Source organism: Callospermophilus lateralis, chromosome 3, assembly GCF_048772815.1.
Source record: "Callospermophilus lateralis isolate mCalLat2 chromosome 3, mCalLat2.hap1, whole genome shotgun sequence".
Lineage (NCBI taxonomy): Eukaryota > Metazoa > Chordata > Mammalia > Rodentia > Sciuridae > Callospermophilus > Callospermophilus lateralis.
In genome coordinates, this window is record NC_135307.1 from 78,858,249 (window position 1) to 78,930,069 (window position 71,821).

A 71,821-nucleotide genomic window follows, 5' to 3' on the forward strand; every position below is an offset into this window, starting at 1 on the left:
CATGTGAACTTGAGCAAAAATTTATGTAGGCTTTGTAAACTGATGTCTAAAAGCAAAGACGCAGCTTCAGAACTATAGTATTTAAGATTTATGAAGAGCCCCACCTTACTTGAGATAAGGCTCTATGTCCCATCTCACTACATGTGAAAGTGACTATGAAAGAAGTAGACTAGATTTCAGTACTTTTAAAGTTGTGTCCAAAAGTTGGTTTTTGTCAAGATTACTAGGATGTCAAACAGAGGATTATAATGTATAACTCTGCCAAAATTCAAGATAGCTATTACATGAACTAAATATGTTTTTACTCTTGATAATTTTATTTTGTAGTTTGCTTATAGATGGTCTAAGGATTGCCTGTTAATGTTTTAAAGAGGTACTGCTTTAAGAACACACAACCTGGGTTAATTTAAGATAATGAGTTATCACCTACAGGATAGAGAGATAGACATTAAAGCCCAGTACTCTTAATATAAGGCTGTTGAAATTTATTTGCTAGATGTTTAAGATTAAGTTTTAAAATTAGTTAAATTAAAAGGGCCAAGAAAACCAATATTTGGCTCTTGCCCTCTGAGTCAGTCTGAATCAGGGAATAGGGGACTTCTCCAAAGAGCTTTGCAACTCTGGGCCACATAACCTCCCGATCAGGGAGATTAATGAGACCAGTGGAGGACAGAAAGCCAATCAGTGCATTTGCTGTGAAGAGGAGGGTCATCAGAAAAGGGAGAGATCCCTGATGCTTCCGAGGGAAGCCACATGGTCAAGCAAGGCCTGGACCCATCCTAGCGCAAATGGCACTAGCAGCGCAAATGGCACTAGCTGAACTGAGAAGCTGCTGTAAGTTCCCCAAGGACTCCCAGGGAAACTCAGCTGACTGTTAACAATAGATAGAAACAAAAGTCAGTTTGACTTGCTTCATCTTAAACACTTAGCAAAGACAGTCAAAGCCAAAACACAGCTATTCCTGGGCATTTTGAATAATAATAATAGTTAAATGTAACTTCCATGAATAAGTAAACTGGAGGCTGCAAAAGAGATTCTTAGGGAGGAATGCCTGATAACTATCAAAAGAAACTGCCAGAGTAGTTTTATTTTCAGGCCCACAGGTAGGCATGGTGTTTGCTAGTATGGTTATCCAGCCCTAAGTAACAGAATTAAAGATTTCTCTATTAGACACAGAGGTCATACTAGTAAAAGAATTTTACAAGACCAGATGACATTAAATTATTAAACTATATCTTAAGGGAAAGGACATCTGTAACCCTAAAAGTTAAATGTTGTGTTTACATCCATGACAATTCTGGCAATGTGACAAATATCCTTAAAAATTTACATGCTCAGATAGAAGCCTTGTCCTCAGCAACTTTGTCATGAAAACAATATCTTAGCTCCTGGTTCTCGGTACTTCCTGGTGGAAAACATTGTTAGTCTTTGTCTTTGCCATCATACTCATTGGCATATTCCTGTGCTATGGGATTTATTGCTGCATCAATATGGTTCCAGTACTAATGAATTCTTGTTTCTCTTATAGACCACCCATCACTCAAATGGCCTTCCACTCTATTACTTCTCAATCAGACTTCTATCATGGACCACTCGATAGACCCAATTTTTAAAGGGGGACTCCAAACTGCTTGCCCCACATCGTCCCTTTTCAGCCTGAAGAAGCCAGAAAGATCTTCTTCGTCCCCCCTTCCTTACAGCAGTAAGGAGTTCCCAAATTAGAGGGGGGAATGAAGCCAGATTTAAAATTAGGTAGTCAGTGTAGTTAGGTAAATCAGGTCTAATACTGAGTGAAATCTAAAATGGAGGCCATGCTGAGAATGATTCCAGGACAACTCATGGAATGTCAATGAAGTCCTGAAAAGGCCCTGGGCCAAAGTTCATCCCAAAGGAATGTTAATGGAGCCCAGGAAACAGCCCCAACAGATTTGGAGATAGCCTATCCCAGAGAAGTGATAATCCCATCCCAAAAGGTAATAATTAAGCCCACCTGTGTCCCACCCCTCGGGCCTCCAACCTACATTCCATCATTAAAACTATAAAAAGGGGAAACAACCGCACTTCCACGGATTCCACCTCTTGGGTCCCCTTCTTCCTCCGGGAGAAGTCTTTTCTGCTGTCCTTTAATAAACTTCTAATTTCTACTCTGACCTTTCCTCGGTGTGCTTCTTTGGTGTTATTCTTCAACATTGGGGAAGCAAGAACTCGTCACCGGTCAACAGCGGTATCACTACCAAGCTTTCTCATACTGATCTTGAACATGCGTGTGTTGACTGAAATTTCGGCTGAATCTTGGACTGAGAATTTTCCTGAGAATAGAAACTACGTTGTGAGGTTGGCAGAGTGAAGCCACAAGAACTTATGTTTGGGTGAAAATACGGACCCTTCATGCCAGTCCTAGAGAGCTTTAACTCCAAGTTTCTTTTACTTGAGAAAGAAGAACTTCAATCTCTCTTAAGCTACTAAGACTTTTTTCATTTTATTTTCACATAAATTATTGAATGTAATCCTAACTATATAGCAATAATTATCACAAAGAAAGTAAGCAATAATTATTGAAAGTAATGATGTTCTCATCAGGTTTTCCAGGGCCCATGTTACAAGCCTGGGAATGGGATGAATTCAGCTCCTTCTACTTTGGTAGTTTACCAGTGCAAATAAGATCCATTTAGCCCAGTAAGTTCCAAGCTTTCAGTTCTGGCTGTGGTGGCTGTGGTGGGAGATGGAGTTTGGGTGGGAGACTCTGGCCATGGTACTTTGTTGTGTTATGTTCAGGGTCTTGAAAATAATTTTCAAGTGTTTTAATTTTTTAAAAAAATCGTTTCAGGTGGGAAGATAAAGCATCTTCTCCATCTTGGCTGAAGATCATCCAAGTTCTTTTTCTTTTATTTTAAATTTTTTAATTTAAGCACCAATCTGAAGTATTTTTGTCTAAATATTCTCTACAAGTCTAGGGAGCTAAATGGCACCTCTCTCTGAAGTACTAATGATGGAACCCAGGGTCTCATGCATTCTAAACAAGCGCTATACCACTGAGCTACATCCTCAGCCCTTGTCTTGGGCAGTTGATAAATCATTGCTTTGAAACCCTGGACAGAAACGCTGCTCTTGGGAACCCCTCAGTGTGAGGGTGCCTCAGGAACCCTATTTGTAAGTTGGTTCCTGTTGAGGAGGGGAAATTCTGTGTTTGTCATGGAACTCACTAATTCAAAAAGCCTTGATTTCAAATCACAGCAGCCAGGAGGTGGAGGTGGGAGTAAACAGCTAAATGCCAAACAAGTTGTTTTTGCCATCTTCATCCTGTTTTTCTCAAGAAGCCTGTTACACTGAAACTCTTTGATGTTCCTATCTATAAAAATAAACCACAGGCTCTTGTTTGTTAGATTCAGTCACCATCAGAGCTGGCTCCTGTAGGATCCCGCTGTTTCACTTATTTTTGTGTCTAGTCTTAATTTCTTAAATTTATTATATCTTTAATATTTCTAATCTGACTCATCACCCTGCTTGGGGGAAATAGTAAATATCACATGGGTTGTGACAAGCCCATTTTATTTTTTATTTGAGACAAAGGCTAAGTTGCTAAAAATCGCCTTTAATTTGTGATCCTCCTCCCTCAGGTACTGCACCCAGTTAAATGGTTTCTCTTTTTGCTTTAGTAGAAAAGCATGTTGGCAAAGTTGCACTCAAATGAGCATCTATAGTCAGTGATACAAAAACTGAGAAATGCATGGATTGGTGTGCTGGTCTTATAGGAAATAAGAAAGCAATCATGAATGACATTTAACAGGTGCCACGTGAGGTTATGCTAGTGTAGGATCTATTGGTGCCTATGACATTGAGGGAGCCAGTAGTATTTGACCTTAATCCATTATGTTCCATCATTCCATTTATGGAATATCTAAGAAAACTTAAACTGAGCAACAAATATATCACTTATGGTAAATTTGAAATTAATATTTATGTTTTTAGAGTTCTATTCTTTTGAGAAAAATAACAGGTGAATTACTAGTGATAATATTTATTAATAACAAATTATGTAATAAACTCTAGATTATGTTTGCCAATTATACGGAGTGTAAGGAGAAAAAGCAGAGCCCAGCTTCCAACATCTCAGCAGAGATTGCGTCCACAGTGTCCTCGGAGATTGCCCCACAGAGATTGCCCCACAGAGATTGACAAGATCTGTTTGTTATTCCTGGTGTTCTCCTGCCAGGGCTTCATCATCCTTAGACAATGACTTCACCTTTGCAGCCTCCAGAGGTAATTTTGCTTCTCCTACCAGCTCATGCCTCTGAAGGCCTGTTATGAGGAAAAAAAGATACAGTACAGACTTGGATAAGGTATTTGCAAATCATTTATCTAATAAAAGACTCATATATGGATATATAAGGAAGACTCAAAATTTAACAGTGAAGAAACATAATTTAATTAGACAATGGGCAAAAGACATGAGATATTTCATAGAAGAGGATACACAGATGGCAAATAAAGGTATGAAGTGATGTTCAACAACATTAGAGAAACACAAATGACAACCATAATAAGAGAATCATCACATACTTATTATATTATTAAAATTAAAAACAATGACAATGCCAAATGTTTATAAGTATGTAGATAAATTAAATCACTTGCATATTGTTGATGGGAATATAAAACGGTACTGCCACTATGGAAAACAATTTAGCAGTTTCTCTGAAAAATGAACATTAAACCACCATATAACCCAACAATTACACTCCTGAGCCTTTACTCCAGAGAAATAAAATGTAAGTTCACATGAAAAGTTCTACATGAATATTTATAGCAACTTCATTTTTAATAGCTGAACTCTAGCAATAACCCAGATTTCCTTCAATGGATGAATAGTTCAAAGAGGTTCATCCATATCATAGAAAACTACTGAGCAGTAGGAAGGAATGGATTGTTGACACTTGCAACAACCTGGATGAATGTCCAGAGAATTACACTGAATAATAATAATCAACTCCCAGAAACTACATACTATATGATTCTATTTACATAACACTCTTGAAATGACAAAATTATAGAAGTGGAGAATATCTTAGCAGTTACAAGAAGTTAAAAAATAGTTGGTGAGAGAGTAAATTACGAATGCCACAAATGAAGCTCCTTGAATTTATGGAAATGTTCTGTATTCGAAATGTTCTAGCTGGGTTTTGATATAGTGCTATAGTTTTGTGTGATGTTAGCACTGGGGGAAACTGGATATAAAATACATGGATTACTCTGGATTATTTTTTATGGATTATTTTTTATAATTTACAATAATCCCAAAATTAAAAGTTTAATTAAAAAACAAAACAAAAAATATTACAAACCATATGATTCCTTTTTTCTCAAAGTTTAAGAATTATAGAGTTGGAGAACAAATTAGTAGTTTCCAGGAATAGGACAGTTTGTTGGTGGTGATAAAACACATATACACATACAAACTAAGCTCATGTAAAAACTGATAAAATTTGGGGCTGGGGCTGGGGCTCAGTGGTAGAGTGATTGCCTAGCATGTGTGAGACACTGGATTTGATTCTTAGCACCACATATAAACAAATAAAAATAAAGGTCCATTGACAACTAAAAAGTATTTAAAAAAAAAAAAAGACTGATAAAATATGAATACTCCCCATAGTCTAGTTTGTATTGTATTGATTCTGTGATATAGTTATATAAGATGTTTCCATTGGGGGAGGGTAGGGGAAGTGGAAATGGGGTGGGGGGTAAAGGGGGATAATATGTACAATTTTACAACTCCCATTGTTTAATAATTTTTTTAAAATAAAATGTTAAAAAAGTCAGATAAAAGAGCACCAGGACATATTTTTATAGAAAAAAAATGAGTTCCAGAATTAAATGTACAATATGATTTAATTTATGCTTTAAAAATGTATATACACACACTTATGTGAAGGCACCAGTCTATGTATATGTGGAGGAAAATATCTGGGAATTAGGACCTTAACATTTTTGAGGACCTACCACAATCCTGGAGGGGAAAATATATATGCACACAAATTATTTATCCTAGTTCTCAAGGATTCCTTCCATCTCTCTACATATTCCCACCTACTCTGATTCATGTATTTCGTCTTATTTCTGGTATCTTTTTCTTTTTTGTTCAAATCTTAGTTATTGCAATGGAACTTCCATCAAGTTCAAGATTTTATTTCTTCTTTTACAGGAGCCTAAACTGATTTCTTTGAACCACAGAGATATATTTCTCTCTTAAGATATGATATGATTGTTCTATATCCAACACCTGGTACATTGAAGGCATGTGTCTTATTTGTGCCTTATCTTCACAGTGGCTGGTACAATTTCTTATATATGAAAGTTTCTCACTTGCTGGCCTGTAACCATCTTCTGTTCATTAACTACTTGATTATTACCCTACTCTCATATTAGGCCATTTCACATTAATCTTGTTTCTCTTCACTAGGTCTAATGACTCAATTAACCACTCAAGGCCTACTGAGCATGCCTTTCAACTTTTTAAATTTATTGGCAGGTGACTTTCTGACATGAGGAATAAAACTACATTTTGTTTTAAATGTATGAACAGATTTTCAAACAGTACAAATTAAATCAATGTAATTTGACACACATTAAATGAAGTTCATAGACATTATCATGCTGCACAGTAATAAGGCATGAAAGGAAGCCACATGGAAAAACAAAAACAAAAACAAAAAACCACAAAGTTGAATGGTACAATGTTTAAAGGAAAATAGAATACAGAGGCCACCGTGGCAGTGTACAACTGGAGACATTAATTGAGGGCACAATCTATTCAAAGGGAGAGAATCTGGAAGTTGGCTGAGGAGTGGGGAGAAGGAGACAAGGGGAAAGAAGGCAGAGTGGTCATGCTGTTCCTGACTTGTTCCAGAGACCATCCCAGCCCTGCCCCCACCCTACACTCTTTCTCTAAGAGGCCCAGGCTTCCTGTACCCAGGAGCACTTCAGAAGGGGCATTTTTAGGTCAGAGGGCTCAGCCCACACTCACAGAGAACATGAAGTTCCTGTGACAACCTGTCAGCAGCCAGGTATGCAGAGGTCTTTGCTTCAGTTGCTTAGCTCTAGTTGCTGTACAGAAAGAACAAATGGAGCTGTTTGTTTTACCAGGAGGAGAGCATGAAAAGGTCTCCTTTCCTATACCTGGGCCAGAACTATGCTCTTTCCTTTTTTACCTGCAGACTGGGCAGGATCAAAAATGATAGCACATTGTTTTTACTTATATTACATTTAATAGAAAGAAAAACATTTTTCAAATGTTAAATGACTATTTCTTCTCTGGTTAATTTTTTGTTTGTGACCCTCATTTATTTTTCTGTAGGTGTGTTCATCTTTCTCTTAATTAAACTGAAAGACCTCTTTATACATTAAAGGCATCAACTCTTTGATAGGCAGGTACACTAGAAATCATTTTTCACTTATGTATTTAGCTCAGTGCCCTGACTAGTCATAATAAAAATAATAATAACAACTGTCATTTAACCCTCAAAATATCGTAGTAAGGTAGAATTTGTTCCAGAGAATTCCGAAATTCTTTCTGTATTGTTTGAGCAAGTTTGCTTTTTTTTTTTTCTATCAAATAAAGATGAGTGACTAAAACTGTGGCCTATGGAATTGGACTGTCTTTGTTTGCTCCCAAGGGGCCACTTATTATATGTGTGATTTTGTACATTGCCTAAGGTCTGTACTCCTATTCCTTCACCAATAAAATGGGAATAGTAATAATAGTATCTACTTGTGGGGGGTGTTTTGAGAATAAAAAGAATATGTGCATCTTAGGCCCATGCCTAGCATATCACAAGACCTCAAATTTTGTTATTATAATTGTTTGGTTATTGCTAATGTACAACCCCATGATAATTGTTGTGTGAGATTTTGAGAAACTTCAGTAAACTTTACAAACAAGGGGCTGAGGGTGTGGCTCAAGCGGTAGCGCACTCGCCTGGCATGCGTGTGGCCCGGGTTCGATTCTTAGCACCACATACAAACAAAGATGTTGTGTCTGCCAATAACTAAAAAATAAATATTAAAAAAATTCTCTCTCTCTCTCTCTCTCACACTCTCTCTTAAAAAAAAAAAAAAAAAAAAACAAAACTTTACAAACAAGAAGGATTGAGGAATTTTTTTTTTTTTTTTAGGTGGTACTGGGGTTGAATCCAGGACTGCTCTACCTTTAAGCTACATCTTCAGTTCTTTTTTTTTTTCTTTTCTTTTTTTTTTTTTTTTAATTTTGAGACAGGTTCTCACTAAATTTCCCAGGCTGACCTCAAATTTGCGATCCTTATGCCTCTGTCACCCAAGTCACCAGGATTACAGGTAAAAGCCACCAGCTGGCAGGATTAAGGTTTTAAAATTGTCTTATTCCAAACCTACCAGTTTTTTGGTCAGAGGAATAAAAAGGGTACATTTCATGGGTGTAATATCTCTTCCAGCTTCTCAGCCACTGTGGTGGAAAAATGAGTCACTTTTGTTGCCTTCCAGATTTATGTATGGCTGGGGACTTTCAGGATAAAAAGAATGCCTTGCTATTTGGGGACGTTGTGTAGGAGGTGGACACTCTGATTTAATTTGAATTTTTTGGCCTCAGTACTATCCTCAAAGGCTCTGAGTACTTAGGCAGCAGCCTCTTTTCTCTCCTTAGGACTAAAGTCAAAATATTTTATGACTAAAAAGCTTTAGTTCATCTAGTCAGTAGGGTTCAAAGTTTGTAGCCCATCAGCAAACTTAACATCTTTCTGAGGGAACTTCATGCTACAGTCCTGCCTCTGATCCCTGGAACACAAATCTCTGGAATTATGGCCCAGGGACTGGCATTTAATAACGACTCCTCAAGCTATTGAATTTGTTAGGGTAAGGGCAAGCTCATGAAACAAAATCTTAGAGTATAGTGCATTTAAAAATATAAATGTTTATTTTTCCTCTCACATAACAGCCCAAACATGAGCAGTACAGATTTACAAAATAACTCTGCTTAGTGTAGTTACTCAGGGATGAGGCTTCCATTTGGCTTTCTAGTCTGTTCCTAGGACTTTATCAGCAGTGGCACAATTGAAGATGGGGACACACATCCATTAGGGATCTAGCTATTGAGAGAACAATCACAGGGGAGGCTAGTCTGGTGTGGTAAGACCTGAACTTGGAAGACATCACTTTTGCTCAGAAAGCCTGGGAAAGGAAGTGTGGCTGGAAGCCTGCAGCCTCACTGCACCTCTGTGTCTTGAGAAGAAGGAGGGTCGATTTGGATAGAAATGTGAGAACTCTGCTGCGGTGATCCTGACTCATACCAAAGTCTAAGAACCCAGATCTAGTCCAACATCCACATGGTGTAGATAAGGAAATTGAATCCCAGTGAGGATATATCATTTAGGGGTGAGCCCCCTTCCCCAATCTACATGAGGATTTATCTGTGGTGGTAAAGGACTTTCCTTCCTTCAATATCATCTCAGGTGCTTGAGGCCAAGTGCTTGATTTCATTTCAGAATTGTCACTTAAAAGAAATTTAGTACACTTTATGCTGGGAAAATAGAGGGAAGGATTAGAGACAAGAAGGGAATTTTCATATGCCGTATAATCTGTCAGCCCAGCTCAGCCTCATTTCTCTATCCAAATCTTCCTTCCAGACCATTTTTACAATTGAATCTCTCTCCTTTATTGCCTCATTTCATTCCCTGTAACTTTTCCTTTCATCTATAGGGTATAATGTGTCTATGTCTCAGTTATTTTTTTAAAAAGTGAAAGGAATACTTGGACAATTACTGGTTGGATGCTCCTTGTGCAATTGAGAAAAAAATCACTAAGGAGGCCAGCCCAGTGTGGACTAAGATGAGTGAGTAAAGGGAAAGGAAGGGTGAAAAGACAGAGGCACAAGTTTTGCAATGAGGACAGCAGCCTCAAAACCCAGAGACAGGTTGGGCAAGATGAGACAGAGCATTACAAGCTTTAAAGTCCGCCTGAGGGACTTAAGTATGAAACTTTAAGACCAAAGAAGCTGTCTCTTGTTTGGAAATGGGACATTATGAAAATGTAACATTGAAAAATCTAAAATCGTAGGCCAGTTGCCTCAAGGGGGAATCTAGGTTGCACGTTATGACATGGGCTTTGAAGGTCGAAAGTGCTAGCTCTCTACAGCACCTTCAAGTTCTGTACCTTTCAGACATCCTAATAGTATGATGATGAGCTAAAACCTGGGAGATCAGGATACCCAAGAAATGGAAGGCAGAACTCCTGATTCCTTCAGAGAAGTGAAAGGTGGGTCTTAACTAAGCCTCTCTGAAGGATGCTCCTGGCCTAGAGAGAAGTATTTGTTCTGGATTCCTACTCCTCTTTCTGGTGAGGGAAGAAATATGTACTCAATTTTGAACTAACTAGGTTTTTTACTTACACATTAAAAAAAAAAACAAAAAAACTGTTCCAGAGTTTAAATAGTTATTGTCTCTGGGGCTGACATGTTCCTTACCCAGAGCCAGAAGACATGCTGTTGAAAAGAAGTTACTGAAATGGGAACTAAATTTGAATCAAGCCTGCTTGGACCACTGTACTGTGGATACAACCTACCCTTCCATTTGGTGAATGAGTGGTAGTATCAGACTCGCTACATGGAACTATCCCTGCAATGGACTCAGTTAAGTACATCTCCCTTCCTGTATCCCAGGTTTTTTTTTACAGAGGAGAGGCCTTTGGGAGTCAGGCATTGCTCTTAAGATGCTGTCCTCCAGCTGCTGAGTACAAATTTAGTGCTTATTACATACCTGTTTGGCCAAACCCACAGTGAATATTGATTTAAGCAGCCACCACACTGACAAGAAAAGCTCAGCAAAAGGACAAAAAATGTGATTGTCCTGCTTATTGGTTGATGGTCCGAGTTTTGCAATTCGAATAAAATGAGAATTCTGCACCAAATGTGAAAAACATTGGGAAAATTGACATAAAGAGTTATGTACAACAAGAAAAATGTTACAGTGACATAGCATTCATTTACGTGCATTTATTTTAAATTAGAACATTAAAAAAGAGTGGTCTCAGGATAGAGAGAGAATGTATGAGTTAAAAACAGGAGCATCCATGCACACACCAAAGAACAAGATACCTGCCATGCTTCAAGCAGAGCGGTGAACCATGAAGACTCACTACAGTATTATAAAACATCAAATCAAGAACCCATCTGTCTGGAACTCAGCGGAGACATTCTATTCCCATCTTTCTGTATTCCTCATGGCTTTCCACTCCTTTCCCATGGCCCACGAATAGCAAGACTTTGCTTGAGAAAAAAACAAAAATGCAATAAAAGCTTTATTACTTCTCTTTACTGCAACCTATTAGATAAGGAAAAGGGCCAAGGTATAGAGACTGAGTAGTATTGGAGCTGTTGACACTGTGAGCAGCAGCTAAAGGCAAAGGGTCTTTCCCCTCTGCCATCCCCTGGAGGATAGGCAATCCAGGGTTATGAGGTGGGTGCTCACCTGTCTGCACACATCAATGCACACACTTCTTTGAAGGGCAGTGGCAATAATATTTCCCATACTAGTTCACTAATTTTTCTGAACAGTCTCATTGGCAATACAATTAACTTCTAATTACCCATATTGTTTCAGAGCTCTCTCCTTAAATTAGTAATTGGGGAAGACTGGTTTTTGGCTTTATAGCTGAGCTAGAACAGAATTCTGTTTGGTTCAAAGAAAGAACATGTGTGTGTGTGGAGGGGTGGGGTAGGGAGTATATGTGTATGTGAGAGACAGAATTTTAACTCCAGGATCAGTTATAAATTAAATTTCATTATCCAGTTTTGGATTTTTCACTGATCCAGTTAGTATCAATAATTGAGTTTCCTATAGTGTTAAGGGGTAGATGTGAATAACAGAAGGAAAGAAACAATAATGAGCACGAATATGTCCTTTACATGGACCCTAGTTCCAAAGCCTTGTCAGATTTACAATTTAGAGCCACTAACTAACCAGCTCATCAGAGAATGACCTGTCAGCACTATCAACATCTTCTTCAATGAAGTAATACTGTGGTATTGGCACCGGTGGTGTTGTTTGCGTGTAGTGAGCTGGCACATAGTGTTCTCCAGTTCTGTGCTCTCACAGCAGCTTATGCCAGGACCCTGTCCACATGTGCAGCTGGGGGACTTGTGGACCCCGTGGATCACTTCCATGGAGCCATGAATGAAAATATTACTTATTTTGCATGACCCATTGGCTTCTAAAACTTTTCTCCAGTTGGTCATATTATTGTAACTCTCTTTGTCATTACCTGGCCTGTTTCCCCTGGGAACACTGTAACATAACTTTCTGAATGTCAGTGGTGAGGAAGGAAAAACATCTTTGGACATGCTGAAGCGGGTATTTTTATCTAACAGGGTCAAGTTCATTAATACCTCAATGGTCTGTTTCTCTTGGCCACTTTTTACCGTGTCATATTGCACCTCTTCCTCTGAAAATTCTTCTTTAATGATCTCCGTTATGCTTTCTGAAGTTCCTGCAAGAACCAACCCCACACCAAGCAGCAGCAGATCTAATATAATCTCTTCTGCAGTAATGATAGAAAGATAAAAGATAAAAACAAGGAGAATATTAAGGAGATTTTTTTTATCCTTATATTAAATATACCCCATAATGACCTCTATATGTAAGACTCCTACATATATTAATGGAAGCATGATATAATGAAAAGACAATCAGTTATGTGGTCTTAAAACCCAGGTTTAAATCCCTAATTATCCACTTAAAAACAATTCACTCTACCTCATATAACTTCACTTTACTTATTGAAAGAAAGAAAGAGAATCATTATGGTGATAGGCTTAAAGTATTGGAACAAACGATTCATTTCTCTTCCTTTTCCCTTTTTACACCATTATGGTAGGTCTACTGTCTCCATGGTGGGGCACCAATCATCTCATCCAACACATTCCTCACTATCTCCTGTAGCCCCGCTACATGGCACATGACAGTTACTTGAAAAAAAAAAAAAAAAAATCAACACTAAACACACACGCAGAAAATCGCACACAGTGCCATCTCCCCATCTATCCTTTCTTTCCCCCATTTTCATCCATGAAATATCCACCTGTACCTGATCCTTTGGCAAGTTGATCCTGCACAGAAAGATTCCAGGTTGCTGCAGGACAAGTGAAACTGTTTCTTGTGAGTTTCTGTTGTTGTGTCTAACTAAGGGAAGGAGGAGCAAGAAAGGGGTAGAGAGGATTTTCTGAGATTGATGGAGGAGCTAATGTGGAACCAAGGAGGCTCAGAGAGAACTGAAAAAAATGTCCATTGGATCATCAGAATTTCAGTGACCCAGGAAGTCCCTCTGCTTCCTTTTCTGTGAAATCTCCCATATTGATACTTCAAGCTAGAGTGATTTTTTTCTTTTCTTTTTTGAAACCCTGCAGCATGGATTATGTTGCATTTCATTTTATGTTTTTCATTATTCTAGTTAGTTGGCACATTTCAGTCCCTCCACCCCCTTACTGAGGCTGACAACTCCTTGAGCCTGGAACACAAATTCTCATTCATCATCCTCATTCTGCACAGCTTAGTGTACTGAACAGTACACACACTAATTTCTTAACAATATTTGCTAACAATATAGCCTGGCTTGACCCATGCAGAAAATCACTTATTTGAGGTCAATGCCAGGAAATTCGTGAGAATCCCAGAAAATATGGTTATTCGTGGTGATAATATCCTTACTCTAGAATGACCCTATTTCCCTTTCCTTTCTAAAAATCTCCTTCTCTTATACATGATTACCATTATGTCCTTCAAAATCACTGCTCCTTGCTCCTCCGATTCCTTTGATACACCACTTTTCTAAAAACATCACTTGCAATGACACTATCTCAGAATCCTTTAAATATTTCTCATTCCTGCAGGAGGAAGTCAAATCCCATGAGCCCACTAGCCAAGTCTCTACTTGACCTGATCCCAAGCTGCCCTTCAAGGTTTATCTCCCATCATTTTGTGACACAAACCTGCTCCAGTTAGTTAGTGTAACCCTCTCTTCCTTGAATACACACCATACCTTTTTGTTCTTTCTTTTCTTCCTCTTAGAATCCTTCAAAACCTAATTCAGCTCCCATCCTTTTTTTGACAAATTTTCTTACCATTTAAGTCTGTCAAATTCATGTCCCAGTTCTCTGTACTTATCATTCATTTCTTATACCATCAACTTGACAGTAGTACACATGAACTTTTTAAAGTATTTTATTTTATTTTTAAAATGTCCTATGTGTAAAATTAGAGCAAACATTTAGCATCAAGAATGTATAGGCCTTAATTATTGGGTTGATTATTATTGACAGATTCGCACACCTATAATCCCAGTGGCTCAAGAGGCTGAGACAGGAGGGTTGCGAGTCCACAGCCAGCCTCAGCAAAAGCAAGGCATTAAGCAACATAGTGAGACCTTATCTCTAATAAAATACAAAAAATAGGGCTGGGGATTTGGCTCAGTGGTCAAATGCCCTTGAGTTCAATCCCTGGAACAAATAATAATAATAATAATAATAAATAAAAAAAAATAAGTGGATGTGTTCATGTGAGTACCTTGAAAGGGTACCTTAAGAACAGTACATGTTGGTACATGTTGGAGAAAGTAAGGAAGAAGAAGTTAAGGAAAAAAAAGCGCGAATCATTTTTTCTAAACTTCTACATCCTTTGTCATTGACATTAATAGAGAGATGATAAAAGGAAAGCAGGAAGACAATGAGGAGAAAAATAAACAGGAAGAAGAGCAGGCACAGATGCCTAGATTTTCTGAAATATGTATTTCAAATGGGCAGAATGCACAGCTGCCTGGGATTGATTTCAAATTAGTAGGTGTTCATTAAAATATATATATAAACCCCTAAATTACAAATGACCAAAATGTCATAATTCATTTGAACTGAATTTTGATCCCTATTAAATGAAAGTATTCTGAGGATAGATTCCACAGGACAGTCTCAGTTCCTTGTGCTGCAGTGGGAATGTATTTATCTGAAAGATTTGTTTTTAATTAGAAGAGAGAAGGTTAGGGAAAATAGGGAAGAAAAACCACTGAGAAAGAAAGAAGAGGAGAGGAAACCAAGGGATATTGATAGGAAAAGGAATCAGAATTAGCAGCAGGGCCCTAAAAGGAATGTTAATCTATTCCAAAGTTTCGCACAGGAAATGAAGCTAGCAAGACTCAAGTCCAGTGCTAGGGACCACCTGTTCCTTCTTAATTTCTGTTCAGATGCTGAGGGTTGTTCACTTGGTGGGACCCAAAGTTCCTTGAAGATAACAATGAAACAGAATTCCCACAGAAAAATGGATAATGAAACTCAATTGGAAAACTACCCCCCAGATGGGTAGTTTTCATTATCCATGGTAAGATTTGCCTACTTACAAGACTATAAAGCATCCTTTATTGATGATCTCACTTTTTTTCCTCCATAAATTGACTCATGCAGAAAATCACTTATTTGAGGTCAATGACAGGTTAATGTTTTTTAGAAAAGTGGTGTATCGAAGGAATTGGAGGACCAAGGAACAGTGACTATGAAGGACACAAAGGAATCATGTATAAGAGAAGGAGATTTGTAGAGGTGGGAGAAAGGAAAAGGGAAATAGGGTCATTCTAGAGTGAAGGTATTATCACTATGAATAACCATCTTTTCATCAGAGCTTGATGCTTACAAAAGACAGAGCTAACAATTAGCATTGGTCTACCTCTGCCTTGGATATGATCTTGAATGAAATCTAAATGGTCAGTGCAACAGTTGAAGTCGTTCAACTGAAAAGACCAGGACAGAAAGTGCCCTCTAAAGCTTGGGAACCACTCATGCCTGCTCCAGTTCACTGTGAATCTCTGGTATAGCATTGTAACATCATGGCTCAAAAGTACTCACCCCCTAAGTTGGCCTTTACTTGCTAATAACTCTTTATTTCTTACTGTATCTAAATACCAAACCTTCCTAACAAGGCCAGAAATAGAATTGGAGAGGGACAGACTTGGAACAAACCTCAAAGATTACCTTGTTGAGATCTATTACAGATGAAGAAACTAATGGTCAGAGACGAACAGGACCTGATGAAATTTCCAGAATTTGGAGCTTCTCTTCTTCCTTCTCCCTCTGCTTGAAAGCTTACAATGCCCATAGCTGAATGTCAGGTAACTAAAGAGTGGATTCAGTTGCAAGACCTAACGGGGGAAAGAAGTTCACAGTCTGGCTCAAAGTCCTTTCTGTGTCCTCCAGAGATGCAGAGGGGAGAAACACTGAGCTCTGAGAGTCTCAACTCCTCCCTGGGAGATCCTTCTCCATTTCTCTCCAATCTTTAAGGGGAATAGTTTCTGATTCCTCAAGCTCTGTCTGAGCTCCTTTATCCTTTCTTTTGAGGCACAGAAGGAGGTATTGAATAGAAACCGATGCAGTCTGAGCTTGTACCATGCTTATAAAAGACCCTAAGAGTAATCCCAATTGCTTTTACACTGGATCAGGGGTCAAGACTGGGATTAGGATTAAGTGATGAAGAAGCACTTACTCCAGGCACAAAATATAAAGGGGTGTCAAAACACTCAGTAATCAAGATAAATAATATTTTAATGCAATGTTTTAAAAACTGTTGAAAATAAAAATAAATTCAATGCGATATAATACTTAATATACAAATATTAACAATTTAAATAGTAGAATCTGACACTAATCCTAGTCTTGTCACTCTGGCTCTTCAAAGTTTTAGATATTTTATACATAAGAATTTTTGAATTCATTTTTATTTTTAGAAGATATTGAATTAAAATATTATTTATCCAGATGATTGGGTTTTCAAGGCACTGCCCCCTTAAATTTTGCACCTTAAGCTACTGTCCCTCACTTTACCTTAATCCCACACTTGCCTGGATGGAATTCATTCTTGGCTCTCATCAAATGATTCAGGGACAAGGAACAAAAAAATTTAAAAAATGAAGCATATGCAGAGTTTATGATTTAATTCAGTGAAGTTTTTTTTTATTGATGCAGAATTAAATGATTCCAACTCAGCAACATTGGAAGGACAAATTAATTACTAATGGCTACTTATATCACTCAAGGTTTTACCCGTATCCAAAGTTTAGGTCTGCCTCAGGGACAACCAGCTCAAGAGCTGCTGAGAGAGGACCACGGAGGATTGCAGACTCAGGTATTGATCTCAACTTATAAAACATATCCCTGGAAATTAACTGGCCCCAACTCATCACAAGTGATGAGAACAAACCCCTCTGTGGGGGGCGCAATTCGGTACCTGCAAGCAGGATATTTGGTGCCATCAGTTAGTTGACAAACTGTCATTTTGAACATTATTGTGCTCTGGTAGCATAAAATGGAGGAGTGGTTTCGGCAAGTCACCTTGTTAGAAGCAGTGCAAATATTATTGAGTTTTTGAGGCCTCTCATGGATGAAGACATGCTCCTTTTTGCATGTGTGGTCAGGTTCCCGGATGATTCTTCGCAGGATCATGTGGTTACAGTACCTCACAGGAATGGCATTCTGAGGGTAATCCACGTTCAAGTGCTCTATGGATGATCCCACTTCATCCTCATTCAGCTCATTTTCCCAGAACAGAAGCATTAAGAAAACCATCACCATTAGTATCATCAGGGGTAAGATTTCCTTTACATTTTGAGCTTTAATTCCTGTAAAGTAAGGGAGAAAGAAAGGAAGAGAGGGTAGTCAGATTCCTACTGCTCTGCCCCCTGGCTGCACCCCCATCCTTTTAGGAAACTTCATTTTCAACTCTCTGCTAATTAAAATCACGTTGAACCTGTAAAATCTGATTGGAATGACTGCTCCCCCCAAAAAGCCCCTCAGACCACATCAGCTCCTGGCTTGGTATTTAACGGTTTTCTAGTTATTTCCATTGTTTGTTCTGTCTCTACAGGCTCTTTGATAACAAGAACTACATCTCTTATTTCTCCCAAAGCCTTCAAAATGCCTAACACAGGGCTGATGAGACAGAATTTGCTCAAAAATGCCCATGCCAAATTGTTTTATTCATACTGATGAATGACTTCCTTCCCCACAACTTTCTCGGCCCTACCCCACAACTTTCTCGGCCCTAGTTCTACCCAATTCCACATGATTTTAGTCCTGTCTTCCAGTCTGTTCTTCTCAATTCCTCCTGGTATGGCTCCTGCTTGGGTCTGTGCTCTTTTCTCTCACCCGTTCCTTTTGCTGTTGCCCTCACAGGTAACATATCCTTTTGATCATGGAGCTGAGAAAATTCCTGGTGCCTTGCTGTTGCCCGACAATAACTGACAGGGAGCCAGTTGGGTGTGGGGAGGTCAAAAGTGGAAAGAGCAGAAAGGGAGGGACCTGTAGAGCAGTGTGCTTGGGTGCCACTGGGAAGGAAGAGAAGTTACCTTCAGAGGGAAAGGTAGGTGAGGCAGGTCCCAGATGGGTCCTCATGATACAAGCATGGACTTTTCAAAACATTTAGTGGAGTTCTGATGTGACCTATCCACAGTATTGCTCATTTTTTAAATTTTCCATCAGTCCTTACCACAAACCTGTGAAGAGCTACAGATAAGGAAGCAATTTGCAGAAAGGTTAAGTGAAGATGAGAAATTACAAGGGTAACAAGAATCTCAGTTTCTCAATGCTGAACACCTGAATTCTAGCTTCAGCAAATTTCACTCCCATGTGGTGTCTAGGACAAGGATAAAGACCTGATTCAACTCACAGAAGGAGATTAGAGAAGGCAATAGCTGCTAGAAACTAAAATTTGTATCAGGATGTAAAACACTATTAATAATTTCCTTAATTATGCATTTTGTCAAAGGAGCAAATTGCACTGCAGGATTGCAAGAGACACATCTAGCTCCAGTATTGACTGATTCTGAGCAGTGGCCTCAAGATAATAACAGAGGAAGTGAAAACCTGCTCTGGGTGGCTTCAGTCACTGAGTACAAAGTCTGATGATGTGAGGACACATAAGGACACCACAGGGATAGAAAGAGATGCCTGGCTCCAGCTGTTTCAGCTCTCCCACAAGAAACTACGGATTTACTTAATCTACTACAAATGTGGTTGGCCACCCTTGCACAGCTTCTGTAATTTCCACAACTGTGCCCACTTTAAGGCAATGTGGCAGACTACTGGCAAAAAATAAAATGGCCACAAAATATTTCCTAGTCTGGGTTGGGAATATAGCTCAATTGGTAGAGTGCTTACCTTGCGTGCATAAAGCCCTGCCTGGGTTCAATCTCCGGCAACACCAAAAAAAAAAAAAAAAATATCCATTTCCCATCCGACATTCTTTTCCAGAACTTTGCCATTCCTCCATCAAGAAGTAGAGTCTATGTCTTTTCCTGTGAACATGGATGGCTTTTGTGCTTGCTCCCACTAATACAATATAGTGCCAGTGATGCTATACCACTTCTGAGGCTAGGTCATACAGCTTGGCGATGGCTCTTTTGGGACATTTACTCTGGGAAACTTCAGTTGCTATGTGCTAAGTATGACTATATTGAGACTACCACAAAGAAAGTTCACATGGACAGAAAGAGATGTCCCAGCAGCCCCAGAAGCCCCAGCTGTTTCTGATCCTTGATGCCCAAGTCTTCTCAGGCTGGGTGCCACATAAGCAGTCAAAAGAGTTAGGAGGTGACCCAGCTCCAGCCACCATGTTCCTAAAGCTACATGCAAGTGCTCAAGCAAAAATCGACTAATTGAGCCCAGTTGAGTCTCAGATTCAGGATTAAAAAAAAAATGGTTGTTTTAAGCCACCATTTAGAGGGTAATTTGTAAAGCAGCAATAGATAAATGGAACAGAGGGCTCATGACTGCCAAATCTTTCAAACTGATTCAGTCCCATAAAGTTCAAGCAAGTAACAGGTGCCACCAAAGTTTTTGTTGTTTGTTTGTTTTTACTGAGTATAGGTTATGACACAAACAAAAATGAAAAACTGGATTTTTTAAATCTCCACCTAGGCTGAGGTTTTAGCTCGGTGATAGAGTAATTGCCTATATGTGTGAGGCCCTGGGTTTGATCCTGAGCAGCAAAAATAAAATAAAATAAAATCCCTGTCTGCTGTGAAACCTCCAAAAGTTCCATTTTAACTCCCCCACCTCTCCCCTTCCTCTGCCCCAAAACCCTCCCTGCCCCCAGGGTACCATCTCTGTCAGGTCTACTGGATTCCACCTGCCCCTGTACGGCCTCATCTTCACATCAGTTGCCCTGTTACCAAATAAATATCTCCTCCATTCACTTCAAAATTGAGTCAAATCCTGTGAATGACAATATTTTGCTAACTGGGAGGTATAAGTCTTACTCTCCAAATTTGGGCAAGAAAATTTACATCACTCTTTCATTTCTATACCATGCTAAAAACAATTCTAGGGAGAATTTCACTTCCTGTCATTATTAAAATGTCTTCCTCTCTAGCTGGGATCCCAAGGAATCTGGGAAGTATATTGTTCTTGCTCCTTGTTCTACTATGGGACATGCTCTGGCCAACAGCAGCAACTAAGGAACAACCATTCTCAGTTACCTCTCTTATAAAGACTCCTGGGTACAGAGATCCAGATCCAGAATCTTGACTCCTGTTTATATTCAGACTTGATTTCCTCAGTCACCTACTTTATAGGGTTTTTGACACTTATGATAAAGAACTTTTACCATTCACGTATATATTGAACACACCTACATGAGGCAGGTACTATTCTAGGCACCTGGGACACATTAGTAAAATGTGATACCTATCTCCCCCAGTGACTCAAAATCAACCCCTCTCTATGAAAATTGGTAATTGAAATTTTTAGTTTCTTTTTCCTTTTTTTTTATGATGTTGAAGATTGAACTTTGAACCTTGCACACACTAGGCAAGCACTCTACCTCTGAGCCATATCTTCAGCCTGGAAAATTGGCAATTAAAATACAAGAATTATATTTTTATTCCACCTAGACTGAAAGAACTATATATCAGGTTGAGCCATGTGGTGAATGCCTGTAATTCCACCTACTCGAGAGGCCAAGGCATGAGGATTACAAGTTCAAGGCCAGGCTGGGCAACTTTGGGAGACTCTATCTCCAAAGAGAAAGGGAATTCAGAATGCAGCTCAGTGGTAGAACAATTGCCTAGTATGGTCCTATGTTCAGTCCTCAGCAATGCAAAAAATTATTGTGTGTGTGTGTGTCTGTGTATGTATATATGTATAAATTAAAAAAAAAAAAAAAATATATATATATATATATATATATATATATATATATATATATATATATATTTATATATTTCATAGTAACCAAACAGCTTTTGTGTGATGTTGGAAAATTCTTCAGAAAAGAATAGTGGCAAACACATATGAAAAGAATTATAAATTCAGAAAATTCACATTGTGCAATCACTAATGAAATAATTAAACCAAGAAAAAAATACCTGCTGGGGCTGGGGATATAGCTCAATTGGCAGATTGCTTGTCTTGCATGCATAAGGTCCTGGGGATATGGCTCAGTTGGTAGAGTGCTGGGTTCAATCCCCAGCACCGATAAATAAATAAATAAATAAATAAATAAATAAATAAATAAATAAATAAATAAATAAATAAATTTACCTGTTGGGTGATTAAACTGTTAGAAGAGGGCTGGCTTTCACCACCTATATCACTGGAAGAGGAAAGCTAGATATCGGCACCTCCTAATATGGTATGATAGGAAATACCTAACAGACTTTATGAAGTATTCTTGCCAAAGAATTGAGTTTAAATTGCCAGTTCATAGAAAATTTAAGGAAAAGAAGCACAAGATTGAAAGTCCCACAAGGAGCCTATAATCCCAGTAACTCCAGAGGTTGAGATACAAAGATCACAAGTTCAAAGCCAGTCTCCAAAATTTAGTGAGACCCTGTCTCAAACAAACAAACAAATAAACAAAAGCTGAGGATGTTGCTCAATGGTTAAGCACCTCTAGGTTACATCCCTGGTACAAAAAAAAAAAAAAAAGTCTCACAAGGAAAAACAATGAGACCAATCCAGAATATGAGACTTTACACAGGATAAATGACCAGTTTCTTCAGAAAGTCAATGGTCAAAACAGAGGAAAAAATTGTTACAGATTAAATGAACATCCAGATTTTGAATCTTATTTGAACGGACGAGGCATTAGATAATATCAAAAGCATATTTTTCCTTTTATAAGATGAAATAATTATATAGAGAATGTATTTTTGGAGATATATTCAAAAGTATACATGAGATAACATATCGGGTATTGGAAGGAAGGAAGGAAAGGAGGGAAGGAAGAAGAAAACCAGGTAGCAAGAGAGAACAGGCACACAGTGTGGTAGATTTTATGGCAGTGTTGCCTGTAAGAGGATAAGTGAGATGGGATACATTATTTTTTCTCTCTTCTTTTGTATATATTTACAGATATTTATTAAAAAATTTAAATTCCTGCTCTCATTGAGTTTATATCTGGTTAAGGCAAATGAAAAATAAACATAATCAACACTTTAGAGTTTTATAAGATAAGTGAAGTATAATTTTAAATAAGATGGTCAGAGTAGATCCAGCCATTATAGGTTTCCCTTTCCTCCATTCTAACCAAACCCTAATTTTGTTTAAGGAGCTACCAGTTCTCCACATTACCATGGGCTTCAAGGAAATCTACCCTCATCACAGCCCTGGATGTGGATTCCAGTGAATATAAGTGATCAGGGTAATCCCATTCATGTGGAGCCAATGAGAAGGGAAGGGTGTTCAGCTGGGAGTTTTTGGAAACAGTCTGCACAGGGTAAGGAAGAGCTGCTGTAACAAAGGCATCATCCATAGTTCACTGACTCAAGGAAGTTAGGTTGTTTCTTTTTTACCTAAAGGTTCAGGGTGAAAATTATTCAAGTAAATTATTCAACTAAACACTTTTTCAGAAAATATCTAAGAATTAATTTCACTATGTTATGTGGTGGATATCTACCATATTGTCTCTGCATCCATTTTTTTGAATTGACAAATAATAATCATATATATCTATGGGGTAAATTGTGATGCTTTGATATACAAATACATGGCAGAATGATTCTTTCAAGCTAATTAGCATAACCATAGGGAGAACATCTAAACTCTATTCTTTTAGCAATTTTGAAATATATCATATATCATTATTAACTCTGGTCACCATGCTGTGTAATAGATCTTGAAAACGTATTTCTTCTGTCTGACTGAATCTTTGTACCTTTTGGTTAACATTTCCCTTTTCCCCCACCTCCACCCCCAACCTTAGTAACCACCATTCTACTATGCATGTCTGTAAATCCCACTGTTTTAGATTCCATGTACAAGTGAAATCATTTGGTGTTTGTGTGATGGGATACATTATTTTTTTCTCTCTACTTTCTGTATATATTTACAGATATTTATTTAAAAAAATTTGAAGATAAGTGATGCATAATTTCAAATAAGATGATCAGAGTAGATCCAGCCATTATAGATTTCCCCGCCACCCCCACCTCCACCCCTCCATGCCATGAGAGGGAAGAAAGAGGGAGACAGTCCATCCTTGGCATCTCATCATGCTTCTCCATGGTGCGACAGCTATCTCTGGCCTGCTTCACTCTCTCACCATCCTTCCAAAGGCTGGATGCAGGCCCTGCCCTTTATTCTTAAATGTACACTGAACATAAGACTATGGACTTTAAACAGAGTTTCTGAAAACTTTTAATTACAAAAGGTTATAAAAATCTTAGCATTGGCTCGACATGGTGGCACATACCTCTAATTTTAGCTACTTAGGAGGCTAAGGTAGGAGCATCTCAAATTCAAGCAGCAGGGCTGGGGATGTGGTTCAGACGGTAACGTGCTCACCTGGCATGCGCGGGGCACTGGGTTCAATCCTCAGCACCATATACAAATAAAGTAAAGATGTTGTGTCCACCGAAAACTGGAAAATAAATATTAAAAAATTCTCTCTCTTAAAAAAAAAAAAAAGGAAAAGGAAAAAAATCAAGAAGCAACTTAGAGGGAACCTGTCAAAGTAAATAATAAAAATGGCTAAGTCTGTATCTCAGTGATAGTGAGAATTTCAGTTCAATCCCAGTAAGGAAAAAACAAAAAAGTCTAAATGGTGATCATTTATCTACTACTCCTAGCCTTCCCCCTCACAGGTCTTCTGCACTGTCTCTTTTGTGCACTGGCTAGTCTGATATGGGGATTGCTTACTCCCCTTATTCTTCGTTTAAATCTCCTCCAAATGCTAGACTCCCATGGCCCATCTTTAGTGGTGACCAGAGAGCTTCTATGGAGGAGGGCCTAGGAGATGGGATCATGCCAGAAGAAGGACTAGGGCCCTCCCCTCTGTTCCTAAAGAGGTGTTTTCTTAGTATTTTACGTAAAACTAAAAACATGTATTGCCCATATTAAAGAACGGAAATGGAAGGAGGCTGCAGAGTATAATTGGGAAGAACTAATGACCCCACTACCAGCCCTCATCCACTGACTTTCTGGTTCCTGTAGATGATGAAAGAAGCAAAGAAAGTGTGTGTGGTGAGGAGGGGTGGGGGCGGGGGTCGTCAAGTGAAATCTATGAGAGTTTTGTGGCTATAAATTTATAAATAAAGAAACCTGGGCCTTTGCCAGGTTATAGACCTATTGAAAAGCCCTGGAAGCTGCATTTATAATCAGTTCCCAATGGATGAACCTCAACTTGGTTAACAGCATCTTCATTTCTAAAGAGTTGCACCCATCCACAACAAAACAAAACCCATTTGTGAGTCTAGAGAATCTTGAGTAGCCCAGTAGGAAACTTTTGTGTCTGGATTATTGCCCTGGTGTAGAGCTTCCACGGGGGACCAAAACAGCTCATCAGAACAGTTCTTCCCTGGACTCTGGGTCTGCCTCTTAAACACTCACTACAGGAGGAGAGTTGTTTTGTATTTTCCAAAATTCTAAATTGTGTATTTTTTCAGCAGTTCCAGATGCCAGTTCATCAGGGTCCTGGCAATGAGCTTGAGTGACCTAGGAGTGGAGTTCACCAGGGAGAGAGGCTCCAGGACCTGCACATGGAAGGAAGAAGGAAGAATCTATCAGTGGGTTTGGAAGGAGACTAAGGCAGAAGCTGGGAATGCCCTGGATTGGGGACCGTCATAAGAAACACAAAGTTCCTTCCTCTCTCCTCCATTTTCTAACCTTCCTTTCCTTTTCTCCTTCACCCAGAAACCATCTCTTAGGATACCACTTACAATTAAGAAGTTGCAAAAGCTGGGTACAGTGGCATGGCACACAACTGTAATCCCAGCAGCTCAGGAGGCTGAGGCAAGAGGTTAGTGAGTTCAAAGCCAGCCTCAGCGAAAGTGAGGAGCTAAGCAACTCAGTGAGATCCTGTCTCCAAGTAAAATACAAAATAGTGCTGGAGATGTGGCTCAGTGTTCTAATGCCCCTGAGTTCAATCCCCGTAACAACAACAACAACAACAAAAGGTTGAGACCTGATTTATTTCCTCTCCTTTTCACATTCCCTTAAGAGCTTCCCATTGATTCTCACCTACTACCCTGGTGACAAAGGATCAGATAAGATCCCGAGGATATTTCTAACCACAGAAGTAGTACACGCCCATTTGGAACTCTACACTGGTTCACAGGAGCTCTCAAGCACTCATTGCAAGCTCATATATTAAGAAACATTTCCGAGTATAATATAGCTCTTCCAGGAACCCTGGTTTTCTCCTGCATGAATGTCCATTAAGAAACCTTCCTCCATACTTCTTTCCATAACTTGCTCTACAGGCTTGCCAGCTACCTGCCTGGCCTTTTCTCCACATACCCTGTGTGTTTAAAGAACTAGAACAAGAGTACTTGTATTCCTGGTACTTCTCAGATGGCAAATGCTTGTGGAGTGGATGAGTAGGTAAAAGATATCAGGTTTTGTCCCATTTCTGATACTAATTCGCTGTGTGATTGTGAGAAAGTGAGGTTACTTCTCAGAGTCCCAGTTCCTTCATCTTTAAAACGAGGATGGTAGGAACAAATAAAGGAAGAATTTGACTGTTTATAAGTTCCCACTCTGCTTTCACAAACTAAGGTGCTAGCTTAATTAAAACAACCCACCTGAAATTCTCTTAAGATGACAATACTCTGGCTAAAAGTTCTATTTCCCTGCACACTGAGGGAATAGAGAGGTGGTCTCTGCCTCCCAACCTGGGGTCAGGATGAGCAGTGAGGAAGCAGGAGGTGAGGGGACTAGATGCAGATCCAGAAATGGGGAACCTTGATTCAGAGTATGGAAGACGATTCCTAAGAATTGGCCTATGGAATTGGCACACTGGTCAGTGGGACACCTCTGTGGATTCCAGTGAATATAAGTGATCAGGGTAATGTATGAAGAATCCCTAACCTGGAGGGGTTCATTGATTACCTTTGGCAATTGCAGAGCAGTTTTCTAGACATGTAACTGAAGGATTCATGCAACACCCTCACAAGTCCTGGGTACTCTTTCAACTCACCTCCTACTACCTCACCTATTCCCTTATCCAGGTGAGGCAGCAGACTGGAGCCTGCATATATCCAAGAACAAGTTGTTCCTGTTCTTGGAGAGGACATGTTCCGAATCAGGGGCTATAGATTTTGGCCTTGTAGTTACAGCCCCAGGCTATGCACATGGGAGGTCCTGTTCCTCCCTGTGGGAAGACCAGGTCATTTCTTGTTTTATAACTTCTCTTGTATTCCTGAAATGACTACCACCAGGTAATAGCCTAAGAGAGAAAGGTTGCCCTAAGGAGGGGAGCCCTAAGCATGCCTTCTAACAGCTATTTGGTAGGCCCACTCCTTCAGTTTCTACCTGTAAAAATGCTTTGATTATTGCATATTTGACTTCCTGTGTGTGCCCTTAGGCTGATCTCTCAACAGCCCCCTCTGAATGCTAACGGCAGAAGGACCATTAACCCAGACTTCTCTTTATGGTGCCTATTGGGACATTAAGATCTTTCAAAGAACTTCCAGGCTCTGCCCTCCTCTCTGGACCAGTTCCAATTTCCCTGAAAATCAGATAAAGTTTCTTGAAAAAAAAGATCAACAATTTTGCTTTAATCCCAAATAATCATTAAGGTTCTAAAGCACCCAGATATGTTGAAATCAAAACAAACAAATAAAAAGCCCTCCCTATTCAAAGCTCCCAGTGGGGCAGGATGAGCAATTGCCTAGGAGGCATGAAAGCTGGGTTATTGCCTTAAAACAACAACAGATGAGGTAGAGAGGGAAGATGAGAGGGGAGGGGAGGGGAGGGGGGATAGTAGGGGATAGGAAAATCAGCAGAATACAACAGTCACTAATATGGTATTATGTAAACATTGTGAATGTGTAACTGATGTGATTCTGCAATCTGTATTTGGGGTAAAAATGGAAATGCATAACTCATTTGAATCAAATGTATGGAAGATGAAAAAAAAAAAAAAAAAAAACTGGCCCTGCCATTAACCAGCCCCGTGACCCTGAACTTAGTTCCCTGGGCCTCTCTGGCCTCCTTCCAAAGTGTCTGGGTGTTGGCAGAGCTGGTGGGATTGAGGAGATGGAAATCGCTAAGAGTTTTGGCTGAAGCTCACGAGTAATCCTTTTTCTGAAGCAAGGCTCTGCCTGTCTATTAGATAGCTGACCTAGGTCTCAGTGTCTAATTGTCAACCCTCGTGCATCACATAAATCGTTTTTAGAACACAAATCCAGTCGTTTGCCTCTGATGCCCACTCCCATCCCCACCTAAAACATGGTGATAACTTTTCCTTGGTCTTAATATAACAACCACTGTTCTCCCCGCTGCCTACTAGGCCTTGCAGAGTCAGCCTCACCTAAAATCTACTCTCCCTCCATGTCCATATTCCTACTAATTAATTTTCTGAATTCATCAGACTTTCTTCCCACTGAAATTTTTTAATACATCTCATTCTCCTGTCATGGAATATTCCTGACTCTGCTCACCCTCTCCCCATTCTGCCTGGTTAATTCTTTCTTTCCTTAGACACACATTCCCAGAAATCCCAGAGAACATAAGTGGCTTCCATTTTGCTGCATAAACCCCTGTACTTTTCTTTGTGGCCCAAATCACTGGCATCCTAAATTAATTATATTTCTCTGTTTAAAAAAAAAATTATCTGGTTGTTCCATGACAGCAGAGGCCGCATTTCTCTGGTTCTTTGCAGTAATCTCTGTTTCAATCTCTGCCTGGAGTACAACAGATGTTTCATAAATATTGCTCAGTATGTATTGAGAATGAATGGCCTAAAAGAATGATATTTGCACTTTAGCTACAATATCAGCAAGCTATTCTTTATAAAAGTCAATACTTTTTCTGTGAGGGTTACTTTGGTGGGACCCAATAGTACCATATGGACGTAGGGTCAGAAAGATCAATAAAAGCAAAAAAAAAAAAAAAAAAAAAAAAAAAAAAAAAAAAAAAATTTTGATTCACCTCTAATTACTAGGTGAATCAAGGGCTTACACTTCTCTGAATCCCTCATTTCAGTTGTTAAAAACTAGATCAGTCTCTATTGGCTCCTTCTAGCTGTGCTATTTTCCCTCCCTATCCATGGTCAGCCATCTACCTTAGTAAGTAACTGTGGCCTGAACACCTTAATAAGTAAGGTGGTCTGAACACCACCTTGCTAGACAACAACACAGCTCTCTTCCCTATGAGTTCCATATCCACCTCCTGTATACAGACCATCGGCAAAAAGCAGTGCAGTGGCTAGAAGACTCCATCTACAGATTCTTCAAAACCTTAATTGGAAAACCCATGACCATACCTGTTTTATCCACAAGGGGGCAGTTTCCAGTTTGACTTGGAGGCAGAAGCAGACACTTGTCCTATTCACGTGTGTTTTGTGTCCAGCAGTAAGTTCTCATTCACTCTCCCATTTATATTCCTCTCTCCACCATCTCCACATGCCAGCAATATTTTTCAGAACTACATAGCAATTGATTCCCCATCACAAAAACCTAGTTAAGTGAGATTGATAAAGTCCTTTTGGGTTTCGCCATCCCTTCAGCAGCCCTGTACTGAAGCAGCTCTGCTTTTATATCCCCCAATGTCACAAGATCGAGTCTTCCTTAACAGCCTTTACAACTTTTGATTTAAAGCAATAACTCTATCATGGCACTGTTCACAATAGCCAAGTTATAGAATCAGCCCAGATGTTCATTAGCGGATCAATGGGTAAAGAAAATGTGGTATATTACATAATGAAATATTATTCAGCCACACACACACAAAAAGAACAATACCCTGACATTTTCTGTGAAGTGAATGGAACTGGAAACTTATCATGTTAAATGAAATAAGACAAACACAGAAAGACATGTATCACATGTTTTCTCTCATATATAGAATCCAGAAGTTTTTAAGAAGGATCACGTGAAAGCAAAAGGGGAATTACTAGGGACAAGGAAGAGGACTAGGGCTGAGGAAATAAGGAGGATGGACGTGACCAAACTATGTGATATGTATATATGAAATCATCACAATGAAACCCATTATGTTGTATAATTAAAATGCACACATAATTTTTAAAAACCCCACACAATTCATTGACCAAATATTTACTGAGTATCTTTTAGGTGCTAAGGACCTTTCTAGCCTCTGATATTTCAGTTGTAAATCAAACCTCCACTCCCCAGGAACTTCAATTCTATTGGTGGGGGTGAGAAATTAATGTTTTTTTTTGTTTTGTTTTGTTTTTGTACTGGAGACTGAACTCAGGGCCACCCAACCACTGAGCCACATCCCCAGCCCTATTTTGTATTTTATTTAGAGACAGGGTCTCACTGAGTTGCTCAGCACCCCACCTTTGCTGAGGCTGGCTTTGAACTCACTATCCTTCTGCCTTAGACACCTGAGTTGCCTGGGATTACAGGCAGGTACCAACATACCCAGCTAAGAATTAATCTTTAGAAACAAAACAAAACAAACAAAAAGCCAGCAGTAAAAGTCAGGCAGGGGTATGTGCAATGAAAAAAAAATTGAAGTAGGGAAAGGGAATAGAGAGGAAAAGGGAAGGGACTATGTATCTGTAGGGGTCAGAGAAGCCAGCTATGAAAGGTAACATTTGAGCAGATATCTTAGAAGCGAAGGACTGATCCTTACAGGAATCAGGGAGAAAAGAATCCAGACAGAGAGAAGAGTAGTTACAGAGGCACTGAGCTGGACATTTCAGAGGGTCAGTAGACGCTAATGTAGTTGGAATGGAATGAGCAACAGGAAAGAAACAAGAGATGAGGTCAAAGAAACAAAGAGAGTTCAAGAAGTGGCAAAATCACATTGGAGCTTTTTAGAGCTATAGCAAGGAGTTTTGATTTTGTGCTGAATGAAATGGAAATACAAGTTGTAAGAGAGAGGAGTAACAGATTATTCCAAAATTATTTATTTCATAGTTCTTTCAAATAGCTGAAGAGTTACCAGAAGTTAAATGCCCAACAGCATTGTTAGAAGGGAGTTTTTGAAAGGGGCTTGAAGCCATTGCTCATCAGTTGATACATCTGGCTGCAGAGCAGGCAGTGAACATATACCCAGCAGGAAGAGAGAGAATGGAGGTGAGGAGAATCATGGCAGGCCATAGGGGATGAAAGCTTCCCCCATATATCCATATACTCCCCTCAAGTGAGTAGGCTGAACCACTGCATTGCTTCTTTTCTCTTTTTGAGTTTTCTGCTTGCTGTTAATACAGCCCATTTCTGTGGCTTGGAGAAGTAAAAGGGTCATAGAGACAAACTATATGTGGCACATGAAGGATGCAGAAGTAAACTTAATCAAGGAAGACAAGGTACCCATGTAAGGAATGAGTCCGAGGAGGGGGAAGTGGGGCGCAGAGTGTGCCTAGAGCTGCTAGGATACAAGGCATGGTCTCCAGCAGGACCTATCCAACATTTTGGTAGAATCTATAACTCCCAGGGCAACTCTAAGTACACCTGGGGTGTCACTTAGAAAATTACCACGACCCATGGCCCCATCCTCAAAAATGCCAATTTAATTGATATGGGGTTGGACCCAGGAGTGAAAGGTTAAAAATTTCCACAAGTCAGTCTAATGAGACTTGAAAATCTGTTGAAAGGTTCCTTCCCAAAGGGTACATTACTCTAGACTTTTTTAATCCCACCACTACAACCACACAAATGGCCTGAATTTAAGAACGAACCCAGGCTTTAGGTGACCAGACACCTTACCAACATTTGCTTCCCCACACAGGTTACAGCATCCAAAGATGGGCCCTTGTAATAACAGTGGAGAAAAACCGAGGATTATGTAAAGCTATTAATATAAAATAAGCATCTCTAAGTCCTGATGAACAATTTCTAGATAAAGCGTATGAATCTGAAATACTGGAGCATAAAATGATGTTTATATGTTAATACTGAGGGTAGATGGTTCCTAATTTGTGTGAAGGTATACTCAGTGCGACTTTAATGTCAATAGATTTGTGGATGTACTGAGGAGATGATGCACAGATGAAAAACAAGAATATAAAAGGTGGGCTCGTCCGGGATTTGAACCCGGGACCTCTCGCACCCTAAGCGAGAATCATACCCCTAGACCAACGAGCCACTTGTAAATGGCCTCTGGATTTTATAACTTCAATAAGAAAAGTTTTAGCCACATCCACAGTTGGTTGCAAGAGTTTTTAATAATTATGGGTATGGGATGACGCCTAGTGGATGAAGCAAGTAACTGCTGTCTTCCGTGGCCAATTTCCGGAAAGCGAGATACCGAAATTAGATTATTTTTTGGAAGAATTTTTAGACGTCAGCGAGAACAATTGTGATGCGTGTTTTTATTCCAAACGGGCCAGAGATGCTGCAGGAATCGGAAGAAGGAAATCAGGGACAGTCCCAGTGAGTTAGCGGCGGGAGGGTTCCCTCGACCCGGAGCCCACCGCTTTGGCGGCCGGCGTGGTGCCGAGGACCGAGCGCCCGAGGCTGGGGAGGTCGCCCTGGCCGACCCCCAGCCAGGCTCCCGACCTGTGCCCGGCGCAGAAAGCGCGGCCTGCAGGCTACACCAAAAGTGGTCTTCCTTTTCTCTGAACGTCCTCCCAAACTTGTACGGGTCTTTCCCCTACCCTCGAGTCCCGTGGCTTAAATGAAGAACGAAAGCTAAACAAACCAGACAGAAAATATTAAATAATGACACAACCCGATAAACTTATAAATATGCACCATGAGGTGGGAGGAGGGGCAGAAGAAAATGGTAGAGAATATGCTTCCCACAGCCAGCCAGCAGGTAGCGTGGCCGAGCGGTCTAAGGCGCTGGATTAAGGCTCCAGTCTCTTCGGGGGCGTGGGTTCGAATCCCACCGCTGCCACAAGGTTTTTGCTCTGTGACAGAGACGCCTTAAAACACATGGTTTCTTCACCTTCCTTTGGTGTCTTATTTCTTGTCTCAGCTTGATAGAAAAGACGTATTCACTCTTTTGGTCATATTTCAGAGCTTTTCATAATGCACAATACCTAATAAAGAGCACCATAGATGCCTTTGGGAAATCATTGTTTCCCAGAGGCAAAGTGCTAGGTCTTTAACATGATAAATTTGTAAGCTTTGCTTTGCATTTGTTGGCTCAGCCGAAGAGTATATTTTGAGCCCTTGTCCTGTAATTGGCCCTGTCGTAATTGTTAAGGAGTACAGAAAGATGAATAGAATATAATGCCTGTCCAAAAGGGAAGTTCAGGGGCCAAACCGGAAAAGTAAACCCTACAATTTCAAAATGGTCTTGAAACATGTAAGGACATCATCGGAAAATAAATACAATATTGGGAAAGGCAGTGTGGTGGTGTGGGGAAGAAGGCAAAGAAACCGTAATTTGACTGTCAGCATGGCTGGGTTCCAGGGCACATTACTGACTGTGTGACTTTAGGCTTCATCTGCTCATTTGTGAAGTGGAGAGAACAGCATTTCCCTCTAATATGAAAACTAGTAAAGCATGTAAGTTGCTTAGAACAGAGTGAGGAAGTTCAAGTTAGGGTTTCTCTTTTTAATGTAAGCCCATGGCCATGGCTCCTATTTTTAAGAAGATTCCAATCCGAATCTACAAAAAATAGAAATAAATCCTATTTAATTGTGGCTTTGGAGAACAGCAGGTGTGGCTGGAACTGCTTCAATCATTGTTAACAACCTGCCATGAATCATACACATTGCTAAGTCCTGAGGGTATGAAGTAAGCCCAACAAAATGCTTGCCCTGTTGAAGCTTTATCCTAGTAGGGAAAGCAGAAGAACATGAAACAATGTTATATATACTATGGTACATAATAATATCCAGTAGTGATAAGTGCTGTGCAGAAAAGCAAAGTCTGGTAGGGTATAGTTACATTTGGAGGCTGTTTTGAAAAGGGTGGTCAAGGAAGATGTCACTAAAGAAGTGACCTTTGAACTCAAGAATAGGGAGAAAGTCATACAAATATCCAAAGGAAGAGGTAAAAGCAAGTGAAAGGTCCTGAACAAGACACAAGGACCCTTTATTTTTGGAGCAGCAAGAAGGTCAGGATAGCTGGAATAGAATGAGTGGGAAGGGAGAGATGGGGTTAGGAGTTGAGATCAGAGAGGAGGGTCAGGACCACAACACACAAGTGGAAGATCACAGAATTTGTTCTAAGTGTGAGGAGAAGTTACTGGCTTTTTAAGCTGAGGAGAATATTATTTTGCATTTGCTACTAATATTAATTATAGCATAAATCTGGCTGCTCTCTAGGAAATAAAGAAAGTAGGAAGCTGAGTTGTGGGAGTCTATGGAGAGATGGAGGGTTTAGGGTGATAGCAGTGACTTGGTTGGGAAATGAAGGGAGGTAGCCAACATGGTTCACTGGTGGATTCCACATGATGTTTGGGGGAACTGGATGAATAACAGAAGCTATTTCCATAGGTGGTGGTGTTAGAGCAGTAGGAAGAAAAGCATCATTTTTTAAAATTAATTTTTGAGATGCCTATAATTCTTCACATGAGGTAAGTTGGTGATAATATGTGCAAAGTTATGTCAAGGTTTGTGATATAAAATTAGGTGAAGTCACATGATTGTATGAGTAAGTATAGAAAGACAGCCAAAAAGGAGGGCAAGAAAACAGTAGAATTGAGAGGTAAGGAAAGGAGGAGCCAGCAAAAGAAAGTAGCCTCCTGCATGAGTAGTGTAGTGTTCCCGTGCAGTTGAAAAGGCAAGTAGGATAAAGATGGGGACTGGCACATCAGTGTTATTAGTGACCTTGACAAGAGTCCTTTTGGTGGAATGGTGGAGAAAAAAAGCCTTATCCTATTTGGTTGAGAAGAGAACATAGGGGAGGAAATGGAGACACAAAATGCATAACTTTTAAGAACTTTCTTTTCTAATAAAAGATCATTGGTTTGACAGATGGAAAAGATAGTAAAGAAGGAATTTAGTTTTAGGATTAGCAATACTTACAATTTGTAAGCTAACAGGATTGAACTTTCAAACTGGAAAAAATAGCTGCTGGGTGTATTGGGGTGGAAGTTGTGTGTGTGGGGGGGGACACATGTCATTGCAGGAACCAAGACCTAGGGTAGGGGAGAGGGGATGGGAGTCATCTGAGGTGAAACTGGAGGAGCTGCCCTTAAGTAGAAGTGAATGATGATGAGCCTAGTAAGAGGACAGAAAGGAGAATATGAGTGTCAATAAGTTGGTCAATCTGCGGCCAGGAAGAAGATGTAGTTCCCTTCTAATGGGGTCATTCTAGTCTTTAATAGTGATTTATATAATAAAGAAGGTTCCCAGGGGCCCACAAAATATTCTTTCCTAATTTAACATTTAATTTTTGTTTTGGTAATTTATAGTCCCCCAATACTGTCTTGTATCACTGTAGTTAACAGAATTCATTTCTTTCTCAGGATTGTGGTGGAAAAAGAGTAAGAAAGAGGGGTGAGGCTGTAGCTCAATAGTAAAGTTCTTACCTTGCATGTGTGAGGCACTGGGTTCAATCCTCAGCACTACATTAAAAACAAGTAAAGTTACTGAGTGTTTATCTACAATATTTTAAGAAAGAAAGGGAAGGGAGAAAAGAGGGTGATGAGGGAAGAAAGGAAAAGAAAAGATCATTATTATGTGACAGAATATAAACCTCTTTTAAAAGGATTGCATATCACACATTTACAGAAGGTGATAATGTTAATGTGTATCAGCTGCCAATTCCTTCCCAGGAAAGAAAACAGCTCCTTATATTTACCTAGGGCTGGAGTTTCCCAGAAATTTGGCTGAACAGGATTCCTGGAGGGAAAGGAGCATGTTTCCAAGCACAACAGACGCACTGAGAGGCCCTGAGAATAAATTGCTCTTTAAGCTGCTATGGGAAGAAAAAACAGAGGATAATTTGGGATGCCTTCAGTTTGTTGTTTCACACCTCCACAGAGACTTGATATGCAATTTTTAAAAGCAAAGATACAGAGGGAAAAATGCAGTTGTTTTTGTTTTCCTTTAAACAAATCAGTAGCAAGAAAACTTGGGCTCGTCCGGGATTTGAACCCGGGACCTCTCGCACCCTAAGCGAGAATCATACCCCTAGACCAACGAGCCACCTCTAGAAACATCTTTGATTTTGCCTCAAGGCTCATTGACAGCATCCTTTGACTGGGAAAAGATGGGTGGAGTGCCTTCTATCGGCGGGAATGTGTGTTTGCTAACACAGCAGGGTGGCGCCTCACACAGAGGCTGAGCTCACTTTCTGTGATAGATCTAGACGAAACCGGAGGCTTCCGCAGGCAGAACTGAATCTGATTTGCTCAAGAACTTCCTGAGTTGACACCAGCATTGTGGACACGTGCCGAACCAGCATCCGGAGCTCAGGGTCCCTTCATCTCTCTCTGTGCAAAAGAAAACAAAAGGAGTTATCACAGGCCCCAGCGAGATTTGAACTCGCGACCCCTGGTTTACAAGACCAGTGCTCTAACCCCTGAGCTATGGAGCCAGCACCTGTAAGTTAGGTCTCTTTCTCTTGTCTTATAGACTCATATTGTAAACCTAGCATTCCCAAGTACTGAACGTTGTTTTATTCCAAGCAAAAGGGCAGGGCACCGTATTCTGCTACAAAACTGAAACTGTTACTCATCATTGTTGCTAAAACGTCGCCTGCTGTGCCTCTATAGTGCAGAAATAATAATGCCGGATACTGGGGTGTCCGGAGGATGCCCCCTGGGCTATAAGAGGGCATCTGGAGGCTGATCGACAAAGGGAATAGTGCACACTCCTCTCACTCAAGCGGTGGGAAAATCCAGGGACGGGGTGAGAGGCTTTATCCTTTCTGAATCCAGAACGACAAACCTTTAATTTTGCGTTTTTAGAATGAATGCCTAAGATCAAACGGGAGGAGCAAACAAGGAAAAAGGGTGTTGGAGAGAAAGAGTTTAATCTTTCTCTAAAGATATACACAGATTTACATATCTTCGGTATAAAAATAATACGATTTTTATTTTAAAAATTGTGTTTCCAACTTTTGAAAATTTTGTTTAGATAATAATCATGTCTATTTCTTACTGCAAATATAGCTGTAGATAAGGATTGCAGAAAAGGCCTAATTGGTGCAACCCCAGGAAGTGAACCAAGTTTGCTTAGTAAGAGAGTTTTCTGTCGCAAATCTGCTCTTATACTCACTACTTTTTAATGTTTTCATTTGTCCTAGATCACAAAGTTTGTCGGAAATCTGTAAATTTCTGATGGTCTCCTTTAAACAATGTTGCTGATCTTTCAAATTTTTAAGGAACAGATATTCTCTACTTAGGTATAGGCAAAATAAAGCATTAGTGGCAACTATTCTGGGGTTGGAGATAACTAATGGGGATGAGTCTAGGTGAGATGAATAGGAACACAGCACCGGAGAAAGACTGCAGAATCCTCTGTGTCCTGATAAGCACTGCTGTTCCCAAAACTCGTGAGTATTCAGTCCTTGGTCTTCCTATGCCAGGCACTGGCCTCCATGTTCTCAAGAGAACAAGACTGGGCTTTAACTGAATCAAGAAGGAGGTCTCTGTATCCCGCTGCCTACAAAGCATTTCTTTGCAGTTAACCTCCAACAGGATGATCTCTTTGGACCTTGCAACTAAAGAGAGGCCTCACAACTTCAGGAAGTAGTGTTGCCTGGCTTTCTAGAACAGGAAAACCCAATTAAAACAAAGTGGGTCATAGATGGAATGTGAATGTTGGAGTGTGTAGACACTGAGTGCATAGTGCAGTGGTTAGAAAAAACCTGAGTTTGGTCTGTTATTTAACTCTGCCATGTCTCAGTCTCCTTGTTTTGGAAATGAGCTGTGGAAAGCAGTGACATGAACCATGGTTTCTGATTGCCTCATGGCTTTTGCACTGGGAACTTCCTGTGCAAAGGTACAAATCAAGATGGCCCAGTTGCTATGATAACACAGGCCTGAGGAGGCTTTCCCTAAAAGACACAGAGCAGTGTGTGTCAGTCAGGACCTTGAGCTCAGGCACCAACTCCCTGGGATAGAGAATTCTGAGCATAACAAGATAACCCTAATGTCTTGCCAGTCCTGTGTCCTTCAGATGAAACTTTCTCACAAATAACCTTTTGATGAAACCTATATGATGAGCATGCTGTACTAGCTCTGGGTCATCATTCTCCCTTAGAGGATGATGTCCCACCTGGCCTTAGCCTTTTCTCTATGTGTGTCTATTTGTCTTTTCTCAATCCCCCATCACCTCTTGCTTGGTGTTTCCCTGCATTAACAGCCATGACTGAGATGGGGCCACAGCAATGAGCATTCATTATTATCATCAATCTTATGATCTTTGTTATTGTTTTAATTTTCAGAAAGACTGGCTGTTTTAGTCAGTTTTTTGGGGGTGGGTTGCTTTGTTTTTGTTTTTTATTTATTTGTTTGCTGTTGTGACCATAAGACCTGACAAGAACAACATAGAGGAGGAAAAGTTTATTTGGGACTCACAGTTTCAGAGGTCCCAGTCCATAGACAACCAAGTCCATTGCTCTGGTACTGAGATGAGGCAGAACAACATGGTGGAAGGGCATGGCAGAGGAAAGCAGCTCAGAACATGGCACCAGGAATTGGTGAGAAGTAAGCAGAGAGAGAGATCCACTCATCAGGGACAAGCCCAAAGGCTTGCTCCCTAGTGACCTTCCTCCTTCAGCCACACCCTACCTACCTAGAGTCACCACCCATTTAATCAATTCAAATGAATCATTGCATTGATTATGTTAAGGCTCTCATAACCCAATCATTTCACTTCCAAACTTTTTTGCTCTATCACACACATGAGCTTTTGGGGGATACCTCATATCTAAGCCATAACACTGGCCTTAGGCAAACAGTCAAAACTACCTCTCACCTCCTTCCCTCCTTGCTGTTTCTCCTCCTTTCTTTACTTGATATTCTCTGATCATATTCTTGACTTCTCTTTCCTTTTCCTGGAATATGTTTCCTTATTCTCACCCTGTCCCAACTTGGTGAGCTCACTTCTATTCCCTACTGGACTGATTTAACATAGACTGATTTACCACATTTAAGAGGACTTTAAAATGCTCAAAGATGAATTCCAGGGAGAAAGCCAGGGTAACAACTATGGAACTGACATTTTTTGTTTCTCCTACAGAGAAGTTGTCTTTGGGGATAGGATTCTCACTCTTCTGTCAACATAAATAAACCTCTGTCCAATAGACCCTATATACATCCAGTTGACCTCCTACCCTTAATGATTGTCCCAAGAGTTATGTCAAACTCTTATACTCTCCCAACCCTCAGAACACACAGCTCACTTTAGTTGGCCTGTCTGACTTCAAGAGACCCCAAGAGCCCCTTCTGCTAGTTTATCAGATTTGAACCTGGGTGTTTCAGTGTTCTCTGGCATATCCCGAGCACCTCTTTCCCTGAGCAACTTCATCCCTTGTTGGGATCATAGGAACATTTTAATCACTTTTCTGTTTGTTTGTTTGTTTGTTTGTAATTCTTTCATTTCTCCTCAATTTTTTATTTTGAAAAACTTTAATCCTAGTGTGGAGGTTAAAAAAAAAGATCAAATAAATAAATGAGAACAAATAAAGGCTATTCATAGCTGGCTGTAGCAAGGGAGTCACATCCCTTGAGTTTTAGCAGAGGCTCAATAGCAGGCAGAAGAGTGGGAAAACTTTTTAGTGGACAAAGGAAATGCTTTGAGGGATGCCATATTTGGAGTATATAAGCATGGGGGAAACTGTAGGTAAGCTCACTGTCCCTTTAGAGATGCTACATAGATGCAGGGCATCTTATGTGATTAGACATACATATTTGTATGTGGTTAGACATACATATTTGGCTTTCTCTGGTTGATACTAAGTTAGAAGCAGGAAAAAATACCAGATAAGCATCAATCATTAATCAAGCCTTGTTGTTTGGAGTTGATTATTTATTTATTTATTTATTTATTGGGGGAGAACCCAGGAGTGCTTTATACTGTTACCCCTCAGTCCTTTTCATTTTTTAAATTTTGAGACAGTATCTTGCTAAGTTGGTGAGGCTGGCCTCAACCCTGCAATTCTCTTGCCTCAGCCTCCAGAGTAACTGGGGTTACTTGGAGCTGATTTTTATGTAAGTTTTATTGTTTGGTCTCTAGATTGGTTGTTGGAGATAGTGGTCTGGCTTCCTATAAATATGGTGTATAGATAGTAGGCTGAATTCCTGGGCTAGTCATTGTAGATAATTGGTTGATTTTCTGAACCAAATGTAAGTTGTGGATTAGAGTTCTCTTTTTATACATGGTTTGGCCATTTGGGGATTGTATATGCACATACTAGAGGAAAGGTGTTTTTTTTTTTTTGTTGTTGTTTTTTTGAGTATAATAAAACAGATTTGTTTGAAGGATGTGAAATGGGCTGAGTGCTATTTTGAAGAACTGAAGGAAGATCGTATTTCCAAGTCCAAAAGAATTTCTAGAAGATGTTTCCATTTGCCTGGCCCTAAGAGACTAAATCCATTAAATACACTCTTGTGTGTTCACTGAGAAGCTGACTTAGGTTTGAGGACTTGGTACTCTGTGGAACTGGAATCAGGGGCTAGAAAAAGGCAATAGAGAGAAATCAAAGAGAAAATCAGTTATACATAGACTTTATCTTTTTAAATCCCAAACACCCAGACTATTGTATCTGTGGGCTCTGAATGGGGAAGGAGGACATTGATACCAGAAAGATGAACAGAAACAAATAAATCAAAATGTCTCATATGCTTTCCATTTCTATTCCTGCTGACCATGCCCTAGGTCAGGGTTGCATTTCTTTTCAACTAAACCTTTCCAAGGTGATCAATTTGATAAGATTGCTTCTGAAATCTCTTTGGTCTATGGGAGACCATGGACTCCAGTGAACATTATAAAAACAAGTACAGGGGCTGAAGTTGTGGCTCAGTGGTAGAGCACTTCCCTACCATGCGTGAGGGACTGGGTTCGATCCCAGGTACCACCTCAAAATGAACAAATAAATGTATTGTGTCCATCTACAATTTTTTTTAAAAGTGCAAATATATTTCCTTTTTCTTCTTAGGGCATTTATATTAGAAAAATTTTAAGTACATTACAATGTTTTGCATTAGTGTGATGATCAATGAGATACAGATACAAGTTCATATAGAAGCTAAATATTTAAGTAAAAGCTAATTTAATTTAAGGAAATTAAAAAGGCAAACTAAATAAAAGGAAGCAAAGGCTATTCAGGGATTGCTATAGTGCATTCATCAAAAAGAATAGACTATTTACTGGCATTGAATTTTTAGCAAGATTTTGTAGAACATGTAGAAGGATTCCTCCAGCCTACAGCATAGGGGTCTCTAATAGAGGTAGGGACAGAGCTTTCCATTGCAGTGTAGTATGTATCTCCTGCTGAAGATTGATCCAGAAAGATTCTGCTGGGGAATCTTTCTACACTCATTTAGAACATTTGAAAGTTCTAAATTAGTGTAGAATATATGGTACATAGGTTAGTATTTAGCTACCTCTCAAAAGTTCAAGTGTCCAACTGCCTTTGAGGAACTTAAGATTCTAATTTAATAGATGCTACAATCTGCATTTCTAATATGCTACCAAGAAATACTGCTAGCAGCAGTGGTCTCTGGATCACACTTTTAGTAGAAAGGTCTTGCAATCTGTACAATTAGAAAAATGAGAAATTATACCCCAATGATTCAAATATATGAATTGCCAAGATCATTGTAATGTAATGTGTAGCTAATAAAAAAATAAAATAAAAAGAGAGTAAATCTCTTCCTTGTCATCATTTGGATTATTAATAAGGTGAGGAGAGCAGGAAATTTCAGGTTAAACTCTCTAGCAATATTGTAGAATGCAAAAGCCCAGACTACTTACATTCTGAAGTCTTAAGTAATAGCCATGTGCCAGACAAACACTGGGCATATATGTATCAGGCATCTGTCTTTTTTAAAACATTCATTTAGTTTTTAGTTGTTGTTGGACACAATATCTTTACTTATTTGTTTGTATGTGGTGCTGAGGCTCGAACCCAGGGCCTCACTTGTGCTAGACAAACACTCTACCGCTGAGCCACAACTCCAACCCAGGCATTGGGTGGCTATCCCACGTGCTTCAGATACTGGGTGTGCAGAAAAGTTGGCATTCCACTAGGAAAACTGAGACACCTGACTTATGAGTCTCAGGTCACTTCTTGCCTGAATGGTTCAACCTACCCTGTGATCCGCTTCTTGAGAGGAAAAGTCCTAGGCTCACCCTCCATGGAAGGATTCACAGTGCAAAGCAGGCTATGGGTCCTTGGACAGCACCATCAACTGAATAAGGGAAATCAAGTCCCACTGGCAAATAAAGGAATTTTGTCCAGGGACATGAGAGTGTGGTACTTTCTCTCTTGTTAAGGAAGTCTGTCAGTTTGGGAAACTTGAACATGCAACATTCCTAGATCAAAGCACCTCTGCTGTAATGACCAGGTTCTTCCCGGTTGAATGGTCCTTTCCTTTTATTGGCTGGTCTGGAATCAAAAAAAGGATTGAAGAAGAGCTAAGGGCACGTTCATCTTGAGAAATATTTACAGGTTTTGTAGGTTATTTAAATTGATAAGTCTACCAAATTATAACACAGGAAGACATGCATGTGACTGTGTAATCTCATTTGGAGATCTCACCAAAAGTCTCAACCTGTTGCTTCTAAGGACCTATCTACAGACCACGAGTTTCTTGACTGGCTCAGTACTAGGCATAAGAGTTCAACACATATTTTGAATATTTGTTCTCTCTCCTCCCATTTGCCCCACTCTCCAATCCGAAGGAATACGGGTGTCTTTTCTCTCTTTCAAATTGATGCCTCTTCCACAACTCTAGGATTGTCTCCAACTTCAGAATAACATTTGTCTTTCTGTGCCTGACCCTGATTGACTTGCGGCTACTGTTGGAGACAGTAAATTTGCACTTTTTCTAAAGTTTGAAAACAAAGTGAAATTTCTTAGAAGTCCTTTCTTCAGGCAAAGAGGCTGAGGACAGTAGGTGATTTGAATCCCTCCGCCCCAGGTGACCAGGGAAGCCTCACTCTTAACATGCTGCTAGATTTGACACCTGTAACTCGGTGCGCACCTGGCTTTGGGCGCTGACCACCTGCTAGCAGGCGCCTCCCTCCTGACTCCTGTAGCTTCTGGGGAGAAAGAGAACCTGGTCAGGGCCTACGGGTGGACCATCAGCTCCGTTAGAGACCTCTGCATGCCTGTGAGCTGGAAAGGGGAACACCAGGGAGCGACAAGGAACAAAAAAGAGGTGAGAACAAACCCTGTGGGTTTGAGAGGTGCGGGAGCGTCCGCTGCCGCATTCGGGGACTGCGGGGTGGACGCTGGAGGAAAACCCATCATCGACCTCCTAAGGCTGGGACGGCTTCTCGTGTGGTCCCTGCCTCTCTGTCTTAGATCAACGTTTATCCTGTGCTCCTGAGTCCTGTTTCTAAGCAGTTTTCTTCAACTTCTTTCTCTCTCATCACCTCCCACTCCTGGCATGGGTGACCCTGAACTGGAAGGAAAGTCGCCTCCTGAAGATCTGGCAAAGGACAACCTGGCCCTTCTCTACCTACCCTGACCTTCGACCCCTCAGGCCACAGGGCTTGAGGAGATACCTTGAGGAGAGGCCTTCAGCAAGGAGAGACAGTGACTTGCACTCAAGTTTAGGAAACATTGATTAGACTCCTAGAAGGGAATTGCAAGAGATTAAGAAACGGCGCATCAGAGATGACCAAGAATACAAATAATCCATAGACCAGGACTTTGGGCCGAGTGAGATTCGTTGGCAGTGAGTGATTCTCACTTTGGTTGCAGGAAATCCTTGGTATCACCTCTTAAACGTTTTCGAGCTTACCCTCTGCTCTTTTCCAAGGAAAAAATGCAGAGTAAGCAGCCCCAGGCTCAAAGGAAGCCTTTCTGAGCTGGGAATGGTCTTGAAATGTGATTGCTCTCTAGGAACATTGTTCTGGTGCTACAGCAGTGACCACCGGCTTCAGTTTACCCAGCGTGCAGAGAGGCCATTCTCAATGACTGACAAGTTAGACTCCACATCACCATTCTGAACCTACAGGAGGAGGCCAAGGAATTTTCTTTGAGCACAAGAACAGGCTCACCAGATTCGCTAAGAAAAGGGGGCTCAGAGGAGACCTGGACTTACAGCACTCTAAGCAAAATTCCTATCCACAGACCCTCCACCTAACAGCAATGAGTTTCTTATTCTTCCATTTTCTCTAATAACTTTCAATGAGTCCCCAGAGGGAAACCCCCACCCCAACCCCCTCCGCACCCGCTTCTGGATCTTATTGCTTTTTTTAAGAAAAAGAACGACTCAAAGGACACTTATACTGATAATTTTTGATTGCCTGTGTCAATCTAAAAAAAAAATTATAGAGATTCTCTAAAGAATATTGATATACTAATATTTATCTGAGATAGCAAGGCATTATAATGGAAATATGCATGCCACACTAAACTAGGGGCATATTCAAAGGGGTTAAGGCAAAGCAGAGTTTCAAAAACAAAAATGTGGAAGATTACATCAGATATACCGAAATAATAATTTTTGATTACAATTATGAATGTCAATCTAAGGTTGAACAGATAGTTCCTAAGCAACTGTCCTTGCACAAATACTTTTCATATAAGTTTGTGGTGGCCTCTCTTATAAATTTGTGGTTCTGGCAGAATCTTGGTTATCATCAGTCAATCATGCTTAAGAATTCTTCCTTCATAATTTTCCGGTTTGATTGACTGCCCTTCTGACTAGTATGAGATCTCAGTGTAATTTTAATAACTCTCAAATTTCTTTCGCACCTTCTATCTAACCCACTTCCCAGAGCTTGCGAGAATATAATGAGTCATTTAGTCTCCAGGTTTGCTCAGATTTCCTGAGATGAATAAAAACATTCTACTTCCACCAGGAAGAAAAAAAAAAAAAAAAAAAGTCCGAATTCCATGCTTTCACCCTAGGGCAAAGTGCTCAGAGATGAAAAAGGTAATAGAAACAAGAGGGGTCTCACGTGGTAGTGTGGCCGAGCGGTCTAAGGCGCTGGATTTAGGCTCCAGTCTCTTCGGAGGCGTGGGTTCGAATCCCACCACTGCCAATTGTACGTTTTTAATTGAGCCCAATTCCGAACAACTAACAGTCTTGATTTAAAAGTGTAGGTGCGATAATTGGAAAAGTTTCCACTTTCCGGTCACCAGGTATGGTTCACTCTGAAATCTTTATTTGCTTCTCAAATCACCCCGGTTTCCTGTAAAAATTTCCTTCCGATGTCAGGGCAGTGTCATCTGACAGCCTGTAGACGGACTCTTAAATCGAGCCTGACTCCTTCAGCCCAAGGTTTTCACTGCTTTCCATTCTCCTCAAACTCACGGTTCACACAGAATCATTCTCATGATCTGGTTTAGGCACCAGCAGCCTGGTTCAAGGGGTGCAGTTCTGTGCTCCCGAAATATCCCCAGGAGACCCTGCTTTGGTTCTAAATAGCATTACTCTTGTAATGGAATATGAGGGATGAATGAGAGTACAGAAAGCCAAACCTTAGTGGGCTTGGAGCTCTCACTCAGGTATCATTATGCCATGGGAAAGAAATAGCCAGGTAGACAGTTAACTTGAATTTGATTTTGCAGCTAAGTACGATTTGTTAAACCAAAACTCTTGAGATCAAGAGATGTCTGAAATAAAAGGGTTTATTGACATTTTAACAGACACAGGAAAGAAAAAAAAAAGGGAGGGGGGGGCTGGTCCTGGGATAAGTTCTCATAGCCCCCAGCAGCAGGGCCAGATAGCATCTGGGAAAATGTCCAGTGGACAAAAGTTAAGAATATTTTTTTATAACAAAAATCAGGGAAAGGAAGACATAAATCGTTAACATTGAACCTACATTGGCTACAGATAAGAGGGTTGTGATAACATGAATAGGGGGAAGCTTTGGGATGGGAGGATAGTACACAAGAAGAAGTAATTGTTTTTGAATCATTTAGGGTTGTAAGCAGGATGGTTGTGCCTAAAGAATGGTGATGGAATTTAATGTTTTAACATACAGTCAAGAATGTGAAATAGTCTGTTCTTTAAGGCTTGTGACTTGGTACTTAATTAACTTCCCTTATGTCTCTCTTTCATCCTCTGCCCTTTGCAATTAAATTTAGGACATTTCAGAATTTTTCTTTTATCAGATTCCAAAATACATAAAAGGTGATTCTTGACTGACTCCATGCCATGCTGATATGGGACCCAGGGGATATGCTGTGAATGTTGTTGGCTCAGCCCCTCTCCTGCCCCTTCCAAGTGAATCTACTCATTTTGGAGGCTACCCACCCCACCCCCTCAAAGATCTCCAAACAAGTTCCTTTCTTCTTCACCCATCTCACTCCAAATTCTCAACAAAGGGGCTGTTTTTTTTTTTTGTCTCAGAAATTGGAGACCAAACTTGCTTTGTTCCCAGTTCCTACTGGGTAGGAGTGGGGGGCTCTGGAGGTTGGGAATATAGCACCCAGATAGAGCATGTGCATAGCCTACACAAAATGCTGAATTCAATCCCCATCACCCAAAGTAAAAAATACATAAATAAAATCCTGTACCTATGGATAAATTGCACATTCCTAACATTTCTGTAAAATTCCCTTTTTGTATAATTTCCATGTCATTGCCCTTCCTTTCTTCACAGAGCAATTGTTGTTTTCTAATGTTTTTTTCCCTTTGTTCTGAAGTCTAATTCTGAGCATTATCCCAAGATTCATTTGTTTTGTTTTCTGTTCATCTCTAATTCCTATCAGATCTTTTTTAAAATATTTTTTTAGTTGCTGATGGACCTTTATTTTATTTATGTGTATGTGGTGCTAAGAATAGAACCCAGTGCTTCACCCATGCTAGGCAAGCGCTACCCCTGAGCCACAACCCCAGTCCCATTATCAGGTCTATTTTGATTACTGTTTGCTTATTTATTTGTTTGATTTTATACTAGGATTGAACCCAGAAGTACTCTACTGCTGAACTACATTACCAGTCCTTTTATTTTTTATTTTTTTGTTACCAGGGATTGAACCCAGGGACACTTAGTCACTGAGATCTCAGACCTTTTTTTTTGAAACAGGGTCTCACGAAGTTCCTTAGGACCTCCCTAAATTGCTGAGGCTGGCTTTGAGTTTGTGATCCTCCTGCTTCAGTCTTCTTAATTGCTGGAATTACAGGCTTGCACCACCACACCCTGTAGCATAGTTTGATGTTTTCAAGGCCCTAGAGAGTGCCTCCTGTTAGGTTATCATCTCCCTCCAAAAAAGAGTGAACTGGGAGCCCTGTTCCTATACCGCTCCCATGCTCCTGGTCAGACCCTTTCCCAGGACTCTCCACCGTTGTCCAATGACAAAAGCATTTCCCAGCCTCTGGAGAGCACCATCTTGGAGTGATTTTGTTTGTGTTGTTTTGTTCCTTGCCTTCTTGTGTCCATAGTACCTTTACTGTCTCTTAGTACCAGTCAATACCATCTCCTATTAACCGGAATGCTCCTTTGCTTCTGTTTCCATTCACTTACACTTCACTCCTCCCTGCCTTTTTACTGCTACTGTCAAATTAATCCTGAACTCTTATCCTTCCCTGTGTCCCCTTTTCTCTTTCCTCCTGAAATCTCCTGCCATTCCTCCAGCTATATACCCTGTCGCCTTGCCACATCCTCTACCCCCACTCCTTTCTGGCACTCTGGCTGTCACTTCTCCCAACATATCCACCTCCCTGATTTTTTGTCATTCTATCGCACATACACACCTAAGACCCTTTTACACACTTAATCCATTTTGTCCCATAGCCCCATATGTGGAACACCTATAAAAATTTGTAGTAGACAGTTTAGAATATAATTATAAAAATTGTAATTGATATCAATTAATATAATACTATATATAATTATAATTTCTATCTTATTTTAATGCACCCATGTCATTTTTATTGAAATATTTGCAGAGTTGAAAACTTGGGACTTAATGGCTTAACAGCCCACTGATATTTCTATCGAATTCTAGCTGAAAATTCTCTTTCATTTGTCTTTCCTTATCATTCTGATGGCTTCTTTTTATTTTCCTAATTGTGCTCCCATATTGTGTTGTAAATGTTTACTGGTAGTATCAGTAGATAAACACAGTATTATCTACATAGTTCCTCCAACTAAACTGCAAATTATGCAAGTCGCCGTTTAAAAATACAATAAACTTTATTTTTGGTACTGGGGATAAAACTAAGGGGTTCTTTATTTAGTTTTTATTTTGAGACAGGGCTTCACTCATTTGCTGAGACTGGCCTTGAACTTTTGATCCTCCTGTCTCAGCCTCCCAATAGCATGTGCTATTAATCCTGCTAGACTTTATTTTATCTTTGATACCAGGGATTGAACTCATGGGTACTCGACCACTGAGCCACATCCCCAGCCCTATTTTACATTTTATTTAGAGATAGGGTCTCACTGAATTGCTTAGTGCCTCATTTTTGCTGAGGCTGGCTTTGAACTCATGATCCTCCTGCCTCAGCCTCCCAAGCTGCTGGCCTGCACTGCTGATGCAGGCTAGACTTTATTTTTAAAGAGTAGCTTTAGGTTTATACTAAAATTGAGTGGAAATGTCACAATTCTTACATACTCCAACCTCTCCCCAACACATACTGTCTCCCTCACTTGTACATGTTGCTTCAACCAACATGGAATCAACATGGAAACATCATCATTAACCAAAGTCTGTAGTTTACATTAGGCTTCACTTTTGGTGGTGTACATTGTATGGTTTTGGACAAATGTATAATGACATCTACCCTTCATCCTTACAGTATCATACAGAGTAGTTTCCTCATACTAAAAATCCTCTATGCCCCACCTATTAATTCCTTCTTCTCCCTAACTCCTAAAGACCACTGTTCTTTTTACTATCTACATAGTTTTGCCTTTTTCAGAATGTCATACAGTTGGAATCACACAGTATGTAGCCTTTTCTTTCACTTAGTGATATGAATTTAAATTTACCTCCATGTCTTTTAATGGCTTGATAACTCATTTCTTCTTACACTGAATACTATTCTGTTGTTTGTAAATACCAGTTTACTTATCCATTTACCTACCAAAGGACATATTGTTGGCTATCAAGTGTTGGCAATTAGGTCTAAAGCTTCTATAAACATTATGTGCAGATTAACGAATGAACATGAGTTTTAACTCATTTGAGCAAGTACCTAAGAATGTGATTGCTAGGTTGCATGGGAAGTGTATGTTTAATTTTGTTAGAAACTGTAAAACAGTCCTCCATAATAGTGCAGGGTATTTTTAAACTTCATTTTGTAAACTAAAAGAAAACAACAACAACATCAACAAAATCATTTTTAAGTGTAATGGATATGAGTGGCATATTTTGAAAAATACATAAAAGTATAAAGAATATTAATTACCCACAAACAAATGTCATATTCCCTTCTTTCAATTTTTAAATGATAACTTTTATCATTTAGAACAAATTTCTAGAAGCAGAAATAAAATACTTGGTCAATTGTAGTGTCTTTTTAACTTTCTTTCTTGATTTACAATGGCTAGTCGTTCTCCAGAAAGTAGTGACATTCTACAAGAAAGTCGTTGACATTCTATGAGGACGTCCTTGTCATTGCATTTTTGTATTAAATATTAATAAGTACTTTGGTGGACAAATAAATCCCTTTGTTTTAACTAGTATTTCTTTCTTCTTAAGGAATACTTTCCATATACATGGTTTATTATCTCTATTGTTTGTTTATATCCTTTCAAAGAGCAGACCTTTCTAAAATATTTCTCTTTGAACCGTGAATTACCATATGAATTATTCAAGGTAATGAAAAAGGGTAGGAATGAAGATGAAGAATAATGTTCGAAATTCAATCAGTGCATGCTAGTCTGAAAGATTTGGAGATTAACTTATTTATTTTCTTTTCTTTTTCTTTTTTTTTTTTAATGTATATGGACTCAATGCCTTTATTTGTTTTTATGTGGTGCTAGGATCGAACCCAGAGGCAAGTGCTCTACCACTGAGCTACAATTCCAGCCCGAGATTAACGATTTTAAATCTAAAAAGAACGTCATTAATTCGCAACTCTGGAGTAAATAGGATCGAATGTTCTGCGGGATCACAAAGGGAACAGGCGAAAGTAAGGTTCATGGTCAGCAAAAACTCACGGGGTTAGAAGGTTCTGCTCTTGGGAAACTTACAGGAAGCAAAAACCCCGCGCGCCTCCTTCGAGCCGGAATCGAACCAGCGACCTAAGGATGACTACAGGTGGCAGCCTCTACAGTCCTCCGCTCTACCAGCTGAGCTATCGAAGGGGACAACCGGGGGAAGCCAGTGTAGAAGTTTGTGTTCTTAGTAGTAGCTAATGCGAGGTCTGGCTTCTTTGCATTCCAGGTTCTGATTCAGACGGAAGTTCCAGAGGCTCCCAGAAAGCTGGATCTAGATAAAACAGAGCATTCTTCAGGCAGTAGTAGGCGAGGTCTGAGAACGAGAAGCGACGAGGGAAACAGATGAAAATCCGCCTGCGCTGGACTGTCCGCGTAGCTGCTGGACTCGCTGGCCCAGAGTCATCTGCACACCCATTTTGGCGTCTGGAGCGCAGGAGGAGCAGTGGCGCCAAGCGTACTGTCAAGAGGGAAAGTGCGCAGTTCTCCAGGAGTCAGGTACCACTGAGCCAAGGTGAATTCGATCGCTTCCACAAACGCAAAGACATGGACTCCACTAACTCCCGGAGCTTTCTCCAAGAGACCGAGAATCCTAGTTTTTTTTTTTTTTTTTTTTTTTTTCCCTCGTGCGGAAAGATATACAAATTTCCATTTTCTCGGGATCCGTCATGGACTCCTCCCAAATCTCCAGGATCTTATTTTGCGGAAAGACCACAAAGGGCTTCCTTTCTTCAAGTCTGTTTCAGCCGTAGACAAAATGAGAGCGCATCCCTTCGATAACCTAGAAAGAGACCAGTGTTTCCAGTGAGAGTTGAACTCGCAAACCCCAGTCCATAAAGGATTACCATGCTGACCCCTGAACTCTGAAACCACCAGACCACAACTCATACCACCGGCCCTGTTAAATTTATAAAAATGTCAAGCAAATGGCATTTATGCCTAAGTGGATTTTGACATACAATCAAGACCAAACGGAATTTGTTTTGCATTTTTTTTTTAAACTAGGCCTAACCTGGTATGCAAGTTCCTGGAGGATGCATAGTCCATAATATATGCTCTTCAGCCTTAGGCCTGACAAGTCCCGGAGCTCAAGCAACAGCAGGCCAGAATGCAGTGCTTTATAGAAGAGAAGGGCGCAAGAAAGACCACCAGCCTGGATGGATTCTTATAAAAGTAACTTAGACCAAAATTGAGGGTTTGTTTTGAGTGGAGGCAGCTTTCTCCCAGCACAGAACACACCCTTCAGACCTAAAGTTTGGGGGACCTAAAGACAGGGAGGGCCGGAAAGCATCCAGGCCTCCGCTGTTCTTTCAGCAGAGTAAGGTTCAGAGACAGATTCCTGTAAGTTTCCTGAGACAGAGCTGGTTAGAAGGGGACTAGCCCTTTCCTTAGTCCTTTAAACTTTCTCTTCCTAACAACTCAGTAGTTGCCGGGGCGGGGGAAGTGGGGACAGCTCCTTTTCTCTGGGTCTCTGGGTTCTTCTAAGCTCCCAGCTAGAAGTCTAGAATGTATGGAAAATGGCGTCTTATCAGGAGGGTTGGGGGGAAAAAAGCCTGTCTTCTCCCTTTCCCTCCTCTGGTCTCAACCTGAGCTGGTGTCTGGCGCTAGATTAAGGAGTTCAGTCCTTCATCCAACAGCTTCTCACCCGGTGTCTTTCACCCATGTGTCAGGAACATGCTTAGCGTAGCACTAGGGTACACAATGCTACTAAGGCAAACACTGTCTTCAGCTGGAGAAGTTAAAGCCACAGCTCAGGAGCATGCAAAATAAGGACAAGCCCTTTCCGGACCATCTACTGTCTTTTGGGGAGTGGAGAAGTGGGCTTCTTCTGTAGCGGGTGGTATTGGTAGCCAGCATCTTTTCCCCTACCAGCACCTTTTTTCTGAGGGCACCTCCTGCACTCTCTTGCAATTCCTGTAATACACAGTTAACCAAATAAAACTGAAAGGAAGTGGCAAAAGTACAAGCATAAAGCACACGATGCAGTTGAAAAGACTAAGGTGGTGGCTTTTAGAGTTCAGCTCCTTTGGGTACATGAGTTCCTGCTTCTCTCCTAGTTTGTGAAATTGACAATTCTTATTTTTCCCGGGGGGGGCGGGGGGGGGGGCGGGTGTCTAACCCCAAGCTACCTGAGATGGTGCTGGTCCTCTCAGATTCTTGAGTCTAAAGACTAGCTGTGCGAGTCCTGAAATGAATATTTCTACCTCTGGAATGTTGCAGCTCAGGTCTTTCCCAACTGGCACGTTGGTATTCCTGCGGTCTGGAAGAATTTGCTGGACTTAAGAAAGGAAGGCAAAAACTGAGCGTTATGATACAACTAACAATAGAAAAGAACATTTCAAAAACAAAAGGCAGGGGTCTGTATGAGGCTCGTTGGTCTAGTGGTATGATTCTCGCTTTGGGTGCGAGAGGTCCCGGGTTCAAATCCCGGACGAGCCCAGTTGTGTATTTTTAACCATCTCAGCGATCTATCCTGTGGAGATAAGACTTGTAAAATAAGTTGACGGTTTCTGTCCAAAGATTCAAGGACAAAAAGGATGCTAGCAGAGTCTATTTGCTAACCCCCAGTCTGGCACTGACCTGCTATTTCAGAAAGGATAACACTGTCTGCAGCAGGGGTGGAGACAGGGAATCAGGGCGCAAGTCGCTAGTGCACAAAGGTGGGGGAGGGAATGGTGTGTTGGGGGTCATAAAGGCGGGGTAGAATCCACTTCTTGAGACCCTGGTTTCCGTGCTAAGCCGGCCAGAGAGGGCAAAGTCTGGTCCCCGCTGCGTGCGCGTTGCACTTTTGGTCCTACGAAACCGTCAATCCCGCAGCTGCAAGTGCTACAACCGCTGTAACTGCTGTCACCTTGGTCCAAACGCAAATCCGATGCCCAAGAATCCTAGGGTTCAGAGGGCACAGACATCCATTGAGTTCAAAAGGAACACAATTGAATTTTTTCCTATTGTTATTTTTCCAAAATGCAATATAACAAAGTGTTAGTCATTTTGGTTATGTCTGGCAAAAACCTGACCAGACATTTTAGTGATCTTTGTTCCCCTTTAACACCAAACGCTTCCACCTGTAATCTTAGAGTGCTCATCTTTCCAAACTCCAGTGAATCTTTGACAGGATTTCTGCCTGACTCATGATATTTGACCTTCTTGAAGTTCTGCTAGGAAGAGACAAATGTCCAGTAGAGAATAAAGGGTTTTGTGATTGGAGGAAAGGTAGAGAGAAGGAAGATGCCTTGATTTACAGGTTGGTTGTTCTGTGGGAATGTGTTATGTCTAGCATGGGATTCTGTGTTTATTCAATGACATCCTAAGTAGAGATGCTCAATAGAAAATTGGATTTAAAGTCCTGGGGTTTGAGAGAAAAATCCAAACTAAAGAAAGAAATTTGAGGCATCAAAACCAGAAGGCTGTGATTAACAATGGTTTGTGCAAAACTCCCACTGGGAAGCGTATTCACAGAAAGAAAATGTAAGGACAGGACTCTTATGATTACCAGTGTTTAGAATATTGAGAACACAAAGCCTTGAGTGAAGAAATTGAAAAAGGAAGTTTCATGGTAGTCACTTACTCTGACAACTGAGTTACTCTAGGGCTATTAACAATCTGTGCCAGCATTTGAAGCAGAAAGTTTAGGGAAGATGACAGAGCTGGGTGGGTTTAAGAATGAGGAGAAGGTGAAGACCTGTAGGAAGATAATTATTTCTAGGAACTTGGCTGTGGAGGGGAAGACATGCACAGGACATACATCTGGCTGGTAGCTCCATTATTATTTATGAGTTCTTTCTCTGCTCTGAAACTGCAGTCAGAGTGTGATCCCTGGCATAAGTATGTCATTCTGATTCCTCAGGGCTTTTATGACCAGCACAGATGAAAGTCATAGCAGTACTCCTTCTGTTATGATAAGAGACAGAAACACTAGCCCAGATCCCCAATTAAGACAGGAAGAACTTGGCACACTTGAAAAAATGCATAAGGAATAATTAAAAAGGAAGAGCTCTTGGCCTGAGGAGGAAGGTGAAAAGAGAGTTAATTTTGAAATGTAGAAGTAGATTTAAGATAATTTTAATTGCAAGAGAGGTGGGAGTTCCAAAACCCAAATAAGATCCTTTGCTTTTAAGAAAATCATGTCCTTTGGACCAGGCATGGTGGCGCAGGCCTGTAATCCCAGCAGCTCAGGAGGCTGAGACAGGAGGATCTTGAGTTCAAAGCCAGCCTCAGCAAAAGTGAGATGCTAAGCAACTCAGTGAGACCCTGTCTCTAAATAAAATTACAAAATAGGGCTGGGGATGTGTGGTTCAGTGGTCAATTCAGGTCAATTCTCTAAGTTCAATTTCTAGTACACCCCTGCCCCCAACCAAAAGAGAAAATAAAAGAAACTCATGTCCATTGGGTACCAGAAAAATCTGGTGGAAGATTCAGCAGGTATTACTTCTCTGGAATATAGGAATTGGGTTTGACTGTCTGGGCTTTGTCTAAGTGGAACAGCACCAGCTTCCACAGCTGAGTCTGTTTGGAGTCACTTCTGGCAAGTAATTTTTTTTCTTCTTAGAGCTGAGATCCATCAGTTCATCCTGAGGAATGTTAAGAGTCTCAGAGAAAACCTAGTTCCTAGAAAACTTTAATGTATGCAAAGATTCTTAGATTTTTCTGTATTGACAAATCTCAAAATTGTTTCAGATATCTGCTTTGCAGAAAAAAAAAAGATCCAAGAAAGTTATCCATATGCAAATTTTCACAGTCATAGTTTTCATGAAATGGGGATCTTTAAAGAGGGACTTGACTGTGCTCATGTACTGAACTTTTCTGCACCATACACCACTTAGGAACTCAGCCAGTAGAGATAAGGCCTGAACAATGTCAGTTAGATAGAGTGGGTACACTGTGTCTTCCTCATTCCTGAGCAATAACCATGACACTTCTATGCTTATGTGGGCCTTTAGTACTATATACTGTCATCAACATGGCCTGCCTTGAATGTGAGAAGGAATTCATAACAAATGACCAGTAAGCATAGCTATTTGACACTCCTTTTCATATCTCTTAAGTCATTTTCCCTTCCACAACTGAGACTTTGCTATGTACCAAATATGGGTGGCAGGAAAATGAACTCAACTGTCACACTGTCTCTGTCGTCAAGAGATTTGCAATCTAATGGGCAAATGGGAAATGGTGCCAATTTTTGCAAGAATAAGTATGTGAGTTAAGGTTCAATCAAAGAAGTAGAACTACTATTATGATCATAGAGATTTATTATGGGAAGTAGCCCTTGTAATGTCAGATTCATGGTACCCCAATAGACCTCCAGGAGCTGAATCTGATGTAATCACAAGAGTCTTTATTGCAAGCTCGAGCCTGGACTCACAATTGTTCCCGATGCAGCAGTCCCAGGGAGTGAGTTCCGGTCCTTTGTTCAATGACATTTTATAGGTTTTGGGGGGATACTGTATGCGTCACAACATCACACAGCAAATTATTCCATACCACGGGAAAGTCAAACAACAACTCTTAACATTGATTAGAACATTACTGGCGGGAACAAGTTGGGTAGGGGTGATTGGTTAGTACAAGAGGGGGATTCTTTTGAACTGATTGGTTTAGGCCACGAGGGGCATATGTGCTAAACTACCTGGTTTCCCAACATGTTATCAACCACCATAAACTACTGGAGGGTTATCTGGCATTCCAGGTATTTTTCCTGTCTCATGCTGATTGATGGTTTCTAGGGGGTTGCTATGGGTCTTCACCTAGCCTAACTGAGTCAGGGACACCTGGTGCCAACAGATCTCTCCTGTTATTTGCAGACAAACAACTCAGCAGGGTGGGTATGTGCTTAGGAGTGCTCTGTGGATTTTTCCCAGGACAAGGGTCACGCCCCCTTCCTTAGGACAGGCCTTGAGGTAGAAGCTGGTTTCTCAAAAATGGAGTCACATCAGTTTCTCACCCTCACATAACTGTGGGAGCTAGACAGAAAGTCTACTTAAGATTTTTGACTCTATAACTGGAATTGGTCCTGAAATTTTTGGATGGGCAGTTGGGAAGAAAATATAGACATGAAATGAAAACAGTAAGTGCAAACTGATGCACAAAATCCACAAGAACAAACTGGAATCTCTACCTGTCTCTCACTGCCTCCAATTCTGTGGATGTGGATGACCTGCCAAAGAAGCTGGAAACTTTTGTCTTGGACCTACGTATCTACACACTTGTACCAAGACTTGCTGAAGGAAAAGTTGTAGACCCACTTCCAGCTCCTGTCAGCAAGTGAGAACATGGTATCTACCATAATCTTTTCACTTTCCAAATCTCAATACAAATTTCTTCATATGGAACCGTCGAGGAAATCTAGCTCTCTCAGAACATTTCATATAACTTAGCTCCAACTTCCATAAAATGTCACACTGTGAAGTTGCCACTTAACCTGTTTGCTCTGTCCTTATAAAACTTGTACTAGAGAATCAGCTTCCTTTACATGTTTCCTAAGCCTTTTTTTCTTTATATACTGCATTTTAAATAATTTCTTGGGCTGGGACTGTGGTTCAATGGTAGAGTGCTTGTCTTAAACATGTGAGACACTTGTTTGGATCCTCAGCACCACATAAAAATAAATAAATTAATTAAAGGTATTCATATACAATTAAAAATATTTTAAAAATAATATAAAGCCCTGGACCAGATGGGTGTATAGCGGAGTTTTACAAAACCTTCAAAGAAGAATTAATATCAATACTTTTCAAGCTATTTCAAGAAATAAAAAAGAAGGAGCTCTTCCAAATTCATTCTATGAGACCAACATCACCCTGATCCTGAAATCAGACAAAGACACTTCAAAGAAAGAAAACTACAGGCCAATATCCCTAATGAACTTGGATGCAAAAATTCTCAATAAAATCCTGGCGAATCGAATACAAAAGCATATCAAAAAAATTGTGCACCATGATCAAGTAGGATTCATCCCTGGGATGCAAGGCTGGTTCAATATACGGAAATCAATAAATGCTCACCACATCAATAGACTTAAAGATAAGAATCATATGATCATCTCGATAGATGCAGAAAAAGCATTCGACAAAGTACAGCATCCTTTTATGTTCAAAACACTAGAAAAACTAGGGATAACAGGAACTTACCTCAACATTGTAAAAGCTATATATGCTAAACCTCAGGCTAGCATCATCCTAAATGGAGAAAAACTGAAGGCATTCCCTCTAAAATCTGGAACAAGACAGGGATGCTCTCTCTTACTACTTCTATTTAATTTAGTTCTTGAAATACTAGCCAGGGCAATTAGACAGACAAAAGAAATTAAAGGCATAAAAATAGGAAAAGAAGAACTTAAATTATCACTATTTGCGGATGACATGATAATATATCTAACAGACCCAAAGGGTCTACAAAGAAACTGCTAGATTTAATAAATGAATTCAGCAAAGTGGCAGGATATAAAATCAACATGCATAAATCAAAGGCATTCCTGTATATCAGCAACAAAACTTCTGAAATGGAAATGAGGAAAACCACTCCATTCACAATATCCTCAAAGAAAATAAGATACTTGGGAATCAACCTAACAAAAGAGGTGAAAGACTTATACAATGAAAACTACAGAACCCTAAAGAGAGAGATAGAAGAAGATCTTAGAAGATGGAAAAATGTACCCTGTTCATGGATAGGCAGAACTAACATCATCAAAATGGCGATATTACCCAAAGTTCTCTACAGGTTTAATGCAATGCCAATCAAAATCCCAATGGCATTTCTTGTAGAAATAGAGAAAGCAATCATGAAATTCATATGGAAAAACAAAAGACCCAGAATAGCAAAAGCAATTCTAAGCAGGAAGTGTGAATCTGGAGGCATAGTGATACCAGATTTCAAACTCTACTACAGAACAATAGTAACAAAAACAGCATGGTACTGGTACCAAAACAGGCAGGTGGACCAATGGTACAGAATAGAGGACACAAAGACCAATCCACAAAATTACAACTTTCTTATATTTGATAAAGGGGCTAAAAGCATGCAATGGAGGAAGGATAGCATCTTCAACAAACGGTGCTGGGAAAACTGGAAATCCATATGCAACAAAATGAAACTGAATCCCTTTCTCTTGCCATGCACAAAAGTTAACTCAAAATGGATCAAGGAGCTAGATATCAAATCAGAGACACGGCGTCTGATAGAAGAAAAAGTTGGCTATGATCTACATACTGTGGGGTCGGGCTCCAAATTCCTTAATAGGACACCCATAGCACAAGAGTTAATAACTAGAATCAACAAATGGGACTTACTTAAACTAAGAAGTTTTTTCTCAGCAAGAGAAACAATAAGAGAGGTAAACAGGGAGCCTACATCATGAGAACAAATGTTTACTCCTCACACTTCAGATAGAACCCTAATATCCAGAGTATACAAAGAACTCAAAAAATTAAACAATAAGATAACAAATAACCCAATCAACAAATGGGCCAAGGACCTAAACAGAAACTTCTCAGAGGAGGACATACAATCAATCAACAAGTACATGAAAAAATGCTCACCATCTCTAGCAGTCAGAGAAATGCAAATCAAAATCACCCTAAGATACCATCTCACTCCAGTAAGATTGGCAGCCATTATGAAGTCAAACAACAATAAGTGCTGGCGAGGATGTGGGGGAAAGGGTATACTTGTACATTGCTGGTGGGACTGCAAATTGGTGAGGCCAATTTGGAAAGCAGTATGGAGATTCCTTGGAAAGCTGGGAATGGATCCACCATTTGACCCAGCTATCGCCCTTCTTGGACTATTCCCTGAGGATCTTAAAAGAGCATACTATAGGGATACTGCCACATCAATGATCATAGCAGCACAATTCACAATAGCTAGACAGTGGAACCAACTTAGATGCCCTTCAATAGATGAATGGATAAAAAAATGTGACATTTATACACAATGGAGTATTACGTAGCACTAAAAAATGACAAAATCATGGAATTTGCAGGGAAATGGATGGCATTAGAGCAGATTATGCTAAGCGAAGCTAGCCAATCCTTAAAAAACAAATGCCAACTGTCTTCTTTGATATAAAGAGAGCAACTAAGAACAGAACAGGGAGGAAGAGCATGAGGAAAAGATTAACATTAAACAGAGACGAGTGGGGGGGAGAGAAAGGGAGAGAGAAGGGAAATCATAATGAAATGGTAGGAGATCCTCAATGTTATACAAAATTACATATAAGAGGTTGTGAGGGGAAAGCGGGCGGCAACAAGGGAGAGAATTGAACAACAGCAGATGAGGTAGAGAAGGAAGATGGGAGGGGAGGGGAGGGGGGATAGTAGGGGATAGGAAAGGTAGCAGAATACAACAGTCACTAATATGCCATTATGTAAAAATGTGAATGTGTAACTGTTGTGATTCTGCAATTTGTATTTGGGGTAAAAATGGGAGTTTATAACCCACTTGAGTCAAATGTATGAAAGATGATATGTCATGAGCTTTGTAATGTTTTGAACAACCAATAAAAAAATATAATATAAAAAATTTCTTAAGATCTATTATTGGTTTCCTAAATATTGCCCAATTTTCTATGTAAGATATTCAGTCTTTAATTTCAACAATATTTTTCATTCTAGACTTTCCATTGTTTCTTTTTAAAAATTGCCTCTATTTTTATTTTATGTAGCTTATCATGCTATTTTTAAAAATTGTACCACATTGCCTTTTATAATGCTATTGATTTTTCTTTTATTTCTTTAAATATTTTTAGCATTGTAAAAATGGGGCCTAGTTTGAACTGCTGGCCCTGCACATAATGGGCAAGTACGCTAACACTGAGCTACACCCCCAGTCCATAGCATTCTTAACTTTTTAAAATAATTTAATTTCTTAATTTTTTGTGGTGCTGGGGATCAAACTCAGGACTTTGTGTATGTTGACTACGCACTTTACCACTGAGCTACATCTACACTGTAACATTCTTAATTTATAATCTGTTTCTAATGATTATATTATCAAAGTTTTAAAAAGAACAACTATGTTTTATTGTTTATCTGCTGTGCTTAAGAGTCCTGTTACTTATATTAACATTTGGATATAAGGTATCCCTCAAAAGCTCCTGAGTTGATTCAAGAGTGTTCCCAGGCAAACTGTTTCATGAAGGCAACATTCACATGCTCACCAAAAATGTGTAAGGTTTCCAGTTTCTCTAATCTTCCTCCATACTTATTATCTGTCCTTTGACTATAGCCATACTTGTGGGCATGAAGTGGCATCTTATTGTGGTGTGGTTTGCATTTCTTTGCTGAATAATTATGTTGAGAGTCTTTTATTGTGTTTATTACCTGTTTGTATACCTTCTTTGGAGAAAAGTTCATTCAGATTCTTTTTCCATTCTTGTTGCATTTTATTTGTTTGCTTGCTTTCTTGCTTTTGGGCATCCTGGTGATCAAACCTAGACTTTTGTGCATGCTAACAAATGTTTTACCATTGAGCTATATGGCCAGCCCTATTTGTGCATTTTTTAATTTGTCTCTTTGTATCATTGAACGGGTGCTTTCATATATTCTAGATACAAGTCTGTTATCAGATATATGACTTAAAATATTTACTGCCATTCTGTTGATGTCCGTTTCACTTTCTTAACAGTATCCTTCGAAGACCAAAATTTGAAGTTTTGATGAAATTCTTTGCACGTGTTTTCATTCTGAATTGTGAGTTTGTGTTCAAGCAAGCCTTCTCTAAGGGAGTCTGGTGCTGTCTGGGTTTTAGGTAAGATCTCCCTGAGAAGTTTTGTATACATTCTGCCTATAGGTGTTATTAGCTAGAAACAACACTTACATTAATATATTAGCTTGGCATTTCCCAGATGACACAAATTTTGCACATGAAGGTAGAACATCAATTAAAAGTTGAAATGTAAGGAAAATTACTGACTTTTTCTTTATGGCAGAAAGTTTTATTGATTGTCTTCCTTAATAGCAAGGAAAAGCTTCATGTGGGTCACGCTTTTCATTGACAGCATCCTCATAAGAGTTAGAACTGTATGAGGGAGATTCCATTTCAAACCCTTATTGGAGTAAGAAGTATGGCAATTATCAAGCTCTTCATTATATGAGGTTCATGGGCCCCTACTATTTTCTGGACTCTGTTCTAGGTATTTGACACATAGTCATCTTCCTCTTTCTTTGTGAACTCTGGAAATAGGCTTTAATTTTTTTTTTTAAGAAAAAGTTAGATAACTTTTCAAAGAATATTTTAAAATACTTATCAGTATATTTTGTTAAATACTTTTTCAGGTTATCTAGTATGCCACATTACTAGAAAAGTAATTTCAGGCCTATATTATTGCTTAACTACTACAATGGCTTCTTCATTGGCCTTCTTTTATTCTCTACCACTCCTATTCTTTATCTGCAGTACACTTGGAGTTTACTTTAAAAGCATACATTTGATTATGTCACGGTTATCAGCTTTTTCCTCAGTTTCTCAGGTCTACAAAGGAAGATTCAATATCTTTTCCAACTGAATCACAAACTTCTTTTCCAGTCTCATTTTCTTTTCTCCTTCCATAATCCAACCTAGATCAGACTGCTTGGTATCTGAAAAACACCACATATTTTCATATGTCATATTTTCATATGTCTCAGCTTTGTCTATCCTTCTGGTCAGCAAGCCCCTTTCTAAATGTTCCTTTAAATATGCAACAAATTGAGAGCTCTTCTCTAGAGCCTACTTTAAGCCTCCAGAAATGATTTATTTCTTGTATTTTACCTTATTTTCACCAACAAGTAATGACTGAGTACCTATAATATGTTGGCACAATGTTAACCATTTATTATAGTAGTGAGATGAGAAGACAATCTTTCTATTATGGAGTTTAGAGACAAAAGAATGGGAATAGACAAAGTATAATGGTAATTTTCTTTAAAATGGAGCTAACTTCTCCAGAGCAAAGTAGTGCAATCCCATAAAAAATTACAGCAGAAATCTGTCCTAAACTTAAACAATATGGAAAGTTTATAGAGGGCATAACTTTAAAATAAAATTTTTTTTAGCTGTGGATGGACAAATACATTTAATTAATTAATTAATTAATTAATTTTGATGTAGTGCTTAGGATGAAACCCAATGCCTCATACTTTCGAGGCAAGGGCTCTGAGGGTTCTGCCACTGAGCCACAATCCCAACCCAAGGGCACAACTCTTAAGAAGATATCTGAACCTCTAAAAAAGGAGTAGATATATACAAAGGGACTCCTAGAAGAAGAGAGGGATTAAATGAAGGCCACTCTATGAGAAAAGTGAAGTGTAAGGATGTAATGGTGACCTGTATATTGTGAGAAATTCTCATGAAGTAGGCAAAGAACCTAACATGCATGGTCTTATAGATTACAATCAGTTTTGAGGATTTATCTTATCATGGTGGAATGCCATTAAAAGTACTGAAGTGGCCATGTGAGAGTAGATGATGATGACATAATCAAGTGTACTTTTGAAAAGATCAATCAGGTTGAAGTGGAAATGAAGAAAACTGGATGGATTGAGAACTATTTAGTAAGGACATGTCCTGGGAAGTAGACTGGATTTAAGAACAAATTGATCAAATGCCTAGTTTTTTTTTTTTTTTTTTTTTAAATATTTATTTATTTAGTTAGTTATTGGTGGACACAACATCTTTGTGGTGCTGAGGATCGAACCCGGGCCGCACGCATGACAGGCAAGCGCGCTACCACTTGAGCCACATCCCCAGCCCCTAGTTTTTTGATTTATGTAATGAATATTGCTCCACCACATTTACTTAGAGAACAAAGAAAGATGATCAAGGTTGGAGACAGAAGGTAAGAATTGAGCATACTGTCTTGGGCATACTGATTGTGACACATCTCCATGAAGCTGTGATGTAGGCAGTAACATCTATGAGTCTGAAGCTAATAGATTAGGCCTGGAAATATAAATATGGCAGCCATCATTGCATATTTATTAAAAGGATGAAATTTCCTAGCAGAGTATAAGGACAAAAGGAAAGGACTCATGGGGCTGGGGTTGTGGCTCAGAGGAGAGTGCTGACCTAGCACATGTGAGGTTCTGGGTTAGATCCTCCGCACCACATAGAAATAAATAAATAAAATAAAGGTATTGTGTCTAACTACCATTAAAAAATTTTAAAAAAGGAAAGGACCCTTAAGATTATATCTTCATAAACCCTATTATTTAATGACTTTTTGAGGAGGATACACTTGCAGAAGAAAACAAAAAGAAAGCAACTGGAGGGGCTGAGGTTGTGCTCAGTGGTAGAGCACTTGCCTAGTATGTGTGAGGCACTGGAATTCGATTTTCAGCACCGCATATAAATAAATAAAATAAAGGTCCATTGACAACAAAAAAATATTTAAAAAAAAAAAAAGCAATTGGAAATGAGAGAAAATCAGGCAATTGTAGTCCCAGGGAAACCAAAGAAAAGACTATTGTGAGAACACACTGTTTCAAAATAAGAGTGTATTTGTTTTTGCCCTGCACGGTGGCACACACCTTAAATCCTAGCAATTTGGGAGGTGAAAGTAGGAGGATTGCAAGTTCCAGGCCAGCCTCAGCAACTTAGTGAGGCCCTAAGAAACTTAGTAAGAACTTGTCTCAACATACAAAATTTTAAAAAGTCCACTTTATTTCTTTTTAATTATAATGACACTTTTTTTTCTTAAATTCTTGATTTGTATAAACAATTGGAAGGTTCTACTGAGATGATCAGTTTTTAACTTTTGAAGATACACACAGATATGTTTCAATGTTGGGCTAAAGCTATGGATCCCCTACCCAGAAAAATGCATATATGTTCAAACACATAAAATTTAGATATCTAATTAGGCTTATAAATTTTCTGAGACACATCATTAGATTCCCTGAGTGATAATAAATCTTTAGTTTATGATCTTACAAGTTGTAAAGTCCTATAAAATAATAATGATATTGATCAGATACATCAAAAATTGTTTGGGTTATTATTAGGTATATTATAGAATCAATAAATTTTGGCTGAAAGTGGAAAAGGGCAGACCCGATAACTTTGAAGTTTTTTCGTTTTTCCAGAATTCAATCTTTTGGTGAGGTCCATGATGATGGAAACAGTGAAAATGGAGAATGTCTGGACTTAAGACTAATTACGGAGATCCTTCAGTTTCACCTTACTGCTTTCTGATTCAAGTTCTCAGTAAGTAAAAGATTTCTTAAAAAGTCAGCTACCACCTTCCTGAACATGTCCTTCAAAGCTTCCTTCACTCGCTCATTGCGTAAGGCATAGATGAATGGATTCAGCAGAGGTGTCACAAATGTTGTTATCACTGTCACTGCCCAGTTAGTGTCCACAGAGCCACTCTGTGATGGTCGCACATAGAGAAAAATGGCACTCCCATAGAAGAGGGTCACTACCATCAAATGGGAGGTGCAGGTGGAGAAGGCCTTCTGACGACCTGAAGCAGAAGGAATACGTAGGACAGCAAAGATGATGTGGCTATAGGACGCAGCGGTGATCATCAATGACGATACAATGACAAGAGAGGCCAGGACAAAGTCAGTCTCCTCCAGCTTCTTGGTGTTGGTGCATGCCAAGTGGAGCAGTGGACCACTGTCACAAAAGAAGTGCTGTACCACGGCACCCTGTTTACAGAAAGGAAGCAAGGCCACTGCTACTGTAGGACCAAGCACAGGGAGGAGTCCACCAATCCAGCAAGCCAATGCCATGCGAAAGCACACAGACCCACTCATGAGCACGGGGTAGCGCAGAGGATGGCAGATGGCCAGGTAGCGATCCACAGACATGACAGCCAATAGCAGGAATTCAGAGGCCCCAAGAAAGAAGTAGAAATAAAATTGAGTAATACATGCAGCGAAGGAAATAGTGTGTTGCCTTGAGAGGAAATTACTCAGCATTTTAGGAATGATGACAGAAGTGATCAGAATCTCCAGGCAAGACAGGTTACCCAAAAAGAAGTACATAGGGGTCTGTAGACGAGTATCAGCACCTACCACCCCCACAATCAATACATTGCCTGTCAGAGTCAGCAGATAGACAAGAAGAAACACAGAAAACAGTTCCACTCTTGTACTGTTGAGATTTGGGAAGCCTGCAAGGACAAACTCTGTCATACCACTGGTCTGGTTCCCACCTGGTGCCATTATCTTTTTCCTGTGTGACAATATGAACATGACACTGGTGAGAGGGGGTCCTCTTCTTAGTAGTCCTAAAACTTATTTTGCCATGGTATGGCACATATATCTCCACTTTCTCCAATCAGTCACAGATCCTGTTAATATTCAAAGCTCCCAAGATCACCATTTGGATTTAGAGCTGGAGAGGTTTTTCTATAAAGGATAACTAAAGCTTAAGTTAAAAAAAAATGCCAAAAACCTCCTCTGTATTCACACCCCTTGTTCTCAGATCTTACATGTAATACCTTGTGATTATAATAGTATCATTAGCATATTATTTGGAGAAAACAACAGAAAAATCATTTTGTGAAGAACATGACTCCCATTCAATCAGGTTCAGAACTTGAGCCAGATGGCTTATCTTTGAATTCCTACATCTCCACTCACTGTCTGAGTAGTTCTCTATGTTCTTTAATTCTAAAATTCTGTAAGAAACAAATGAAATAACAGTGCAAGAATTTAAATGAGTTTCCAAGATTAAACTGACACGTGATGTGGTAAGAGAAAGCCGGGGGCTATAAGTTAGGACACCACAATCTAGGCTTGTCCTGCTGCTACCTTGGAAAAATATCAAGGAGTTCTAGCCCCTGTTTATACTTCAATTTCCCAGCTATAACATGTGTGACAAGCATCTAGGCCATTTTGCACACATATTAATTAAATCAACCTTTTGTGAAGAATTTTCCCAGCAACCCAAGGGACTTACTGGACTCAAATCTCCATAAAGTGCTTGCATTTCTAAAGCAAGTTGTGCCATGTAAAAAAGGAAAATTATGGCTGGGGTTATGGCTCAGTGGTAGAGCGCTTGCCTAGCATGTGTGAGGCACTGGGTTCAATTCCCAGCATCACATATAAATAAATGAACAAAATAAAAAGGTTCATCAACATCTAAAAAAAAATTTTAAAAGCTGAATTAATAAAAAAAGAAAAATAGGTATAAACTATATCGATGAATTCAATCCATCAATCAGTTTTCCATACCTACTTAAGTATTTTGAAGGATACTAAGAGGAGTTTTTGCTGAGTATGGTGGTGCATACTGTAATCCCAGTGGCTGGGAGGCTGAGGCATGAGGATGACAAATTCAAAGCCAGCCTTTGGTTATGCACCCCTGGTTTAATCCCTGGTACTCCCCGCCCCCACCCCCACCCCAAAATTGTTCCTTAACTTTTTAAATCCATGATATTTTAGTCTACTGAGCTACTAATTAAGACTTTTTCACAAATTTGGGTTCTATTCGATGATTTGTCAAAGATACAATCATGGATTTGGGGCTACAAATTATTAGTGAAATCAGAAATGAAGTCCTTACCCTTTGATTCAAATCCTTCCAGTTCTGAAGATCACAATGAGTTACAAAAACCAAATCAATAACATTCTGAAATCTTGTTTTAAAAAGTCCTCCTGATCCCCTGTAACCATGCAGAGTATAAGAATTGATTTTAAGATGTTTGGTTCTCTGCTGGTTCTGTTATTCTCTAGCACTGCTGGTCAGTCTTTGTTTCCAACAAACATTAGGCGCTTAACTTACAATTTCTCACCCGTGGGTCACAGATGTGTGAGTCGTAATATTCTTGGACCTATTGTCTAGGATAAAATAGTTCTGTGTTTTTTTCCTTAGGCATTCATTCAGAGGCTCTCTCCAGCTTCTATAGAAATTGCTGTATTGTCAGATTTGGTCTTTGCTTTGTATTCATTATGTACCAAATGCTGCACTTGGTGACTCAGATGAGGAAATCATTGTTGGTATGCTCCTGCAGCTCCTGCCTGATGAGATGACAAAAAATATCAGGTTGTGTGTCAAGTGGAATGCTATGATACATATATAGCACTGCAGGGGACAGAAAGGGAACCACAGTAAGACTTAGAGAGACAGTCAGTATTCTGGGGAGAGGTGATGACTAAAATCAGTGCTAGAAAATGAGTATGGCATTGACAGGAGAATGGAAAAGAATCGCATGTAAATATAATACATTTGGGCTAAAGTACAAACATAAGGGGTGAAGTGTAGTGAGAAAGCATTGGTCACCTCAAAGGGTACTCTTCCAGGTGCTCTGTTATGCCCTGTGAAAACACTCCACTGACCCAAACCTGAACCCTATTACTTAATTAACAGGAAACATTGAGTCCCAACTCTGAAGATGGAAGGTGTTCCTCTTACTGGCCCCTGCCTGACCTGGATGTCTCTATGAGGATGGGGGCCATCCTGAATAATAATTTTCTTTCCCTATTTAGGATCAAACATTCTGCTCTACCCTGCAGTCCTCCCCTGCCCTGTACTGTGACCCTGACAAGAGCCTGGTGTCCTCAGAGTTCTAGAGGGTGAGCACAGCACTTGGGAAGCAGGTAGAAGTCAGGTAATCTGCTTCTTCTCTTGGGCTTTCCTCCCAGGTATATTTCTTCAGCTGCTGATCTTCTGTCCGGTGAACAAAGGGGGTTTTGTTCCTAAGGAGGCTGTGTGAGGTTTCCCCTCTTGTGGCCAGAAGCAAGTCATCCTGTAGAAAGAATGGTCTCCTACAATGTGATCACTGTCGTAGGCTTCACCAGGCACATGGGAAATGAGAGACACTTATCTCAGATTGCTCCGAGAGACGTCATTACATGAACTGTGTGGGCTGGAAGGCAAGGGGTGAATGTGGAGAAGTACACAGCTCATCTGTCTCTGAAAAGATTTGTCACACTTACCTATGGCTCTCATTATCTCCAGTGATTGAAAAATGTCCCATTGACAGCCATGCTTTCACTTTTTTTTGCTGATGATTTTAAGTACAAAGCATCAGTTTTCTTTTTTCGGCCCCATCCTTCCTGAGAGCAGAGGAGAAGGCTGAAGTCTCTGGCTTCTAACCAGACTCTCTATTGAAATGTAGATCCTTCATGTATAACTCCAGTTTCCGATGGAGATACTCTCAAAAAGGGATGATTCAGACATCAGGAACCTAGCTAGCAGCAGTGCTAGCTGGATAAAGTCAGCCAGATGATGAGAAAATAAGAGGAATGGGGAAAGGGAGGGAATAATTCCTAAGAGACCCAGGCAAGATTTGCGATTCAATGGAAATTTCCCAGACTGTGCCCAGCAAATTTGAAAAGGAGACTGAGCCTTCATTCAGAAAACAGTGACTGGGAATATTTTTGCATTTGTCTTTCATCAACCTCAAGTCAGGTAGGTGCAAAAGGAACATTAACAATGAGAATGAGAGAAAGTGTGGGGTTTGATCAACTATAGAAGGCTATGCCCATCCCCTCCTCCTTCCCACAAGGAACTCAAGGGAAATGTTTGTCTCCCAAGTGACACAGAAATCATCTCTTTCCCCTGGGGACTTAAAATGATGCTGGGAAACGCTTTCTTGGCTTCTGGGTTAGGAAACGATGAGAGCCCCAAGGGCATGCATGTTAAAATAGAGGAAGACTCCCTGAATCATCCCTATTTTCCTGTATTGCTTGACTTGTACTTTATCCCCTACTAAAAGTATATATGATTCCACATGCCCAAAATGTTATTTAAAATTCTGGACCATTGTTCACATTTTTCTATCTATGTCCATTCTATGTCCCCAACTAAAGAGTTGACTGTTTCTTATTCATGTTCAAAATTCAGTTTACTTAGTTCTGAGGATTTTCCTACTCATCCCTCTCAATCCCAGCACTCTTAACTACTTTCCAACTTGAACCATGACAAACTCTGCTGACCTCAAACTCAGTATTTAATCTGATTTATTATAACTTTGCTTTCTTGTTGGTATCCCTGCCAGTCTAGGAGTCCCTAGGGTAGGAATATTTTCATGCCTGCATTTCTTTTCATTTATTTATTTATTTATAACGAGAGAAAAGCATACACATTTATTTAGTGTAAGTTTTAGGTGACATGGGTGCCTTCATAAATGAAGATTTGAAGACATAGTTAAATCTGAGGGTGGTTACACTGAGGTTTTTTGTTTTTATTTATTTCTTTCTTACATACATGACAATAGTGGAATGCATTACATTCATAATTATCCATTCACTGCACAATTTTTCGTGACTCTGTATATAAAGTATGTTCACGCCAAATTATGCCATTATACATGAGCTCTATCTCTCTCTCTTTTGCATTACAATTCTTAATACACCTTTATACCACAATTTATAATCTCTGTATATAAGGTACGTTGACACCAAATTCACATCTTCATACATGTATTTTGTATAATGATGACCATCACCTTCCATCATCCTTGCTATTCCCCTTCCCCCTCTCTTTCCCTCCTACCCCCTATTCCCTATCTAGAAATAATCTTCCTCCCATACTCTCCCTCCCTACCCCACTTTGAATCACCCCCTTATATCAGAGAAAACATTCAGCATTTGTATTTTTTGGATTTGGCTAACTTCACTTAGCATAATCTTCTCTAATGCCATCCATTTCTCTGCAAATGCCATGATCTTATTCTTTTTTAGTGCTGAGTAATATTCCATTGTGTATAAATGCCATATTTTTTTTTTTTTTATCCATTCATCCACTGAAGGACATCTAAGCTGGCTCCACAATTTAGCTATTTTGAATTGTCCTGCTATAAACATTGATGTGGCTGTGTCCCTGTAGTATTCTGTTTTTAGGTCCTTTGGGGATAGTCCGAGAAGAGGAATAGCTGGGTCAAATGGTGGTTTCACTCCCAGCTTTCCAAGGAAGCTTCATACTGCTTTCCAAATTGGCTGCACTAATTTGCAGTCCCACCAGCAGTGTATGACTATACGTTTTCCCGCATCCTTGCCAATACTTGTTGTTTGCCTTCATAATAGCTGCCATTCTTACTGGAGTGAGATGAAATCTTAGAGTAGTTTTGGTTTGCATTTCTCTGATTGCTAGAGATGATGAGCATTTTTTGTATATTTGTTGATTGATTGTATATTCTCTTCTGAGAAGTGTCTGTTCAGGTCCTTGGCCCATTTATTGATTGGATTATTTGTTTTTTGGGTGCTTATCTTGTTGAGTTCTTTATATACCCTAGAGATTAGAGCTCTATCTGATGTGTGAGAGGTAAAAATTTGTTCCCAGGAAGTAGGCTCCCTGTTCACCTCACAGATTATTTCTTTTGCTGAGAAAAAACTTTTTAGTTTGAATCCATCCCATTTGTTGATTCTTGATTTTAATTCTTGTGCTATGGGCGTCTTATTAAGGAAGTTGGGGCCTAATATCACATGATGAAGATTAGGGCCTACTTTTTCTTCTATTAGATGCAGAGTCTCTGGTTTAATTCCTAGATCCTAGATCCATTTTGAGTTAACTTTTGTGCATGGTGAGAAAGAACATGCCTGAATTTCTAATAGTGATCAGGGTGCCTGGCACATATTAGATGCTGGAAAAGATGGCCTGTGTACTGAACTGCTCTGAACCACAGATTTGAGGAGCAGCTGCTCTTGTGAGTTGAACACCAATTAAATGTTGAGCAGGGAAGAAGAATATACAGGAGCCCTCTGGGACTCAGTTTGGCTGCTTTCCATCCCTACTGGACATAATCCTTTCTAGAGAAAAGAAAATGGCTAAAAAGAAGTAAGGTAAAGGAAGTGCTGTCACTAGATTCTAAGGGCAGGAGGTGGGAGCAAAGACTGGGAGAATTGGTTGGGTTGAGTAAAATAAAACTAAACTATACCAGAAATGAGCGCTTGTTGGTTGGGCTGTGGAAAGACGGGGTCTAAGGAAAAGATAACCACAAAATCTGAGAACTAGTAAAGATCACTAATCAATACACATCTTCTACCAGTATTCCATAAATCTACTGGGCAACAATTGCAACATTCTTAAAATATACTTCTCTATTTTTCCGTATCTCTTTTACTTCAGCTTTACTTATTTGTAAAAACTATTATGGTAGACTTTTATCAAAAATTTAATTATCTGGGCTGATGTTGTGGCTCAGTGACAGAGCACTTGTCTCACATACGTGAGGCACTGGGTTCCATCCTCAGCACCACATAAAAATAAACAAAATAAAGATTGTGTCCATGTATAACTAAAAAAAGTATTTAAAAATTTTAATTATCACTGTGTAAATAAAAATAAGTCATAGCAAAATGATATCTCTAGGATTTTCTTTAAAATAAAGTTGGAAGTATAAAAGCTAGCTTAGTCATGAATTGGTTCATTATAACTATTCTAGCTATTTTTTGTAGGTTTGAAATTGTTCATAATAAAATGCCTTAGAAATATATAGTGACCACCAGATACCTAAAAGAAGACTATAGTTTTTATAAATATAAGAATATTTTTTTTTGGTAAAAAATTAATGAATCTCAAAAATACTTCCCCGAAGATGGAAACTAATTCTACAAAATTAACCAGCCAGTCACTGGGGAATGTCAAATACCATGTGGGCTATCCAGAGCTATCCAGGAAATGTAAAACTATAATGAACTACCAACTCCAAGAGGAATTCAACCCTTTCAGGAACAACCTGTTTTCTGATCCAAAATCAGAGTTCAGGAGATAGAATTAAAATAACAGATGGAGTACAGAAGCCTATCTTTTCCATTATGACTAATGCCTTAAAATATTTTTTCTTTTCTTCCTTTTTCATTTTTGACAACATGAGAAAACAAGACAGAGTGCCATCAGAAAGTGCTATAGTAAAAGAATATCTTAGTTCTGACTACCATATCAAGTTACCATCGAGTGGGTGTCTTAAAAAACAGACATTTATGGGCGAGAGGTGTAGCTCAGTAGTAAAACACTTGCTTAGTATACACAAGACCCTAGGTTCCAATTCCACAAAAGCAAAATACGAAAGAAAATAAACAAAAACCTCAGATATTTATGGCTCACAGTTGAGGCCAGAAGCCTGATAGGAGGGTGACAGCATGGCCAGATCATTAGTGAGTGCCCTCTTCCTGGTTTACAGAGGGTCAGCTACTTGTTTGCCTTCATGTGGTAGAAAGAGAGCATGTTAGCCTTCTGGTCTCTTCTTATAATGTCACTAATCCTACTCATGAGGGTTCCAACCTTGTATTAGTCAACTTTCTATCACTATAACAAATACCTGAGATAATCTACTTCTAAAGAGAAAAGG

General features: G+C 39.7%; 3 protein-coding genes and 7 non-coding genes across 10 annotated transcripts; 3 read left to right on the top strand and 7 right to left on the bottom strand.

Moving 5' to 3' along the window:
• Positions 1–11,956: 11,956 nt before the first annotated feature.
• On the bottom strand, positions 11,957–14,159 carry Rnase11 (ribonuclease A family member 11 (inactive)). The gene is made up of 2 exons (XM_076849346.2): positions 14,138–14,159; positions 11,957–12,558 (listed from the first exon to the last, which is right to left on the bottom strand). Exons 1-2 carry the CDS (start codon positions 14,157–14,159, stop codon positions 11,957–11,959), a joined length of 624 nt encoding a protein of 207 aa, XP_076705461.2.
• Positions 14,160–17,191: 3,032 nt separating this feature from the next.
• Rnase12 (ribonuclease A family member 12 (inactive)) lies at positions 17,192–17,632 on the bottom strand. The gene has a single exon (XM_076849347.1). It carries the CDS (start codon positions 17,630–17,632, stop codon positions 17,192–17,194), a length of 441 nt encoding a protein of 146 aa, XP_076705462.1.
• A 13,841-nt stretch (positions 17,633–31,473) lies between these two features.
• Positions 31,474–31,545, bottom strand: Trnap-agg (transfer RNA proline (anticodon AGG)). The gene has a single exon. It is a non-coding gene; the product is annotated as a tRNA-Pro (tRNA).
• A 672-nt stretch (positions 31,546–32,217) lies between these two features.
• On the top strand, positions 32,218–32,299 carry Trnal-aag (transfer RNA leucine (anticodon AAG)). The gene has a single exon. It is a non-coding gene; the product is annotated as a tRNA-Leu (tRNA).
• A 3,137-nt stretch (positions 32,300–35,436) lies between these two features.
• Positions 35,437–35,508, bottom strand: Trnap-agg (transfer RNA proline (anticodon AGG)). Its single transcript has one exon. It is a non-coding gene; the product is annotated as a tRNA-Pro (tRNA).
• Positions 35,509–35,826: 318 nt separating this feature from the next.
• On the bottom strand, positions 35,827–35,899 carry Trnat-ugu (transfer RNA threonine (anticodon UGU)). Its single transcript has one exon. It is a non-coding gene; the product is annotated as a tRNA-Thr (tRNA).
• Positions 35,900–44,450: 8,551 nt separating this feature from the next.
• Trnal-uag (transfer RNA leucine (anticodon UAG)) lies at positions 44,451–44,532 on the top strand. Its single transcript has one exon. It is a non-coding gene; the product is annotated as a tRNA-Leu (tRNA).
• Positions 44,533–49,661: 5,129 nt separating this feature from the next.
• Positions 49,662–49,752, bottom strand: Trnay-gua (transfer RNA tyrosine (anticodon GUA)). Its single transcript is given in 2 exon segments — positions 49,662–49,697; positions 49,716–49,752. It is a non-coding gene; the product is annotated as a tRNA-Tyr (tRNA).
• A 2,217-nt stretch (positions 49,753–51,969) lies between these two features.
• Trnap-ugg (transfer RNA proline (anticodon UGG)) lies at positions 51,970–52,041 on the top strand. The gene has a single exon. It is a non-coding gene; the product is annotated as a tRNA-Pro (tRNA).
• Positions 52,042–63,752: 11,711 nt separating this feature from the next.
• Positions 63,753–64,748, bottom strand: Or6s1 (olfactory receptor family 6 subfamily S member 1). The gene has a single exon (XM_076848410.1). The coding sequence runs from the start codon at positions 64,746–64,748 to the stop codon at positions 63,753–63,755; it is 996 nt and encodes a 331-aa protein (XP_076704525.1).
• Between the last annotated feature and the right edge of the window lie 7,073 nt (positions 64,749–71,821).

Coding starts and splice junctions, on each gene's coding strand:
- Or6s1 (XM_076848410.1), bottom strand. CDS start 64,748: ATGGCACCAGGTGGGAACCAGACCAGTGGTATGACAGAGTTTGTCCTT.
- Rnase12 (XM_076849347.1), bottom strand. CDS start 17,632: ATGATACTAATGGTGATGGTTTTCTTAATGCTTCTGTTCTGGGAAAAT.
- Rnase11 (XM_076849346.2), bottom strand. CDS start 14,159: ATGAATTTGACAGACTTAAATG. Junction 12,559..14,137: donor GAATTTGACAGACTTAAATG/GTAAGAAAATTT, acceptor TCATTACTGCAG/AAGAGATTATATTAGATCTG.